This window comes from Chiloscyllium plagiosum, unplaced genomic scaffold (genome assembly GCF_037043375.1).
Source record: "Chiloscyllium plagiosum isolate Xiang-an unplaced genomic scaffold, Cpla_swu_hap1 HiC_scaffold_16, whole genome shotgun sequence".
Taxonomy (NCBI): Eukaryota; Metazoa; Chordata; class Chondrichthyes; order Orectolobiformes; family Hemiscylliidae; genus Chiloscyllium; species Chiloscyllium plagiosum.
The window spans coordinates 90,120,162-90,192,250 of NW_028270154.1; the positions used below are offsets into that span (position 1 = coordinate 90,120,162).

At 43.1% G+C, this 72,089-nt stretch overlaps 1 protein-coding gene and 1 long non-coding RNA gene across 3 annotated transcripts; both read right to left on the reverse strand.

Annotated features, from left to right (window-relative positions):
• Positions 1-2,030: 2,030 nt before the first annotated feature.
• On the reverse strand, positions 2,031-40,235 carry LOC122556828 (rab11 family-interacting protein 2-like). Of its 2 annotated transcripts, XM_087995513.1 has the most exons (5): positions 39,767-40,235; positions 25,102-25,315; positions 19,019-19,067; positions 3,745-4,087; positions 2,031-2,332 (listed from the first exon to the last, which is right to left on the reverse strand). In XM_087995513.1, the coding sequence occupies exons 1-5, from the start codon at positions 40,099-40,101 to the stop codon at positions 2,329-2,331; spliced, it is 945 nt and encodes a 314-aa protein (XP_087851639.1). In that variant the 5' UTR covers positions 40,102-40,235; the 3' UTR covers positions 2,031-2,328. The 2 variants fall into 2 exon arrangements, with proteins under 2 accessions (XP_087851639.1, XP_043559988.1); XM_043704053.2 differs by having other exon boundaries at positions 2,031-4,087.
• LOC148147594 (uncharacterized) lies at positions 4,469-9,083 on the reverse strand. The gene is made up of 3 exons (XR_015759836.1): positions 8,433-9,083; positions 7,111-7,148; positions 4,469-4,545 (listed from the first exon to the last, which is right to left on the reverse strand). It is a non-coding gene; the product is annotated as an uncharacterized LOC148147594 (long non-coding RNA).
• Positions 40,236-72,089: the final 31,854 nt, after the last annotated feature.

A 72,089-nucleotide genomic window follows, 5' to 3' on the forward strand; every position in this document is an offset into this window, starting at 1 on the left:
GCAAACCATCAAGCATTTAAAGTTTGGGATCTTGCTTTGGGTAACTAAGTGAAATGGCGCTGATTAAGTAACAGCCTCAGGTACATGTTAAATATTTTTATTACTCTGCATTTAATCTTCAGGGATGGCAGGAAGGTGGATTTGGTGGCTGTTTTCCAGTTTGTGCTTTCCCCAACACTGCAATACAACTTGGGTTCTGCATACAAGCTACTTAACATGAAAAAATCAGATCCATCATGTCAAGTTTCCTTTTGGTACAAAGATAAATATCAGTTAGTGAGTTGACAAAACAAGCCTTTCCCTGTGGCAATCTGGAGGACTATTGAACAATTAGACTATCTGTTTACTGCCAAAATAAGAAAAAAAAAACAAATCCCATGGGTAGATGCTGGCCTGTCACATCAGAACAAGATGCCAATAGTACAATCTTCAACAGCAGGAACTTCCAAGTGGTAGACCAGCAATGGAAAGGGCAGAAAAAAAGACATATCAGTAATGTATGGCTGATCGATGCTGTGTTTTGGAAAGTAAGTGCTTGCACTCTGACTACTTATGTACATCCCCCTTCAGGGTCAGATGACAATTTCAACACACATTCACAACAAAAAATGGTAAACTGTACTACTTATGAAAAGTATCTGCTTCATAGTGCCTATGTAGTTGTCTCTGATTTCACTTGTCTAACAATCAATGGGTGAGAGGGAATTTAAGTGGAATCTTTGTAGTCAAACAAGTTTCTAAGTAGATATATGTGATGATAGAAGATTGAACTGAAGACACCTAAGTGAGACATATCTATAGCATTCCACTGACAGCTGTCGATCACGGACTAGCCAAACTGGCTCATCACAGGACCTGGAACAGTCGATCATCACTGGTGACTGCAATTCTTCACACTTGGCTGTAGATAACCTTGTAAGACTCTACCCTAGCACTTGTCATGAGCTTAGTTGGTTAAATTCAAACAAAAGAATGATTCTCATTGCTGTGTGCTGTTGAGTTCACAATTTTATCAGATTAAAACTAGAATGTCTATGCACTCTTGGCAAAACCAAAGCCTTTTGTTTGCCAATTGTTCCAAAGCTAACAGCTGCGTGGACCCTTTGAATCCTTGCTGTCTAACAGTGGGGTTAGCTTAGCCAGCCAATCCTTGTTGCTTTGAAAAAAACATGGAATAATAGGTGCCTTTTTACCTGTGGAAATCTCTGTGGATGAAAAAGTAGCCCACCTTCCTCCACTCTCATCCTGTGCTGTCATAGGGCCACCATCCCACCCTTGACTGGTCTTCAGCATCCCTAGGTAAAAGCAATGACTGCAGATGCTGGAAACCAGAGTCTAGATTAGTTTGGTGCTGGAAAAGCACAGCAGTTCAGGCACTGGCCTAGATTTCTACGCTCTTATCTTGTGAGTGTGACTTAAACACACCATCTTTTCATTCAATTGAAGAGTCCCACTAATTAAATGGAGTCTTGGCTCAGCACGTTTCCAGCCACTTTCCAGCAAAGGGAGAAATCGTTCACCATGGCTTGTATATTATACAAGAGAAAGGATGGATTTTGAACCCCTCTGTAAAGGAGTGTAGCGATTGTAATGAAATCAGCCAAGTGGATCTCAGAGAATGAGTTCTCTGAGTGGGGCTGTTAACTTGGTCCAATTCAGGGAGCTCTCACGAAACAGGAGTGTCAGAGGTTCTGTCAGTGGGGAGATTTGGAGAAACATGGGTCCATTGAGTTTCATAGTGAGCTATTGATCCGTCATGTTCATCGCCAACAGGCACTCAGATACCCTACAGCTACTCAGGTAATTCTGCCATGTTCAATGGTTTTTATGCCTGCAGTGAGCATTCATGCTTTTTATTGAGGCTGATATTTCAAAAAATAAACAATTGATGGAAGAGTTATGGACCAGACCAAACTCCCTCAAACTTTATCGAAAAGATAGCCTAGACCCTAACTTTTACCTTATTTAAAGTAAAATGTAAGGTGCTGTGTTCCAGATATAATTTGATTGGTCCACTACTCAGCTTTAAGCAAAACACATTTTATTCTTACACCACAGTTAAAATACAAAACACAATAAACATAACTTTAATTCTATTGAAATGCTTAATTAAATATTATTTAATTACTATTCATCAACTGCTCCAATATAGTAGCATCCCATAAACATACCCTTGGCAAATTCAGCAAAACAGATTTTCCTCACTTCCTTTCTCCTGGATGGGAAGAGATTGTTCTGTTCAGTGTTACTGTCTAGCAGAGCAGGGAGAACTCAGGTGTTTTGCTGCAGCAGAGACATAGCTGTATCCATCAGCTTCAAATCCCAACTTTAGCTGAAAACAAAACTAACACCTTAGGTCTGCGTGAATATGACTCCATCCACTCATGCTGCTTTTGTCTAAATATTAACAAAAACACACACACACAGGGAGCTCAGAGATGTTTACCCTCTGTGCCTGAAGCAGAGGTTCTGCCACCACCTCTCCAAGAGAAATAGCAGAGAACAAATCCCTCTTAAAGGCACTGTACAATCATAATGGTGGAAGGTACTGCTGAAGGGGACTTGGTGAGTTGCTGCTGAACTGAAAATTGTAATCGTCAATGACCACTCCCATTTCTAACAATGTAAGCAGAGGTTTAAAAAACTGAAGGCATATGGGGCCTAGGACCCAGAACTAGGACTTCCTGCTAGGAGGATGATGTGGTATTATTCTTTGTACGACATACGATCCATCAGTGGAGAGGTTTCCCGCTATATGAATTTTGTTCAGGGTGCTTCATGCCACACTTAGGCAGACATGATCTTAATTTAAAGGGTATCATTTTCACCTCACCATGGGGAGTGATGATGACACAAATGGAAACATCAGATGTGATGTGTTCATAACCATGCTAAGTGTTCCTAACCACGCTCAATTTGGAAAGTCTGGAGAATAGTGGTAGTTTTTCACATGGCACAGAAGCCTCCAATGTGTTTCTACTATGCACTGCCCAATTCTGAACTTTTTCTGAAGTGATCTTCCCTGAAGAGAACTCTAAGTGGGATGTCAACAGCACCACTTGAGTGCAGTTGCAGATCCTCAATTTCACAAAGCGTTGAGCATAAAATAGTTAATTTAAAAGTAATTGACACAAACTCCATTTATCAAAATGCATGGGGTGGTGGGATGTGGAAGAGTGCTTTTGCTGCTCTCCCACCATCCCCTCAATTGTGAAAATATACAAGCCCGTTTAGAGCTGGCTTGCTCTTAAAAGACCCAACAGCATGCAGCTTAGAACATTTGGCAGATGATTTTGTGAGTAAGCAAATAACATTTTTCACATTTTAAGGCAGCAGATGGTTCTGAGGATCCCCTTTAAGAAAAGCTAACAAATTCCAAACAAACTTTAATCAGATCCCAAACTGTGCCAACTTTGGATTGATTTCAGAGCTGTTCCAATGTGCTTTGCTATTCTATATTTGCACTGATCTCAATATTTGCTTCAATGAAGAAAAAGACAGACATAGTGCGCACCATCGCTTTATTGAACATATCTAAAGAAAGGTATGTTGAGGTGTTCTTTCGTAAAGATGCTGCAACTCCCAAGGGGGTGTGAACAGTGTGCCATGAGGACGTGTTAAAGTTATCACCTGCTTTTTGAATTAGCTTGATGAAAACAATGGGTGCAACAAGTTGTAGGCTTTACTTTCCATCCCTCAAATGAAACATCTTTACCTCCACCAGCGATTACAAAAGATGCTAACCTTGGGTTATCTTCAAAGTGGCGGGGTTTTGTCTTTTCCAGTGGAGAGCTGTAAGTGGCTGAGACATAGGAACTGTCAGCTTCAGTAGCACATTTAGGAAACATATTATGTTCAACATTGTTGGAATGTAGCTTTAACACAGATGCTTCCTCCAGCTTCAAAGTTGCGATTTTGTCTGACTGGCTTTGATCTGCAGAGTCTGTATGGACATCTACCTTTTTCAGATGTACCTTAGGTTGCTCATCCCCAGAGTGTTTATGGAAAACGAGAGAGAGAACCTCAGATCCAGTTTGCGTGCCTATCCCTGGTGCATTTAACATTTCAGCCCTGGAGTCCATTTGCGCTGTGCGGTGAAAACAAAAGACGTTTAAATAGAAAACCACAAATTTCAACTCAAGTCTAAGGGTTCTTACAGGTAGCATTTATAAATGTCTATATCTCCATCCCAAATATTACATAAAAGCTTCCGTAGGCTTGAAGTGAACCACATGATTTTCAAAATAACATAAGGCATCTCAACTTAGTACTTTCAATCAAGCTATTCAAATATATTCTGCCATACCTCCAGGACGATGGAGACATGAACCGGAACCTTCTGGGCCAGAGGTAGTCAGGATGATAGATAGGGCAGGTGTGGCAGCCCTATTTACAACCAGAACATAGAGTTGCAGACAGGACTGTCAGAACTTGTGGAAGATAGAGGACATAGCAGTAGAAAATTCTGCAAATTATTAGGCAAACAGAATTTGAGGAACTGATGCATCATCGAAAGGGAATGAAGGAAGCAATTCAGTTTCTGGGCTGCAAAACCAAAAAAAGGCGTTAATAAACTGAAGACAAACAGCCGTTGGAGAACAAAGAAAGCAGGAAAGAATTTACACAAGTAGCTAGGAGGGCTAAAAGTGCTAGGAACTCCCCTTAGCAACAGAATTAAGGTAAGGCCCAAGGCATTTTAGGGAGCAAGTAGTTAGCTAGGAAAACTGTAGGTCCACTCAAGGACAAGCAACTGAATTTACATGTAGAGCTGCAAGTGGGTGAGATCTTAAATGAGTACTATGCATTGGTATTCACAAAGGAGGAGGACATGGTGGACGGTGAGTCTGGAGGAGGATGTGTCCTTATTTTAGGGCATGCTGATATATAAAAAGGGAGGTAGTGTTGAGTGTTTTGAAAAGCATTAAGGTACACAAGTCCCCAGAACCTAATGGGATGCATTCCAGAGAAGTGAGGGAAAGGAAGAAGAAAATTGCTGGGGTCTTGTACAAAATCTTCGTATACAGGTCCATAGTTTTCTGAAAGTGGCAACGCAAGTGGATATAGTGGTGAAGGCGGCATATGGCAAGTTTACCATCATCTCTCAGGACAGAGTATAAAAATTGGTAAGTCATGATGCAGCTGCATAGAACTTTACTCGGGCCACATTTGCAATATCGTATACAGTTCTGATCACCACACTACCAGAAGAATAAAGGTTTTGGAGAGGGTACAGAAAGATTTGCCCTTCTTGGAAGGTATGAGCAATGAGGAGAGATTGGACAAATTGATTTGTTTTCACTTGAATGTTGTTGCCCGAGATGTTTACAAAACTATGAGAGGTGTGGATAGTCAGGGTCTTCTTCCCCAAGTTAGAAATATCAATTAAAGGATTTTTTTCTAATTTACACAAAGGGTAGTAAGTGCCTGGAATGTGCTGTCTGAGGTGGTGTTGGAAGCAGATACAACAGCAGAATTTGAGGCATCTTGACAGGCAGCAAATAGAGGGATGCAAACAACATCGAGACAAAACGTTTATAGTTTAGAAAAGCGTCATGTCAGCACAAAGGGCCAAAGGGTCTATATCTGTGCTGTACTGTTCTTTGAAATGCAGCCCATAACAGAAAGTGCACTGACTGCCACCTTGCATGTGCCTGATATGGCACAAACAAGACACACAAATAGGAAGAATATTCAGAAGCAGCTCAGCACCAACTATAGAATAACAAGTTATTTTGAAGCACTGTCAGTTTAAACTATAGATAAATAGAAAATAAATGAAGAAATTCCTAAAGTAAAGCCACATTAAAGAAATTGAAGAACTATACAAGTCAGAAAAAAATCTTTTGGAAAAAATCAATGATTCTGAAACCAAACACTGGAGTGTCAAACTGGGAGTAAACTGACACACCACAGTTTAATCTTGATGCAGGAGCTGATGTTTCAGTATTGCAATGTAAACATAAATGGCATAAATAAATAAAATTACAACCATCATCCATGAAATTGCAAGGGCCTGAAGGAAAATTATTAATAGGAACAGGCCAACTCATGTCAAAGCTCAGGGTAGAAGTGAATAGAAGCCTTGGAATGCCTCTCTCAATCAGAATACTGAATGTTCTCTACTAAACAAAGGCAAGCTTAAAACTGTAATGAATCTGTAAGGTAGATGGGATTTCAGAAACAAGGTAAGCAAATTAATTCCAAAATTATTCAAGTTTTGGAAGACTGAAGTCACAGTATCACTGTCTCACAGGATGATGCTATACCAATCTACTTATATACTGACAGCAGTGGTCTTGGACAAAATTTAAAATATACAGAGTATACTATGACAGGGAGTGGTTTCACTGGCTATGTTAACAAGACAGTGTGCAGGTATGTTGATCGTTCCAAATCCAAATAGTTTTTGATCAGAATCTGTGTGGAGTTAACTATTCAACAAAACAGTGAAATGCAAGATTGATCCAATTGCGTCAGGTGCTGGAAAGGTCCAGCAAAACTCGTCAAGTGTTCATCAAATTGGATCTAGAAGTGGAATTTTGGTAATTACCTCTGGACTAAGACTCTACAAAACTTAATTATTAATTTAATAAATGCAGTTATTATTTATTTTGGCCATTATTGTTCCAACAAATTACCTTTTGCAATTGCTCTCATGCCAGAAACATTTCAGAAAAAAAATTGTCAAACACATTGGAAGGCAATGGCAGTGTAATATGCCACACTGACCCACAAAAGAGGAACATTATCCAAAAGTAAAAGACTTGTATTGTTCAGTGTTAAACCTGCATTCCAAGTGCAAGCTTGCAAAACCAAAGGTAAACTTTCTTGGGCAGATTACCCAAAAGACCAGAATCACAGCTAACCCACACACAAAAAAAGACAAAGCAGTAAGAGAATAATGGAAACGTCATAGGATTTCAAAGATTCATGGGATGGTAAATCAAGTGAACAGGTTGCTAACAAATTTGGCAGAAATTTAAAAGCCTTTGAGACAGCTTTTATGCCAGACTCAACAACAGTGCTAGAATGTCAAGCAAGAAAAGGCATTTCACAACATCAAACAACTCCTGATCTCTTAAGGAATCTTGGCACATGATCCATATTTACCAACTACTGATGCATCTTCAACCAGATTGGTGACCGTACTGTAAAGTGGAGAAAGTTGTAAAGTTTAGACCAGTTTACAATGTCTCTAGATCACAGACACAAAATGGTATCATGTCATACAGACAGAATGTCAACTCATGGAGCATTTCAGGGAACATCTCTGGGACACATGCACCCAACAACTCCACCACTCTTGGGCTGACCACTTCAACTCCACAAAGGATGGACAAGTCCTGGGCCTTCTGCACTGCCAAACCCAAGCCAGCTGATAATTGGAGGAAGAACGCCTCATCTTCCACATTAGGAACCTTCAATGTCAACTTCACGAATTTCCAAATTTCCCCACTCCATCAGAGGTCCAACCCTTCAATTTGGCACTACCCTCTTAACCTGTCCATTTTCCTTCCCAACTATCTGCTCCATCCTCCCCACTGACCTGTCAATCAACCTCCACCTATCGCCTTCCCAGCTACCTTCCCTCCAGCCCCACATCCACCCCCCCCTATTATCTCTCAGCCCCTTTCCCAAGACCGCCACACTCCTGATAAAGGGCATAAGCCCAAAACGTCGACTTTCCTGCTCCTCGGATGCTGCCTGACCTGTTGTGCTTTTCCAGTGCCACACTTTGACTCTGATTCGTTAGCATCTGCAGTCCTCACTTTCCCCTCATGTCAAAATTAAGAAAGTAGTAATGTGGGTGTACGAAAACTTCAGAATGTTTGATGGGCTTACATTCAAAATGAAACTATAAAACATTGGGCATGCTTCTGAACACAAGAAATTGCCAAGATGCCAACCAGAAATGAGCAGTCCGGATAAGGAACATGTGGAACTCAACTAGAGAATACATACTGGGGAAGCATCACACAACAGCATTCTTGGGGATATCAATGAGTGGAACAGAACAAGAGGATTTAAATTTCACCCAAGAGGCTAATGCCACACATCAGAAGTTACTAAACATTCACCAGCTACTGAAAGAATCTGCAATACGTACGAGAAGCCTGAGAACAGGATGAAAAATGTAACAAAATGTGGAAATACTGTCTGGAAGGATGACCAGACAACATACCTAATAAGCCAATACCACAACAGTACCTAACTATCACTGATGACTTGCTAGTTTTCATCAGATTAGATTGGTAGTATCAAGAGCTCATCAACTTGTGAATCTTTAAATAATTCATCAAGGACATTTGGGAATTGCAAAGCGTCATGTGAGGGTGCAACAATCAAAATGGTAACTTGCACTCTAAGGGAAATTACTACTAATTGTACTCCATGAACTGTAAACAGCCAAGAGAACGGAGAACCACTATTACCTTCATCTTTTCCATCTAGTCCACAGAAATGCCTCACATTATCAACAATGATCAAAACAGGAGAGAAGCAGACTGAAGTGGAGCAAAGGGGGCAACCAAGCCTGAAAGGTCAACAGGTAAAGGGCACAAATATTACTAAAGCTTCAGCTTGGGAAGGAAAATGGGAAAGAGATCAAACAAGAGAAGAAAGTATTAGAACAAACACATCACAGTCAGGATCACATATGGCTGGAACAGAGCATGGGATTAAGAGAATCTGCAATGAATCATCATTGAACAGAAACATCAATAGAAACTATTTCTTGACACGCAAGAAAAAAATCCATCTCTATAACCACCCAGGAGAGGAACACTCGCTGACAAAAGGAAAATGCAGAACATACTCAACCTCAGGATAAGATTAGAACAAGATTGGTCAAAACATCAGAGAATGATCCTGAAAGATCTGAAATTTTGGGGGAGAGATTTTAGAATCTAAATACAACAGGTAGTTCTGAGGAAGGGTTACCAGACCCAAAACGTTAACTCTGGTTTCTCTTCACAGTTGCTGCCAGACCTGGTGAGCTTTTCCAGCAATTTCTATTTTTGTTTCTGACAGAGTATCCACAGTTCTTTTGGTATTTAGAATAGGGAATGGAGATCTGAAAAAACTAAATTGCTGGAGAAACTCAGAGGCTTGGTAGCATCTGTGGGGACAAAACAGAATTAATGTTTTGAATCTGGTGACTCATCAGAACTGTTATGAATAGTCACTGGACTCAAAACGTTAGCTCTGATTTCTCCTCACAGATGCTGCCTGACCTGCTGAGTTTCACCAGCAATTTCCGATTTTGTTTCAGAAGCTCTAAGCTAGTGCAAACAATATGTATAAATATTAAGCTGGAAATAAAAAAAAGTCTTGCAGCAGGTTCCCAGCCTTCAACATAATTTCTCTGGGAGAGTAAAGAGAATTCTGGATGTAGGTTTGCTCGCTGAGCTGGAAGGTTCATTTCCAGACGTTTCATCACCCTACTAGGTAACATCTTCAGTGGGCCTCAGGCAAAGCACTGCTGAAAATTCCTGCTTTCTATTTATATGTTTGGGTTTCTTTGGGTTGGTGATATTATTTCCTGTGTTGAAGTCACTTCCTGTTTCTTTTCTTAGGGGGTGGTAGATGGGGTCTAACTTGATGTGTTTGTTGATAGAGTTCCGGTTAGAATGCCATGCTTCTGGGAATTCTCGTGCATGTCTATGTTTGGCTTGTCCCAGGATAGATGTATTGTCCCAGTCGAAGTGATGTCCTTCCTCATCCGTATGTGAGGATACTAGTGAGAGAGGGTCATGTCTTTTTGTGGCTAGTTGGTGTTCATGGATCCTGGTGGCTAGTTTTCTGCCTGTTTGTCCAATGTAGTGTTTGTTACAGTTCTTGCACGGTATTTTTTAAATGACATCAGTTTTGTTGTTGTCTGTATGGGGTCTTTCAAGTTCATTAGCTGCTGTTTTAGGGTGTTGGTGGGTTTGTGGGCTACCATGATGCCAAGGGGTCTGAGTAGTCTGGTAGTCATTTTCAAGATGTCTTTGATGTAGGGGAGAGTGGCTAGGGTTTCTGGACATGTTTTGTCTGCTTGTTTGGGTTTGTTGCTGAGAAATCAGCAAATTGTATTTATTGGGTACACATTCTTTTTGAAGACATGGTATTGGTGATTTTCCTCTGCTCTGCATAGTTCCTCTGTGCTGCAGTGCATGGTGGTTCATTGAAATAATGTTCTGATGCAGCTTCGTTTGCGGGTGTTGGGGTGATTACTTCTGTAGTTCAATATTTGGTCCGTATGTGTTGTTTGCCTGAAGACGCTGATTTGAAGTTCCCCATTGGCTCTTTGCTCTACTATGACATCTGGGAATGGCAGTTTGTTGTGGTTTTCCTCCTCTTTAGTGAATTTTATGCCAGCAAGGGAATTATTGATGATCTTGAAGGTTTCCTCTAATTTGTTTCATTTAGTGATGACAAAGGTGTCATCCACGTAGCGAACCCAAAGTTTGGGTTGGATGGTTGGCAGAGCTGTTTGTTTAAGTCTCTGCATTACTGCCTCTGCTAAGAACACTGATATCGGAGTGTTCCGTTGGTTTGTCTGTAGGTGAAGTGTGTGGTAAGGCATAGAACGCTAGCTTGATGATACTGTCCTTGTTGATGAAGTTAGTGGTGTTAGGTGTATGTCTCTTTGGATCTTCTAATAGTGTAGTCAGTGTTTCCCTGGCCAGGTTAATGTTGATTGATATAAACAGGGCTGTTACATCAAAGGAGATCATTATTTCATCCTTTTCTATTCGAGTGTCTTTGATGGTCTTCAGGAATTCTTGGGTGGAGTGGATGGAGTGGCATGAGTCTTCTACTAAGTGTTTTAGTCTTTGGTGTAGCTCCTTGGCAAATCTGTAAGTTGGTGTTCCAGGTAGTGAGACTATGGGTCTGGGGGGGGGGGGGGGGGGTTCCTGGTTTGTGAATATTGGGTAATCCATAGAAGCGTGGTGTGTTGGATCCATCTGCTTCTATTTTTTGAAAGTCGGTCTTATTTATTCCTCCAGATTTCTGAAGTTTGTTGAGTAGGGCTGTGATTTGGTTCTCAAACCTCGCTAAGTGTAAACAGAGCTAAAACCCAAACACACACTGTCATCACCCTGCCTCCACCAACAGTAATTGGCTTGCTGAAAGAAGACAGAGGGTGGTGGTTGGAATAGTGTAACGTACATGGAATAGTGTAGGCTAGATGGCTTCAGATTGGTATGACTGTTCGGCGCAACATCGAGGGCCGAAGGGCGTGTACTGCGCTGTAATGTTCAATGTTCTAGAACACTTTTTACATTAAAAAATGTTATGGTGATTGTCCTCATTTCATCATACCTGATGTCTAAATAAAGATAGCTAAAAAGCTGAGTTGAATGTGCTCCTATTTCCCTGGAATAAACTAATTTTCTGAGGTTCAAAATAGATTGCAGTTTGCTTGATTAAATCAGGAACCTTTGTTGGACATATTCTAGAAAAATGTTGTGGTCCCCAAGGTTCAACTTTTGCCCATTTGCTGCTGAATTGGCTTTGCATGTGTTTGAGTACCAAATATTCAAGGAGCCCATTTTGCGTCAGATAATAGGGATCATTAAGAGAGGTAGGTTGTGGACAGGTGTTAAAAAGGCCAGTATTCATTAAAGGGCCACTGCAATTAAGATGAAGGTAAAAAGTATTTTAGCATTTGCAATGTTCTTAAGTATTTCAATCTTGGCTTTCACCCTTTACTAACTTATCACTGGTCCAAAGTGCCCTCCACAAAAATTGAGTGCAAATTTGCCTGAAAAGAGATGCCATCTTCAGCACTGTGTTATGTAATAATCAGAGGAATAGGAACAATAGAGGAACAGTAAGGAGGCTGCCAAAATAAGATGCCCTGCAAGATGATTTACCATGACATGCAAACAGAAGCTGTGGTATACTTTTTGTTGGCCTGTGACAAACTTCAATGCTGATCATACAGATCCAACCCAAAGTTTTGAAGGAAACAGATTGAGAATATTGCTGGTACCCCAAGTATAATCTTCCAACACTCTCTTGATTCAGGAACCATTCACTTTCATTGAAAACTGCATGACACTCTGCTTTTTAAGGGGGTTGGGGGGGGGGGGGGGTGCAGGGGGAGGAAGAGAACAAGGGAATTAAAGAAAACTTAATTTAACACCTGCTATTAGGAAATCACTGGAGTCTATAATTAAAGGTGGCCAATTGCATTCAAATGTTTCAACTGATCAGAGAATCAGCATCATTTTATACACAGTTGGTCATGATTGACGAAACTGGGCGACGTTTTTTGAACAGATGTCTAAAACGGTGTTGAAATATCTATGCATGTTATTTATACGAGTTCTACAAGGCATTCAAAATGTGGTGCCTGGCGTCCCCCAGGTGCTTAGTGGTCAGATGCAAAATGCAAGCCAAGACCATATAGTATAAAAAGCGAGCAGGATGGAACCCTCATTCCAAATATTCATGTGATGTTACACAACCAAACTGGTTTCTATGTGCACAGCATACGCAAGTAACAATGTAGTTTAAATGATCCACTTTCCTATTGATTTGTTTTGATAAACATTTTTAATTTCTGCGTTGCGTTTTCAAAAGAAATGTTTCAAATAAACGGTTTGTCTAATTTTCTTCATAATATAAAGATGTCTATACTTTTGTGTCTGTCATGAATTACTTACTATATTCAATTACAAAGACAAACATTAGATGTAACACTGCAGCAAAAAACAAAATATATATTGCTTCATTGATTTCTGCTGCACTGATTTGCAACGGTAAGTGAAATTGGGTATGACAACTTTTAAATGGTTCACAGATTTTTGCCTTGTCTAAAAGGCCACAGATGAAAATGTTTGAGTAACCATAACTGGCTATTTGTAATCATGGGATTGTAAACAAATTATTGATTTGATTAGAAAATTAGTTGAGCAGATTAGGGATTATAATGCAGGTATTCTAAATTGCAGAATGTGACTAGTCATTTCCCAGAAAGACTTGGAGCAGAGGCTCAACTAATGACCATATTTATTAGGGAGTTGGATGGTGGGATAGAACGTCACAGCAAAATCTGGCAATGACAACAATAAATTGTTTTGTAACCAGTGCAGATGGAAACAAAGTTGCAGAGACATTTCTAGATTAACTCAATTGATAAATTTAACAAAAATTAATTTGCCACAGTTTTGTTCAATATAGGAAAATTTAAGGCAATTGACTTCAAAAAAATGTTACAAAATATTTTTGGTGCAGGATGGAGGGATTCCGGTATTTGGATAACTGGGGTTCTTTCTGGGGAAGGTGGGACCTCTATAAACAGGATGGTCTGCACCTGAACCTGAGGGGCACCAGTATCCTTGGTGGGAGGTTTGCTAGTGCTCTTGGGGGGGGGGGGGGGGGGGGCGGTTAAATTAACTCTGCAGGGGCATGGGAACCCAGACTGTAGCTTTAGGGTGCAGGACCTGGAGTGTAGGGAGGTTAGGAACATGGCATCAATTTCAAAGGAGGGTGCCAGTAAACAGGAAAGTGGCTTGAAGTGTGCATACTTCAATGCAAGAAGTATACGAAATAAGGTAGGTGAACTTGCAGCGTGGGTTGGTACCTGGGACTTCGATGTTGTGGCTATTACGGAGACATGGGTAGAACAGGGACAGGATTGGCTGTTGCAGGTTCCAGGGTTTAAATGTTTTAGTAGGGTCAGAGGTGGGGGTAAAAGAGGGGGAGGTGTGGCATTGCTTGTCAAAGATCGTATTACAGCTGTGGAAAGGACGATGGATGAAGACTCGCCATCTGAGGTAGGTTAGGAATAGGAAAGGTGAGCTCACCCTGTTAGGAGTTTTTTACAGGCCTCCTAATAGTCCTAGAAACGTAGAAGAAAGGATCGCGAGGATGATTCAAGAGAAGAGTGAAACTAATAGGGTGGTTGTTATGGGGGACTTTAACTTTCCTGATATTGATTGGGAAAGCTATAGCTCAAGTTCGTTAGATGGGTCAGTGTTTGTCCAATGTGTGCAGGAGAGTTTCCTGACACAATATGTAGATAGGCCAACAAGAGGTGAGGCCATACTGGATTTGGTTCTGGGTAATGAACCAGGCCAGGTGTTAGAATTAGAGGTAGGTGAGCACTTTGGGGACAGTGACCACAATTCGGTGACTTTTACTCTAGTGATGGAGAGGGATAAGTGTGCACTACAGGGCAAGAGTTATAGCTGGGGGCAGGGAAATTATGATGCGGTGAGGCATGACTTAGGATGTGTGGCTTGGAAAAGTAAGCTCAAGGCAAGGGCGTAATTGATATGTGGAGCTTGTTCAAGGAGCAACTATTGAGTGTCCTTGATAAGTATGTACCCGTCAGGCAGGGAGGAAAGGGTCGTGTGAGGGAGCCGTGGTTTAATAAGGAATTGGAATCCCTTGTTAAATGGAAGAGGGCGGCCTATGTAAAGGTGAGGCGTGAAGGTTCAATTGGGGCGATTGAGAGTTATAAGGTAGCCAGGAAGGACCTGAAGAGAGAGCTAAGAGCAGCAAGGAGGGGACATGAAAGGTCCTTAGTTGGTAGGATTAGGGAAAACCCTAAGGCTTTCTATAGGTATGTCAGGAATAAAAGAATGACTAGGGTAGGAATAGGTCCAGTCAAGGATAGTAGTGGGAAGTTGCGTGTGGAGGCTGAGGAGATTGGGGAGACACTGAATGAATACTTTTCGTCAGTATTCAATCAGGAACAGGACATTGTTGTCAATGTGAGTACTGAGTCACAATTAAGTAGAATGGCTGGCTTTGAGGTATGTAGAGAAGAGGTGTTGGAAATTCTGGAAAAGGTGAAAATAGATAAGTCCCCTAGGCCTGATGGCATTTATCCTAGGATTCTCTGGGAAGCAAGGGAGGAGATTGCAGAGCCATTGGCCTTGATTTTTATGTCCTCGTTGTCTACAGGATTAGTGCCAGAAGATTGGAGGCTAGCAAATGTGGTCCTCTTGTTCAAGAAGGGGAGTAGGGATAACCCTAGTAACGATAGGCCGGTGAGTCTCACTTCTGTTGTGGGCAAAACCTTAGAGAGAATTGTAAGGGATAGGATTTATGAACATCTGGATAGGAATAATGTGATCAAGGATAGTCAGCATGGTTTTGTGAAGGGCAGGTCGTGCCTCACAAACCTTATTGAATTCTTTGAGAAGGTGACTAAGGAGGTGGACGAGGGGAAAGCGGTAGATGTGGTGTATATGGATTTTAGTAAGGCGTTTGATAAGGTTCCCCATGGTAGACTACTGCAAAAAATACAGAGGTATGGCATTGAGGGTGAGTAGGAGGTTTGGATTAGGAGTTGGCTGGCTGGAAGAAGACAGAGGGTAGTAGTTGATGGCAAAGGTTCATCTTGGAGTGCCGTCACTAGCGGTGTTCCGCAAGGATCTGTTTTGGGACCATTGCTGTTTGTCATTTTTATAAATGACCTGGAGGAGGGGTTAGAAGGTTGGGTGAGCAAGTTTGCGGATGATATGAAAGTCGGAGGAGTTGTAGACAGTGAGGAAGGATGTGGCAGGTTACAGCGGGATATAGATAAGCTGCAGAACTGGGCAGAAAGGTGGCAAATGGAGTTCAATGTAGCTAAGTGTGAAGTGATTCACTTTGGGAAGAGTAATAAAAAGATGGGGTACTGGGCTAATGGTCGGATACTTGGTAGTGTGGATGAGCAGAGGGATCTTGGTGTCCATGTACACAGATCTTTGAAAGTTGCCACCCAGGTAAATAGTGCAGTGAAGAAGGCATATGGCGTACTGGCTTTTATTGGTAGAGGAATTGAGTTCCGGAGTACTGAGGTCATGTCGCAGTTGTATAAGACTCTGGTGCGGCCGCATCTGGAGTATTGTGTGCAGTTTTGGTCGCCATACTATAGGAAGGATGTGGAGGCACTGGAACGGGTGCACAGGAGGTTTACCAGGTATGGTAGAAAGATCGTATGAGGAAAGGCTGAGGCACTTGGGGTTGTTTTCATTGGAGAAAAGAAGGTTTAGGGGTGACTTGATAGAGGTGTACAAGATGATTAGGGGTTTAGATAGGGTCGACAGTGAGAATCTTTTTCCACGTATGGAGTCAGCTATTACAAGGGGGCATAGCTTTAAATTAAGGGGGGGTAGGTATAGGACAGATGTTAGGGGTAGGTTCTTTACTCAGCGAGTCGTGAGTTCATGGAATGCCCTACCAGTAGAAGTGGTGGACTCTCCCTCATTATGGGCATTTAAGCGGGCATTGGATAGGCATATGGAGGATAGTGGGCTAGTGTAGGTTAGGTGGGCTTGGATCGGCGCAACATCGAGGGCCGAAGGGCCTGTACTGCACTGTATTCTTCTATGTTCTATGTTCTATATACCTTTAAATGGTGCACTGACAGGAAGCAAAGAATAGGGACAAAACAGCATTTTCAAGTTTGCAGGTCATGACTATTGGAAATCAAGGCTCAGTGCAGGAGCCTCTGCTACTTACAATCTATATCAATGTCTTAGACACTACTCAGTCTGTATGCGTAATGGGTGCAAACAATACAGAACCAGGTGGAAATGTAAGCTCTGAGTATGACAGGGAAGCTGCAAGAGATGGAGATAGGTTAAGTGAATGGACATCAGGGTGACAGAGTATAATGTGGAGAGGTTTTAGGGCATTCACTTCAGTAGCAAGATCAAACTTTTAAATGTGTGAATTTATAAATGATGTTCAGAGGGCGTTGGGTGCACTCACACAAGAGAGAAAGCCAGCACGCAGGTACAGGAAGTAATTGGTAAGATAAATGATGTATTGATCTTTATTGCACATGGATTGGAGCACAAGAATAAGCAAGTTTTACTCCAAACATTAAGAGGTTTCAAATGGCTCCCATTAGCAGGCTATTCCATACCATCCCCATATTAGGTAGAACTGCGGTAGACTTGAGACCAAATTTCATAGCAGCCTCGCACCTTCACTTGTCTGCCCCAATATCTTAAAATTCCAGCCATTAAGAAAAACATGCTGACTTTTGAGATGATACAGCAAAGTTTTACTAGATTGTTTGTTGAATTGAGGAGCTGGCCTACGAGAAGCTGAATATAACTAATCCAAGTTAAGAAGAACAGTTGCTCTCATTATAACCTACAAGATTCTAAAAAGGGCTCGACAGGGGAGACACAGAAGTTGTTTTGGATTGCCCAGCAACTCTAAAGGTTGGAATTTCTGTCCTGCTGGGAATGTGACTGAGAGATCTGACACTGCCCAATTAAGTGTCAGACTGCACAGAAAGAGTATTGCACCTCTCATAGAAATGCGATTTCGGGCACCCTCTGGTTCTCCAGCCAGTGTGCAGGTCCTCAACAAATTTCCATTTGAGGTTATTTGCTACTTTGATTACAGCAATTGTGGTACTATTGCAGACGTGGCAATCCAATTGGGGAATCTAAATGTGCAGTTTCCAAAAAGACAGACGTGCTTAGGAGGCGAGTGCCTCTGAAGAGGCAAGTATAATGGTCAGTATTCTGGAATGCTCTACAATCAGCTATACTTTGGACCTAGCCTTCTAACATTTGGCTTTTCGCCGTCATTGTCAGCCTTGAATAGCAACCTGCAAACACTGTCAATAGTCGACAACAGAGTGATTACTTAAAAGCATCCTTTTCAACATTTGCAAAGATAAAAAACAATTACACGTCCTAAACGTTCAATTAGTTTGAGAATGTATCAAATGAATTAAAGTACACAGTTATCGATGAGTGATAGCAGAAAAAAAGAACAGGAACCTGTTACTTAGGAAATGCATATGAGTGCCAATGATCTTCCTATTTTAAAACTACAGTAATGTGCTAAATTTATGCAAAGTACTGTCATTGCTCAATGAGAACATTTCAGCCATTCTGATCAGTGCATCAGTCACTGTTGATATTTGGTTGGAGAGCAGAATGACTGATACTGCAGCATAAAAGGTGACAGGAAGTTATTGCAATGCTGTAGGTTTCCTTGTAGCAAATGCACATTTATGTGACTTGATGAATGAGAATCTAGACAATTACAATGACAACCTTTTTTTTGGTGGAGTGGGGATTACATGCCCCAGCAGGGCGATATGGTTGCTGTGATAATGGTCATTATTAAACTGTCATGGTTACTAACCTCCCTGGAATATAATCCTTAAATTTGTGTCACTTCAATCATGAACTACTACGATGGGGGTGAAGTCACCATTGTCCTACTGAACCATGGAGATACTCCATGGAGAGACAACCAGCAGTGGTTTAACCCAAGGGTCACTACATCTCAGGTGAGGATGAGGCTGAGATGGACAGTCAGTCACAGTAAACTCAGCTGGCGTGGGGAGTGAATGCACATTGTTGGCATCAATCTACATCACAAACCAGCCATCAAGTCAACAGAGCTAACCCAATGAATATAGTCAAACAGTATACTTCTCAGAGTTGTGATTAAAGTTTGTATTTGCATATTTTTAGCAATCTACTTGCACTTTTATTAATGTTTTAATGACAGAGTTCCCAGATAATTTTGAGTATTATTCCCATACATGTTCTGACTGCAAGCTAAGTCTCAGGAATAGCAGAGTGTAAACCAACTGTAATAACCAAAAGTCAGGATAATATTCATTCAGCAACTAATGTACCTCCACAAGTACTTCTTTTAAAATCAAGCTTTCCCCTTGGGCTCAAAATGAGAGTGAGTAGTTCAGTATGTAATGTGGTCCACATTGTAAATGAGGGAATGCATTAAAAGTCTTATTTAAATATTAAAATTGATCTGCCAGAGAAAAGATGAAGAGAACAATCCACAATAAGCAATATCATCAACGATAGAAATCTATGAGCACTGTGCAGGCTTGTGTAAAGCCAAATTTACTGGCCAATGTTAGGCTCACACAATGGAACAATGAGTTATTTAGGAAACTGACCTGAAATGTTTGGGAGAAGCAAAGTCTTACCTTTAGGTTCACGCTAAAAATGTGGACTTTCCTTTGAGGAACATTGTCCAACACGATCAAACAAGTGAACTATAAATTGAATTGAATTTGGTTCCTTACCGTAACTGAGAGATTTCGACATTTTTCCATTTTTGTGATGCTTGAGGCTCTATTCAATGAAACACCAAGATTAGCTTAGAATCTTAGAAGCTAACAAATTGACTAAATACTTTTCAATCTTGTATTTCATCATGTGACCTTCTATTGTCAAGATTATATTATTCAGTTCCTGTTGAGTGTAATGAATAGTTTATTGGTGGTAACTTAAAAAGTTACCCAAATACCCACTCTCCTGTTTCTTGGCCCAGCTGCAAATGGCAGTACATAGCTTGCCTACACAATCTCGAAGGTCTAAGGTTTAATTTGGGTCCGTCCATACTTCTCTGATCTAAGCTGAGAAGATAATGGGGGGATGCAGTTGGTCTCACATCTGTGGGCTAGCAAGAGGAAAACTCTTCAGGGTTATTTATTCTGACGGTATGTAATGTCCCCTGCTGGAAAATTAACTTGAGAATGTTAGATTTTGAGACCAACACCCTCCATGAACAAACATGCAGCCACCCAAAGTGAGTCACTGAAACTGAGACAATATCCAGTTCAATTAATGATCTTCAGGAATGATAAGGTTAAACTGAGGTGGGCTAGGAGGACAGAAAAGACAAAAATAGTAAATTAATTCAAAAATGTCAGAATCTGCTTATTTCCCCCGATCTTAAAATATTGCTGAATGAGTACAGGTACATAGCAATCTGAAGCATTGGCCCTGATTAGTGAAATGAACTCATCCTTGCAACTTGGGAGAAGGTCTAGGTCAGTGACCATAGACAACTGGGATTTGGACGAAAGAGAGCGCTTCACTAGGATGGTCTCAGTTCCTCAAACTTGTTGCATTCTACTGGGAAGGGTGAGAATATCATTTTAACTTGTAGGAGATGAAGGGATAAGACAGAAACAATTATAAACCTATACTAGACTGCTTATTGTCTGAGCCAGTGGGAACTTGGATAAAGGTTACTGTGGAGATTTTCTTTATACTTCTAATACGTTCCACCAGACCATGTGCAGGATAAGCAGAATATAGGCTTCATGGTGGTTCTGCTTGCAGAACTTGGGATTTCAAAGTCGAACCCATGATCTATATTTTTTCCACTTCTGTTGAAACCCCACTGAAACAATTTAGCTTGTGATTACATGGCTATTTACACCAATAACCAAGAATGCTGGGAAATACCAAACAACCCTCCCATAAATCCTACTTCGGATTTTCTCTCTCACTTTCACATATCCCGAATAAAACATGACAAACTGGTCGACAGTCAACATATATTTATAGGATCGAGCCCAATCAGTTCCAGTAGGGTTTCTGTACCTAGCAATAATTACTATTTATTAAATCATAAAATCACTACAACGCTGAAAGAGGCCAAAACTGTTGCATGTCTCTTAGTTAAAACTCTAACTCCGCTGATATGGCTCAGATTAACACTGAAAATTAAACCAGGCTATTTCCAGAGTTGTCATAAAGGTTAAAAGTTTTACACAGTGTGCAAAGTTCCCTCATTTATCCAACTTTCAGACCCAGATTGATAGTAAGCACTGACCGTTTAAATTGAACAAGAATCACTATTTATTATAAAAAAAAAGTTGGATAAATAGTTGGAAACCATCAGTACACAATACAATTAACTAAAACTAATCTCTTTATAAATTTCATGTCACACACATACAGACAAGATAAAATAGGTTATAGATAGAGAGAAAAGAAACTGGAAAGACGCTTCAGTTAACTTGTTTCTAAGTTCTTTTAACTGAGATTATCTTTATGTCTCTTTTGCTTCAGTCCTGTTTCACCAGGCCCTTCCACATTTTGCTAAAAAGCACAAGGTGTCTGATTCACTCATAAAAACTGATATATCAGTTGAAACTCATGACTTATGACAACTGTTGCGGGGAAGATAAACTGGTGCTCTTGAGGTTTTCATTAAGTGTGATGGCAGAGAACAGAAAGACAGCCCCCAATCGGGGTCAGAACTGGACACACCTCTCTCTCTATAACTTGTTCCAGCTCTAAGCTGTTCAGTTACCTAAGAACTAACCACAAACTTGTGGCAGACTAAAGGGTCTGTCATTGATAACTGGTCACTGTTCCATATACTAATCAACAAAAACTATATCTGTACTCTGCCTCAGCTACAAATCACTGCCACTTAAACCTCAATTACTGCTTGTCCCAAAGTTGTTTACAATATCTGCTATGGGTGGCAGGTTACTTGCTTTTTAAGAATTCAGCCACCCTTTCAAACATAGGGTTTAAAACGGCTCTCTTGTTTAAGCCCACAATTTTAAAAAGGACAAAATAAAGGGAGAGTGTGTGTGTGTGTGTGTGTGTGTGTGTGTGTGTGTGTGTGTGTGTGTGTGTGTCACCCATGTGACACACTTTGATGAACTCTCTCTACACACAGAAAATAAAGTTAAAAATCACACAACACTAGGTTATAGTCCGACAATTAAACCTGTTGGACTATAACCTGGTGTTGCGTGATTTTTAACTTTGTACACCCCAGTCCAACACCGGCATCTCCCAATCACAGAAAATAAAAGGGTGTTGTGGGTGGAGCAAAAGATTGAGAAGGCACTTCAGTAATTCCCTGTCCACAGGGTTTTCTGAGATGATTCTTGTGCAGATCAGAATACTGCTTGTCCCAATCTTCCTTCAACAGATACTTTCACTTACCTGTAGGAGACACACCGCGACTGCTTCCCACTTAAAGGTCATTGACTTACCAATTAAAAGTCACAGCTTACAGCAACTGGAAAGAGGAAATAAATTGGCTCTCTTTGGGCTTGAGATGCCTTTCACCAGACAAAAAAAACCAAGACCGTTCCTGCTGTTGCTGAGATCCGGTTGTTTTGAAGAAACTATTCACATTGTTAAGTTGCTCAGCTACCTAGGAGCCACCCTCACTTATTTTGCAGAAAGCTTTGACATCAATGACAAGTCAGAAGTCCAAAGAGAAATCAGCTTCTTGTAGTCAGTAAAAGCTCCATCTGTGCACATCCCTTGACCCCAGTTCATCTGCAAACTAGGGTTTCATTACTCTTTAAACAAGAAGCTGTGTAAACAGAACAGAAACCCCTGGATGGTGGATGGGTTCCATTTTAGAGTCCATTCACAAGTTGATTGTCAGCAAATTTGAACACCAAATTGGAGTTTAATTTAGATAAGTGTGAGGTGCTGCATTTTGGGAAAGCAAATCTTAGCAGGACTTGTATACTTAATAATAAGATCCTAGGAAGTGTTGCTGAACAAAGAGACCTTGGAGTACAGGCTCATAGCTCCTTGAAAGTGGAGTTGCAGGTAGATCGGATAGTGAAGGCGGCTTTTGGTATGCTTTCCTTTATTGGTCAGAGTATGGATTACAGGAGTTGGGAGGTCATGTTGCAGCAGTACAAGGCAATGGTTAGGCCACTTTTGGAATATTGCATGCAATTCTGGTCTCCTTCCTATTGGAAGGATGTTGTGAAACTTGAAAGGGTTCAGAAAAGATTTACAAGGATGTTGCCAGGGTTGGAGGATTTGAGCTACAGGGAGAGGCTGAATCGGCTGGGGCTGTTTTCCCTGGAGTGCCAGAGGCTGAGGGGTGACCTTATAGAGGTTTATAAAAATCATGAAGGGCATGGATAAGGTAAATAGACAAGGCCATTTCCCTGGGGTGGGGGAGTCCAGAACTAGAGGGCATAGGTTTAGGGTGAGAGGGGTAAGATATAAAAGAAACCTAAAGGGCAACGTTTTCACACAGAGGGTGATGCATGTGTGTGGAATGAGCTGCCAGAGGAAGTGGTAGAGGCTGATACAATTGCAACATTTAAAAGGCATCTGGATGGATTTATGAATAGGAAGGGTTTGGAGGGATATGGGCCGGGTGCTGGCAGGTGGGACTACATTGGTTTGGGATATCTGGTCGGCATGGATCAGTTGGACCGAAGGGTCTGTTTTTGTGCTGTACATCTCTATAACTCTATGACCATGCAGGAAGATATAAAGTAGCTATTTGTAAGTACAGGAAATGTTCGAATGTCGGATCATTAAGTACAAATCATTAAGTTGGATGCTTGTAAATCAGGAGTCCCCTGTACTTAATGTTAGGTTACTTGCTTTAAAAAGTACAATTATTCAACAATCTTTATGTTTTAAAGCAGTTCTTTTCCTATTTTAGTCCACAACAAATGACTGAAAGCTAAAGAGGAACAGTCTTTACACAGCTTTTTGAACACCTGCACACTAGAGCTGGAAATAGAACAAACATTCAGAATCATAGAATACAGACCCCCTACAATGTGGAAACAGACCATTCAGTACAATAAGTCCACACCGACCTATTCCCCTACCTTACTGTACTGCATTTCCCCTAACTAATAAGTCTAACCCATACATCCCTGAACACCATGGGATAATTTAACATGGCCAAATTCACCTAACCTGCACATCTTTGGACTGTGAGAGGAAACCCAAATAGTCACTGGGAGAATGTGCAAGCTCCAGGCAATCACGCAAGGTTGGAAATGAACCCAGATCCCTGGTGCTGTGAGGCAGCAGTGCTAACCACATTTGAAAAAGGCTTACTCAGAATGTTCTACCTCTTACTCTAAAACACTCATTTGAATAATTAGCAGAACCATGATTATAACTTGCTTAGCCTATACTCAACAGCTAGTGAAGGATGAGTGATTGCAAACAAATCCTTAGCAATGTCCTTTACCCCAAGGTCCCATTGGCCCTTACAACACGCCCTGAATGAAGACCTTCAACTGAGATATTTGCCTTTGGTGGGCATTAACATCCCCATTAAAAAAAAATACACCATTTTGCCACTGTTATTTCAGTATATTTTCTCAATTTCTCTCTCTCTCTCTCTCTCTATTTCATTGCCACTGTTGGGCATTTGTGAATAAATTTATAACAGTTCCTTTGTTATCGAACAAAATAGATTGCTACAGGTGGAAGCATAGTTTTCACCTTCCCAAGGTGAAGCCCTTTTGGGGAAGGCTGACCATTGTGGAAACCGGCGTCAGAATCCAAATTACAAAATGAAACATTCACAAGCATGGAACAAGTCTATATTAAAGTGCCCAGATTAAAAGAAATGAAGAAAAATTGTTGATGGGATTAATTCATCATCTGCTTCAATGTTTCATCTCAGAGAGGACTTCAAATCTCGGTGGAAACTCTCATGCCTCAACGTACAACACGGAACAGTCCTTTAGCCTATACTTTCCCAAAGCATTTTGTACTCCATGTTGCTAGTGCAATTCTAATACAGACCAGAAATTATCACAGTACCCAACACCATTATATCTTCTAGATCATATTTTTTCAGCAAATTTTATCACCACTGTCAGATATGTAGGAAGATGTGGATTATCTGGCCCCACCAAACAAACCGCAGAAATTTGGAATGGAAAAATGTAAAGAAACAAAAAGAAAATCATAACTTACACTTGGAGCCAGAGGAGCCCCAGAATAGCTTCCATTTGCCTGGAACAATGTAAAATCTAGTAATTTCAATGGAATATGTATCCTCAGGTGCCGAGGCTGAAACAGACTGCTAACAGTGATACTTTACTTTTGGACTTGTGTTTGCTTACTCTGCACTCTCCTCTCTACAACCGGGAGCCTCGACCCCACCACCCCATTGATAAGAGGAAACAATCTAATTCCAAGCTGGTAAAAGACAGCTTGGCCAACCTCCAAGAAGGAAAAGTACCAAGCAGTCTAATTTTTTGATCACTATCCAATGCCTTGTATGTCAGGAAAAAAATTTTAGCCTGAACATTTTGCTGAAAATGTAGCCAGTTGAGGCCAACCAGGCTTCCTAGTTGTAAGGAAGCATGATTCATTCAGCTTTTGTAGTTGAAGGAGAGTCGACAGTGAGAAATAAATAAAATAGCTGTAGTAAATGGCTATTTTCCTAGGATGTCTATGCACAAGATGCCTTTCAAGAATACACCCTCCAAATTTCAAAGTTGCCCTGCCTTTAGGATTTCATTACATCTTTTAAATATAAATACACTAAAATGCCAACTCCATTCTCTTCAGCTGGAAGAAACAATCACAGGGTGAAAATAATTAGTTATTTACTCACAGTGCTGGGCTTTTCAGATGGTAAAATCTCATGAGTCATTCCATACTTTATTGAAGTTACTTTGTCCTTAAACTTATCAAACACAGATTGAGGTCTTCTCTTGAATAACTCATATGAACTTGCTGTCATGTTGTTACGTAGGAACTCAAATGCAAGTTGCAGCTGACCTCTGTTCTTTGCCGCTTTGCTTGGTTTTGACTGGAGATCATACCACCTACAAAGAAGATGTTAAATGAGAAATGCTGAGGCCTCAAAAGTTCTAACTATTTTAATATCCATTTAATAAAAAGTGTAAACCCAGTCACACTCTGCACCCAAATTGTAATTGGCGAAGAATGCATGGTGGCCAGCAGACACATTTCAAAGGTACCCTGAAATCCCACTTGAATAAAATCAGCTTTGACTTCAACACTGGGCCAGCAGTGGTGCAATTGCTTCATCAGGGCAGATGACAAATGCAGAAGATTCCAGAGAAAGAGGTAAGCTTAAAGAGGGATGCAATGCCTCCAATCACATGCTGACCAACTGACTGCTAATGAGTTTTAGATCGTTTTCTTGTTAATGTTGTTTCTCCCTTAACCTTTAGCCTTCCCTTTTCTATCCCATTTCACTTTGATTTCACCATTTCTTACAATATCTTTAAGTTTTTTTTTAAAACTCAAGACACCTTACTTCAAGGCGATTGTGAGTACTGCAGATGCTGGAGATTAGAGTTGAAAGTGTGGTGCGAGAAAAGCACAGCAGGTCGGGCAGCATCCGAGGAGCAGAAAAATTGACATTTTGGCCAAAAGCCCTTCATCAGGTATGAGGCTGGAAGCCGCACACCGTTTTGACTTGAACCTACCTGGACATTTCTTCATTGTCACTGGGTCAAAACCGTGGAATTCCTTAACAGAACTGAGGGCTCCCTACATGCCAAGGAATGTTGTGCTCAAGAAGGAAGCTCATTGTCACTTTCTCCATGGCAATTCAAGATGGACAATAAATGCTGGCCTAGTCAGCAACACCTATATCCCATGAAGAAAATAAAAATCCATATTCCACACGTCAATTTCACAACAAGTCTTATACATGTCTGATGAAACATTTGTATGCTAAATTCTACTAACAAACATTTTTCAAAAATATACTTTATTTATAGAAGTTATAAAGGCACATTATATAAGAGTTCAAAATTGATGTTAATTAAAATAATATAGTCGTTTCTTTCAATGTAGTACATGGGATTCAGGTGTTTCACCATATTTACAATTACATACTTACAAATACATTTATATTTCATGTCAAACATTCTTTGCTGCATACAATCCAGTGGATTTTGCACAGGTTGAGGCCCCTCAATGTACTATGGTGGGCCATCTTTAGACCATTTCCCATTAACCCTCTGAAGTAGCTGTGCCAAACTTTAGCACATCGCTTGGCATGTAGCCTTAGGTCATGAAATGTGCCAGTTTGCATCACAAACTTATGAAGAGCTCTCCATGATGGAGAACCAGCAACTTTCAGGTATACCAAAGAGCATCTTTCACCTCGTTGTGTCTTTCATCAGCAGCTGACGTTTATTGCGGTGGGCGTCCCTGGGAAAAGCTTATGCTACACAGAAATCTACCTTAGACTTTCTCAGGATTATGTTTGACAAAGAAATTGCCGCATCTTTTCCAGACTCACCCTGCAAATGCAAATTCCAGAAGGTGGTGGACAATTGCCTCTTCTCCACTGCAGTTGTCTCAAGGATGCCATCAAGTACTTTGGAGAATCCAGGTGTGTGAAAGTTATGATGGAATGACCCTTTCCTGCCAGCAACCAAATTGGCTTTGATGCTTGCTTGGAAGTTCTGGCCATGAGAGAATCCATCACCTGCAGCCTTCTCTCCTTCGTACATTAGGGTTTCAGCCTCTTTATGCACTCCAACCTTCGAATAGAACTTGGGCACCATACTTTGTGGTTCAGAGGCAAGGTTGCTATCAAATAAGCCACAGCTGTCTTCTCTTTAAAGGGGCATCGTAAAGTTGGAGGAAAGGGAGATTGAGTGGCAGATGAAATTTAATGCAGAGAAGTGTGAAGAGATTCACTTTGGTAGAATGAACATGGAGACAGAAGGGGGTGCAGAAGCAAATGAACCCAAGTATAGGTACACAAGTCACAGAAGGTGACAGCACAGGCTTAGAGTGTTTAACAAACCTCACATCATCCACAGCTTTATTAATAGAAGCTGATTTATTAATAAGCCCAAGGAAGTCATGTTAAATTGCATAGAACACTAGTTTGTCCTCAACTGGAAGAGTGCTCATTTCTGAGCAGGATACTTTAGAAAGGCTGCAGAACAAAATCCAGTAATGGCTCCAGGGATAAGATAGATAGACTGGAGATACTGGGATTGCTTTTCTTGGGAAAGGTTGAAAGAAGGTTTGATGGAGGTGCTCAAAATTGTGAGGGATCTGCACAGCAGGGACAAGCACAAAGATATTCTCACAGGATCAAGTGAAAGGGCACAAATTTAAGGTAAAAAGAAGCAATAGCAGCAAAGGAGAAACTTTCACATCGGTTATGATCAAGACACACTTCCTGAGAGTGTGGTGTAAGGCAGTTTCAATCAAGGCATTCAAGATTATAACATGAAACATGCAAAATAATGGGGAAAAGACAAGGGAAGGGTGCTAGGAGAATTGCTGATAATGGTCACCAGTGCAGATAAAATGAAGCAAATGGCATCCTCCTGTAATATAGTAATTCTGCCATTCTGGTACTATTTTGCCAGTTAAATCATACATAACACAGGCTTACTCACAACTAGCAAACCTTATAAAAAGTAGTATTAGGGGTGCTATTGTTAGATTGGGCTTAATGAGTACAGAAGAACATGCCAGAAGCAATACCAGGCACACTTAAAAATAAAGATACCCATCAGCAACAAAGGACTACATGCAAGCCAAATAGCACAGCAGCATGCAAGAAAGCCAAGAGCTCTCACAACCAACATATCAAATCCAAGATGATTTGGATGTGAGCATATGAGGTATAGTACATAAGTTTGCAGATGACACCAAAATTGAAGGTGTAGTGGACAGCAAAGGTTACCTCAGATTAGAATGAAGCCAACGGGCTCAGGAGTGGCAGATGGAGTTTAATTTAGATAAATGTGAGGTGCTGCATTTTGGGAAACAAATCTTAGCAGGACTTCTACACTTAATGGTAAGGTTGCTGAATAAAGAGACCTTGGAGTGCAGGTTCATAGTTCCTCGAAAGTAGTGTCGCAGGTAAATAGGATAGTGGAGGCGGTGTTTGGTATGCTTTCCTTTATTGGCCAGAGTTGTGTACAGGAGTTGGGAAGTCATGTTGCAGCTGTACAGGACATTGGTTAGGCCACTGTTGGAATACTGCGTGCAATTCTGGTCTCCTTTCTATCAAAAAGATGTTGCAAAACTTGAAAGGGTTCAGAAAGGATTTACAAGGATGCTGCCAGGGTTGGAGGATTTGAGCTATAGGGAGAAGTTGAATAGGCTGGGGCTGTTTTCCTTTGAACGTTGGAGGCTGAGGGGTGATCTTATCAAGGTTTATAAAATCATGACGAGCATGAATAGGATAAATAGACAAAGTATTTTCCCTGGGATGGGGGAGTCCAGAACTAGAGGGCATAGGTTTAGGGTGAGAGGAGAAAGATATAAAACAGACAGAAGGGGCAACCTTTTCACACAGAGGGTGGTATATGTATGGAATGAGCTGCCAGAGAAAGTGGTGGAGGCTGCTACAATTACAACATTAAAAGACATTTGGATGGGTATATGAATAGGAAGGGTTTGGAGGGATATGGGCTGGATGCTAGCAGGTGGGACTAGATGGAGTTGGGATATCTGGTTATCATGGTTGAGTTGGACTGAAGAGGTCTGTTTCCGTGCTCTACATCTCTATGACTATGACTCTCTAGTCCTACCACGTCCAATTGTGAATAGCGGTGGACAAGTAAATATTCACAGAAGGGTCCACAAACAACTCCATCCTCAAAGTCGATGAAGCACAGCACATAAGTGCAAATGTCAATGATGAAATACTAGCAACTATTTGAACGAAAAGTACTCATTAAATGATCCACTCTGCCTCCTCCTGAAGACCCCAAAAGCACTACTGCCAGTCTTTAAACAATGTAAGCAGCATCCTTGAACACAGGTGAGGTCCTGGACGACTGAAGAATTGCTAATGTTGTCCCCTTGTTTAAGGTGGCGAGCAGGGATAATCAGGCAATAATGGAACGGTGAGCCTGACGTCAATGGTCGGGAAACTGCTGGAGAAGATACTGAAGGATAGGATCTATTCCCATTTGAAAGAAAATGGGCTTAGCGATAGGCAACATGATTTTATGTGGGGAAGGTCATGTCTTACCAACTTAATAGAATTCTTTGAGGAAGTGACAAAATTGATTGATGAGGGAAGAGCTGTAGATGTCATATGGAATTCAGTAAGGCGTTTGATAAGGTAGGCTGACGGAGAAGAAGTCATTGGAGGTCCAGGCTGTAAGAGCTAGATGGATAAAGAACTGGCTGGGCAACAGGGAGTGTAGAGTGGAGGGAGTTTCTCATAACAGAGACCCGTGACCAGTGGTGTTCCACAGGGATCCGTGCTGGGACCACTGTTGTTTGACCATAAGACACAGGAGTGGAAGTAAGGCCATTCGATCGATCGAGTCCACGCCACCATTTAATCATGGCTGATGGGTGTTTCAATTCCACTTACCTGCACTTGCCCCCTCGCCCTTAATTCCCTGCGAGATCAAGAATTTATCAATCTCCACCTTGAAGACACCCAATGTTCCAGCCTCCATGGCGATGAATTCCACATGCCCACCACACACTGGCTGAAGAAACGTCTCCTCATTTCTGTTCTAAATTGACCCCCTCTAATTTTAAGGCTGTGCCCATGGGTCTTAGTATCCCTGCCTAATGAAAACAACTTCCCAGCGTTCACCCTTTCTAAGCCATGTATTATCTTGTAAGTTTCTATTAGATCTAAACTCCTCAGCCGATCATATGTTAGACAATATTTGAAGGAAGATATAGGTGACCTGATTAGCAAGTTTGCAGATGACACTAAGATTGGAGTAGCTGATAGTGAAGGGGACTGACAGAGAATACAGCAGAATATAGACAGACTAGAGAGAGTTAGGCAGAAAAATGCCAGGTGGAGTTCAATCCAGGCAAATGGGAGGTGATGCATTTTGGAAGACGCAATTCAAGAGAAAACTATTCAGTAAATTGAAATGTCCTGGAGAAAATTGATGTACAGACAGATCTGGGTGTTTAATCCATTGTTCCCTGAAGGTGGCAACGCAGGTCAATAGAGTGGTCAAGGTAGCATATGGCATGCTTTCCTTCATCGGAGAGGATATTGAGCATAAGAGTTGGCAGGTCATGTTACAGTTGTGTAAGACTTTGGTTCGGCCACATTTGGAATACTGCATACAGTTCTGGTCGCCACATTACCAAAAGGGTGTGGATGCTTTGGAGAGGGTGCAGAGGAGGTTCACCAGGATGTTGCCTGGTATGGAGGGCACTAGTTATGAAGAAAGGTTGAGTAGGTTGTGATTACTTTCATTAGAAAGATGGGGGTTGAGGAGAGAACCTGATTGAGGTCTATAAGGTGAATATCAAGAAGCTTCCCCCCCCCCCCCCGACCTCTCCCAGAGTGGGGCACTCAATTACTAGGGGTCACAAGTTCAAAGTGAGAAGGGAAAAGTTTAAGGAGATATACATGGAAAGTTCTCTATGCAGAGGGTAGTGGGTGCCTGGAACACATTGCCTCTACCACCTCCACTGGCAGTCACAATTGCATAATTTAAGATGTATCTGGACAGATATATAAATGGGCAGGGAGCAAAAGGATACAGATCCTTAGGAAACAAGCGACAGGTTTAGATAGAGGATCTGGATTGGCACAGGTTTGGAGGGCCGTAGGACCTGTTCCTGTGCTGTAAATTTCTTTGTTCTTGTTCTTGGTTGTAATCCAATCAACGTGAAATCAAGAACCAACTGAAAGCAAGGGATATTTAAAAGGCCAAGGGTTTTGACAACATTCCAGCTATTGTACCAAAGATGTGCTCCAAAATTAGATGTGCATTTAGCCAAGCTGATCCAGTACAGTTTCAATAATAGCTTCGCCTAGACAATGTGGAGAATTGCCCAGGAATGAACTGCATCTCCACAAAAAGCGGGACAAACCCAACTGCATTTATCATTAACTTGGTATCAATTAAATTTGTGGGCGGCACGGTAGCACAGTGGTTAGCGCTGCTGCTTCACAGCGTCTGAGACCCAGGTTCAACTCCCACCTCAGGCGTGGAGTTTGCACATTCTCCCCATGTCTGCATGGGTTTCGTCCGGGTGCTCTGGTTTTCTCCCACAATCCAAAAATGTGCAGGTTAGGTGAATTGGCCATGCTAAATTGCCCGTAGTGTTAGGTGAAAGGGTAAATGTAGGTGAATGGGTCTGGGTGGGTTACGCTTCGGCGGGTCGGTGTGGACTTGTTGGGCCGAGGGGCCTGTTTCTACACTGTAATTAATCTAATCTAACTTTTCTCCCGAATTATTGTCCTTCACTGTTACCTGTCCAGTTAAGAACATGCAGTGCTTTTGTAAACTTTTTGTATAAAGGAAGCCAGTTTGTGACAGTACAGCAGAGTAATCTGCCAGGGCCCTTGAACAGCTGATATCCTACTCTCCTGTGTTATTAGAACTGAAAATGTGTTGTTGGAAAAGCACCAGACCAGGCAACAGCCTGGTAAACCTTTTCTGTACCCTCTCCAAAGCATCTACATCCTTCTGGTAGTGTGGTGACCAGAACTGTCCGCAATATTCCCCAAGTGTGGCTGAACTAAAGTTCTATAAAGCTAGAGTATAACTTTTCTACCCTTATACTCAGTGTCCCTTCCAATCAAGGCAAGCATGCCATAGGCCTTTTTTACACCTTGCTGAAAATGCGTCGCTGGAAAAATGTTCAGGAAAGAAGGCTTATGCCAGAAACGTCGATTCTCCTGTTCCCTGGATGCTGCCTGACCTGCTGCGCTTTTCCAGCAACACATTTTCAGCTCTGATCTCCAGCATCTGCAGACCTCACTTTCTCCGGTGTTATTAGAACCCAGTTAGCTTAGCTTATAGGTATCAGTGTTATGTTGTAACAGTGATGCTATTAATAAATAAAAGGGATGACTAAAATTAAACTAAACTGTAAGAGGTTTTTTTTTATTCCAGACTTCCAAGGAGTACAATCTTCGGGACAAACCAAGAGAGGCTTATAGGTTGAGTCCACAAGGGATTCCCCAGGCTGTCTCAAATCTGTACTTTTAACACATCCACGAGACTGAAGACTCTAGCGTGATGGAACAATCTCCATTTCCCTGGAGTGAGGGAGTTCAAAACTAGAGGGGATAGATTTAAGGTGAGAGGGGAAAGATTTAAAAGGGACCTAAGGGGCAACTTTTTCAAGCAGAGGGTGGTGAGTGTATGGAATGAGCTGCCAGAGGAAGTGGCGGAGGCTGGTACAACCACATTTAAAAGGCATCTGGATGGGTATATGAACAGGAAGGGTTTAAGCAGGTTAGGGGCCAAACGCTGGCAAATGGGACAAGATTTATTTAGGATTTCTGGTCATTATAGATAAATTGGACCAAAGAGTCTGTTTCCATGCTGTACAACTCTGTGAACCCAAGATGCTTCCACTAGTAGCAGAGAGGAGGAAGCGAGAACACAAACTCAGAATGAAGGGATGGCCCTTTAGAACCGAGATGAGGAGGAGTTTCTTCAGCCACAGAAACTCATTGCCATAGAAGGCTGTGGAGGCCAAATCATAGAGTATATATGAGAGAGCGATAGACAAGTTCTTGATTGTAAAAGGGTCAAGGGGTGGGGCAAAGGCAGGAGAATGGGTTGAGAAACAGCAGCTATGATCAAATGGTGGAGAAGACTTGATGGGCCAAATGGGCTAATTTTGCTCCTGTCTCTCTGTCTTACACCAGTTGGACGGCAGCGATTCAAAAAGGCAATTGACCATCAACTTCACATGGGCAAATTAGTGATGGCAATAATTAATGACCTTTATAATAAAATTCACCTTATTTTACTTTCCAAGACATGAGCTAAGGGATTAAGTATTAACGTATAATTTGGCAGGTGGTGGGTGGAGCAGGAACTGTAATCCCTCTCAATTTACCTATAATTCTTTATGCTACAAATAGTGGAAAACAGCAGGACATTCTTTTAAAAATCGCACAACCAACACTGATAATACTTTTCAAATGAGTACAAGTAAGCTACATAATGTGACATCATGCTTTAAAAAAAAAGTCTGCTATTACCCTACACATTATTATGCTATAAACAACATAACTACTTTACAGACGGATAATACATTATTGTACTCGAGCCGGTCATGCTGACTCTGAGCACGGACTCCAGTCTGTAAGTGCAGCCTAAAATGTAATACAGTATTGCAAGTATGCTTCAAAGCTAGCTCCACTAAAGGTTTTAACAGAGGCCAACCTTCAGTGTGCCAAAAACCATGAATATGAAAGCACTTAAACATACATGTAAACACTAAATTTGAAGTAAAAACAAGACGTGTTGATATATACAGCATGTCAGTAAAGAGAATAGACATGTTAATATTTCAGATATACACATTTAATCAGAACTGGTTTGAACAAAAAGACTAAAGACAGTTGTTCATATTAGGTACAGATTTTTCAGTAACATATTAATGTAAATTCCACACCCTCAGTCCACACTACCTTGTATATAACTACAGCTCCTTTTGTTGTAATACAGTGCCGTTCACTGATAGTATTTATAATGACGTAGAAAATATACCCTAACTCAGGGCTTGTACATTGGATTGATTAATTTACAAATTGAGTCACAGCTACTTTCCTCTAGTCATCATTAAACAGAAGGGTCTTCCAATAAGGAAGGATCACTGGACCTGAAACAATAACTGATTCCTTTCCAGATGCTGCCGGATTTGCTGAGCTTTCCCAGCAATTTCTGTTTTGTGATCAAAACTTAACCCTTTATTCTGCTCTGTTCAATAGGAAGAAACTCTGCACTAATACAGGGTCAGCTTTATCCTAATGAATAAAAATGAAATGTTTCATATTCTTTACCCTGCCCTGTAAGCTAGAACTGGAAATGTGTTGCTGGAAAAGCGCAGGTCAGGCAGCATCCAGGGAACAGGAGAATCGACGTTTCGGGCATAAGCCCTTCTTCAGGAATGGGGAAAGTTTGTCCAGCAGGCTAAGATAAAAGGTAGGGAGGAGGGACTTGGGGGAGGGGCGTCGGAAATGTGATAGGTTAGGGTTAGGCTAGAACTCCATGCTACAATAGATCGTTTGAAGAAGATTGCTTGGTCTAAAATAATCATACATTTATCACAAAAAATGAAGCAATTTGTCCCAAAACTATATAGTTGCTAAGTTTAACAATCAGGAACCCTGACAGCAATTGTTACCCTATCTGACAGTGCGAGAATTACACTCAAATCAAAAGTTTCACTCTGAAAAGCAGAAACTTCTTTTGGTACAGAAGCGAACATTAATATTGTACTGAATAACGTAGAACTTCATAGAATTTTACAAAAAAATTTGAAATATAAGCAACCATGCAGAAGGGAAATGACTGAAAGAAGAAAGGTAGACACTAAGGACAAGGCATGAGATGCTTGGGTCCTCACATTACAGTGTAACAGAAGAGATTTTCCAGCCTCCCATGGTCAGTCACACAGATGCATTCACCATCATATTTTGGTTAGGTGGCATGTGCCATCAAGGACAATTCACAGGTGCCCAACCTGCTGCACAAACCAGAAATCAGATTGCAATTTGATTCTTAAAGTACACAGTCTTTCTCAAGGTAACCATCTCCTCTAGAATGAGTCTTTTCCCCCAGGACCTATACCAGGTTACCAAAAAAAACTTTCACCAGAACTTGTGACTTTCGGTTAGAGTTGAGACATGCAAGGATTTGACACATTTGCCTGGATAGCTAATCAGAAAAACGCTAAATAGATTAAAAGACTACTAACTCTTGAGTAACTACACAATTTAACCACTCTTTCCACTATCCATCCAACCAACCCCGCTACTTTACCTAGCCTTCGTTCCCCCCAACCCAACATCGCCCACCTCCAACTTTGACTCTCTCCAAAAACCTAATCCAACTCTGACACATCTCTGATATCTTAACCTATACTTTAGCTCCCACCTAGACTCGATCCCTTCAAACCCCCTAAACTTGATTCCATCCCAATCCAAACGCCACACCATTCACCATCTCCCCACCACAACCCACACTCTAACCTCCACCATCCTCTTCAGCTTAAGGCTTCATTATCCACTCCTGATAACATAGCCCAATTCCACCAACACCTGTGAGATTTAAATACATCAAAAATTTGTTTCAAACATACACTTCAAGGAAAACAATGCCAAATTCAAATTTTGTCTATTTGACTAAAAGGTTCTCATTCCTGGAACCACTTTCATGATTTGTTTCCATCCTCTTTAATGCCTTTGCATCTTTATTAAAATGTAACAACCAGAACTGGATGCAATGTTCTATATATAATGTATATATAGTCACAGGTGAGATGCCAGAACACTGGAGGTTGACTAACGTGGTGCCACTGTTTAAGAAGGGTGGTAAGGACAAGCCAGGAAACTATAGACCAGTCAGCCTGATGTTGATGGGTGGGCAAGTTGTTGGAGGGAATCCTGAGGGACAGGATGTACATGTATTTAGAAAGGCATGGACTGATTAGGGATAGTCAACATGGCTTTGTGCTTGGGAAATCATATCTCAAACCTGATTGAGGTTTTTGAAGAAGTAACAAAGAGGATTGATGAGGACAGAGCGGTAGATGTGATCTATATGGACTTCAGTAAGGCGTTCAACAAGGTTCCCCATGGGAGACTGATTAGCAAGGTTAGATTTCATGGAATACAGGGAGAACTAGCCATTTGGATACAGAACTGGCTCAAAGGTAGAAGACAGAGGGTGGTAGTGGAGGGTTGTTTTTCTGACTGGAGGCCTGTGACCAGTGGAGTGCTACAAGGATCAGTGCTGGGTCCACTACTTTTTATCATTTACATAAATGATTAGGATGCGAATATAAGAGGTACAGTTAGTAAGCTTGCAGATGACACCAAAATTGGAGATGTAGTGGACAGCGAAGAAGGTTACCTCAGATTACAACAGGATCGTGACCAGATATGCCAATGGGCTGAGAAGTGGCAGATGGAGTTTAATTCAGATAAATGCGAGGTGCTGCATTTTGGGAAAGCAAATCTTAGCAGGATTTAATCACATAATGGTAAGGTCCTAGAGAGTGTTGCTGAACAAAGAGACCTTGGAGTGCAGGTTCATAGCTCCTTGAAAGTGGAGTTGCAGGTAGATAAGATAGCGAAGGCAGCGTTTGGTATGCTTTCCTTTATTGGTGAGAGTATTGAATATAGGAGTGGGAGGTTACGTTGTGGTTGTAAAGGACATTGGTTCGGCCACTATTGGAATATTGAGTGCAATTCTGGTCTCCTTCCAATCGGAAAGATATTGGGGAGGGGGTTGTAGGTGGAGAGGGGTGTGGGTTGGGATGTGGAGAGTGGTGTGGGTGCTCCTTACTCACTCCGCATCCTGCTCTTTTCCTTGTACAGCTAGGTGATGTGGGTGTGGGCTTGAGGGTGGGGGTGGTGAGGGTTGGTGAGGGTGAGGGGGATGTGGTCCTTACTTGCTCCACCTCCTGCTCTTGTCCTCGTTCAGCTGGGCGATGGGGGTGTGTGAAGGCGTGGAGAGGGGTGGGGGTGGTGAGGGTGTGGGGTGGGGGTGGTGAGGGTGTGGGGTGGGGGTGGTGAGGGTGTGGGGTGGGGGTGGTGAGGGTGTGGGGTGGGGGTGGAGGGTGGCGGTGGTGAGAGGAGTGCAGGGTGGGGGATGTGAGGGTGGGGGGGGGGATGAGAGGTGGGGGTTCAGGGTGAGGGTAGGAGTGTGGTCCTTGCTCGCTTCACCTCCTGCTTTGTCCTCGTACAGCTGGGCGATGGGGGGAGTGTGAGGGTTGGGGGTGAGGATGGGGGGTGTGAGGCGTGCAGGGTAGGGGGTGTGAGGGGTGCAGGGTGTGAGGATGGGGGTAGGGGTGTGGTCCTTACTCACTCTGCCTCCTGCTCTTGTCCTCGTACAGCTGGGCGATGGGGGGGCGCGTGTGAGGGGTGCAGGGTGGGGGGTGTGAGGGGGGGGTTTGAGGGGTGCAGGGTGGGGGTTTGAGGGGTGCAGGGTGGGGGTGTGAGGGGTGCAGTCCTTACTCACTCCGCCTCCTGCTCTTGTCTTTGTACAGCTGGGCGATGGGGGGGGGTGTGAGGGGTGCAGGGTGAGGGATGTGAGGGGTGCAGGGTGAGAGGGTGAGGGTCAGGGTGTGGTCCTTACTCGCTCCACCTGCTGTCCTCGTACAACTGGGCGATGGGGGGTGTGTGAGGGGGTGCAGGGAGGCGGGTGAGGCTGGGGGCGTGAGGTGTGCACTGTGGGGGGTGTGAGGGGTGCAGGGTGAGAGGGTGGGGGTAGGGGTGTGGTCCTTACTCGCTCTGCCTCCTGCTCTTGTCCTCGTACAGCTGGGCGATGGGGGGTGTGAGGGGTGCAGGGTGGGGGGCGTGAGGGGAGCAGGGTGGGGGGGTGAGGGGGGGTTGCGGGGGGTGCGAGGGGTGGGGGGGGTGCGAGGGGTGCAGGGTGAGAGGGTGGGGGTAGTGGTGTGGTCCTTACTCGCTCCGCCTCCTGCTCTTGTCCTCGTACAGCTGGGCGATGGGGGGTGTGAGGGGTGCAGGGTGGGGGGCGTGAGGGGGGGTTGCGGGGGGTGCGAGGGGTGGGGGGGGTGCGAGGGGTGCAGGGTGAGAGGGTGGGGGTAGTGGTGTGGTCCTTACTCGCTCCGCCTCCTGCTCTTGTCCTCGTACAGCTGGGCGATGGGGGGTGTGAGGGGTGCAGGGTGGGGGGGTTAGGGGAGCAGGGTGGGGGGGGGTGAGGGGTGCAGGGTGGGGGGGGTGAGGGGTGCAGGGTGGGGGGGGGGGTGAGGGGTGCAGGGTGGGGGGGGGTGAGGGGTGCTGGGTGGGGGGGGGTGAGGGGTGCAGGGTGGGGGGGGGTGAGGGGTGCAGGGTGGGGGGGGGGGTGAGGGGTGCAGGGTGGGGGGGGGTGAGGGGTGCAGGGTGGGGGGGGGTGAGGGGTGCAGGGTGGGGGGGGGTGAGGGGTGCAGGGTGGGGGGGGGGGGTGAGGGGTGCAGGGTGGGGGGGGGGTGAGGGGGTGCAGGGTGGGGGGGGTGAGGGGTGCAGGGTGGGGGGGGTGAGGGGTGCAGGGTGGGGGGGGGTGAGGGGTGCAGGGTGGGGGGGGTGAGGGGTGCAGGGTGGGGGGGGTGAGGGGTGCAGGGTGGGGGGGGGTGAGGGGTGCAGGGTGGGGGGGGTGAGGGGTGCAGGGTGGGGGGGGTGAGGGGTGCAGGGTGGGGGGGGTGAGGGGTGCAGGGTGGGGGGGGTGAGGGGTGCAGGGGGGGTGAGGGGTGCAGGGTGGGGGGGGGGTGAGGGGTGCAGGGTGGGGGGGGGGGTGAGGGGTGCAGGGTGGGGGGGGGTCAGGGGTGCAGGGTGGGGGGGGTGAGGGGTGCAGGGTGGGGGGGTGAGGGGTGCAGGGTGGGGGGGTGAGGGGTGCAGGGTGGGGGGGGGTGAGGGGTGCAGGGTGGGGGGGGGGTGAGGGGTGCAGGGTGGGGGGGGGTGAGGGGTGCAGGGTGGGGGGGGGTGAGGGGTGCAGGGTGGGGGGGGGTGAGGGGTGTAGGGTGGGGGGGGGGGTGAGGGGTGTAGGGTGGGGGGGGTGAGGGGTGTAGGGTGGGGGGGTGAGGGGTGCAGGGTGGGGGGGGGTGAGGGGTGCAGGGTGGGGGGGGTGAGGGGTGCAGGGTGGGGGGGGTGAGGGGTGCAGGGTGGGGGGGGGTGAGGGGTGCAGGGTTGGGGGGGTGAGGGGTGCAGGGTGGGGGGTGAGGGTGGGGGGTGCAGAGTGAGTGGGTGGGGGTGAGGGTGGGGAGTGAGGGGGGTGCAGGGTGGGGGTGTGAGGGGTGCAGGGTGGGGGTAGGGGTGTGGTCCTTACTCGCTCCGCCTCCTGCTCTTGTCCTCGTACAGCTGGGCGATGAGGGGGGTGGGGGAGGAGTGTGGGGTGGGGTGGGGGGGGGGGGGGAAGAGAGTGTGGGGTGGGGGGGGAGTGGGAGTGTGGGGTGGGGGGGAGGGGGGGGTGTGCGGGGGGGGGGGGGGGGGGGGGGGAGTGCGGGGTGGGGAATGCGGGGTGGGGGGGGGGGGGAGTGCGGGGTGGGGGGAGTGAAGGTTGGGGTGGGGGGGGGGAAGTGTGGGGTGGGGGGGGGGGAGTGTGGGGTGGGAGTGTGGGGGGAGTGTGGGGTGGGGGGGGGGAGGGGTGGGGGAGTGTTGGGTGGCGGGGGGGTGTGGGAGAGTGTGTGGTGGTGGTGGGGGGGGGGGAGAGTGTGTGGTGGTGGTGGGGGGGGGGGGAGAGTGTGTGGTGGCGGGGGGGGGCAGAGTGTGTGGGGGGGGGAAGAGTGTGTGGTGGGGGAGTGTGGGGTGCAGGTGTGAGGGGTGCGGGGTGTGAGGGTGCGGGTAGGGGTGTGGTCCTTACTCGCTCCGCCTCCTGCTCTTGTCCTCGTACAGCTGGGCGATGGGCAGCGCCACGTGACCCAGGAAGGCGTCGACGGGAAGGCGGCTGTTGTTGTGTTTGACCGTTAGGTGCAGCGTCCATCTGTCCGAGTTATCCAGGACCAAGGGCAGCTGCAGGGTACACTCCTCCTTCCACTCGGGGCTCAGGGTACCGCTCTGTACCGAGGTCATGTACTTGTCACTGCCCAGGCGGATCACCGTGTAGCAGTCATTGAGGCCGTCCTTACCCTTGGCCCGCAGGTTGCGGGCCCCGATCACTGTCACCCTGAGGTGAGTGGGGAACCAGCTCTGCTCCATGGCCTGGGGGAGGGGGAACTAACGGGGGCAGGGAGCCGGGCACCGGCCGAGCGCTCGCACTGACCCTTTCCCGGGATCTCCGGACGCCGCTGCTGTGCGCGCACTCATGCTCGCGCGGGACACATTGAAGGGCGGGCCCGCGCCCGAGCCGCGCGCGTCACCGACGGGCCGCTGTGCGCCTGCGCTACACTGGCCCCTCCTCCACTTTGTGACGTCGCGCCCCTTCACCACCCCCCACGCCTAACCCCAACTCCCTTTCCCCTCCCCCCCCTTTACCCTTGCCCTCTTTCAGGGGGCAGGGGTCATGGGATAAAGAGGACAGGGAGTAAGTGGGCAGGAGGCAAGGGTTCGGGTTAAAGAGATAAAGGTTAAACCCCTTACCCAGGCCTTTTTATCCCTTACTCCTACCGTCTTTATCCCTTTATTCTGTGCCCCCGTCCCCTATCTCCATCTCCCGCCCATTTACCACCTGCCATCCTTACCGCCTTCTCCGCATGTCCCGGTTTGTCAGTTCTGCGCATGCGCGGCGCATCTTCTGTCAATTTACCTCGCTAATAATACTCCGTGCGCCTGCGCAGCGCGCTTTCATTCACGCTGCTCATTGGCGGGTGAGCGCTAGCAATCTGGGCATGCGGAGGTGCACGCCTGTTCTCTCCGCGCGCGCATGCTCAATTGGTTGATGTAGTAATGTACGAGCAGCCGGTCATTCTTCCGGGTGCATCTCCTGTCTGTATTACAGCCTTTGGAACTGGCTTTCTGCTGTTTCATGGCACGATAGTTTCAGACGGTAATCGTTTAGATGTTTGTTACTGCACGTTTCAGATTAAGATTTTGGATAACTGATATGAATAAAAATATAGAGCAGAAAAAAAGGGCAAATGTGATAGTGGTACTGATGACATTGGATCAAATAAATAGGTGTTTCTTCTAACTGAACACATTCATCACTGGCTGACGTGAGAGGCAGTTGAATGTCTATACTGGGCTGGCCAATAGTTTTAAAAATTCTGGATTAATGGTGCTGGAAGAGCACAGCAGTTCAGGCAGCATCCAAGGAGCAGTAAAATCGACATTTCGGGCAAAAGCCCTTCATCAGGAATACAGCTGAAATGTATAGCACGGAAACACCCTTCTGTCCAACCCATCCATGCCGACCAGATATCCCAACCCAATCTAGTCCCACCTGCCAGCACGCAGCCCATATACCTTCAAACCCTTCCTATTCATATACCCATCCAAATGCCTTTTAAATGTTGTAATTGTACCAGCCTCCACCACATCCATACACATACCACCCTCTGTGTGAAAAAGTTGCCCCTTAGGTCTCTTTTATATCTTTCCCCTCTCACTCTAAACCTATGCCTTCTAGTTGTGGACTCCCTGACCCCAGGGAAAAGACTTTGTCTATTTATCCTATCATGCCCGTCATGATTTTGTAAACCTCTATAAGGTCACTTCTCAGCCTCTGATGCTGCAGGCAAAACAGCCCCCGCCTGTTCAGCCTCTCTCTGTAGCTCAAATCCTCCAACTCTGGCAACATCCTTGTAAATCTTTTCTGAACGCTTTCAAGTTTCACAACATCTTTCCGATAGGAGGGAGACCAGAATTGCAAGCAATATTCCAACAGTGGCCTAACCAATGTCCTGTACAGCCGCAACATGACCTCCCAACCCTTGTACTCAATACTCTGACCAATAAAGGAAAGCATACCAAACGCCTTCTTCACTATCCTATCCACTTTCAAGGAGCTATGAACCTGCACTCCGCGGTCTCTTTATTCAGCAACACTCCCTAGGACCTTACTTTTAAGTGTATAAATCCTGCTTAAACATTTTTACTTAAACCGATGATACATGACCAACCCACCATCTTTCTGGTTAAATTAATGCTTCCTGGTGGCAAATTTTTGGCCTGTGTTTCTGTTTCTCACAATTAAGCTTTACATGGTAGTTTTCATCCAATAGTGTTACAAGCAGTTGTGTCTGTTACTCAAATGTTCTCATACTAATCAAATCCACAACATTACCAAGAGTGTTTGCTTCCATGTTCAGTAAATCACCACTGGTCTTAACCTATTTAGATTCTTTTCTGAACTATTATCCTAACCCTAATCCAGAGATCTTTAGCCATATTATTGTTACCAGCAGTTTTCTCCAATCATCGCGCAAACTTTCAAAGTCTCATCCTACCTAACTGCAAGCTGCAACTCGTACAAGATTATTTGCCTCCCCCTTATCCTGATGATCAGCAATCTCAGTTGAAAAGAATAGTGTTGGAAAAGCACCGCTGGTTAGGCAGCATCAGAGGAGCACAAGAATTGACGTTTCGGGCTTTTCATCAGGTCTCGGATGATGGGCTTCTGCCCGAAAGGTCAACTCTCCTCCTTGGCTGCTGCCTGACCTGCTGTGCTTTTTCAGCACCACACTTTTCAACACTGATGACACCTTTGTCATCACTAAACGAAACAAGTTAGAGGAAACCTTCAAGACCATCAATAAAACCTTTACTGGCATAAAATTCACTAAAGAGGAGGAAAACAACAACAAACTGCCGTTCCTAGATGTCACAGTAGAGCGAAGCCAATTGGGAACTTCAAACCAGCATCTACAGAAAAACAACACATACAACCAAATATTGAACTAGATGTGAGAAACGAAGCTCACTCACTTCAATAATTTCAGTCCAAGACAAGATCTGAAGCAATCAGTATGTTTATTATACGCTTGCAAGCGTTGTGCCTGAAATAGACACCCAGAGTTTAGCAAGTACATATCTTATATAGGATTCACTACTCCAAACCCAGTGCCCATTACTATTGTTTATCTCTTGCCTTATCCAGCCTTGTGCATAACAAAGTACAAGTTTTATTTGGCCATTTCACCACATCCTGCTGTGGTCCATTGTTAGGTATATCCTCCTTCACTACTATTTATTTCCCCCATTTGTGACATTTCCTCCCTTTCCCCAACCATATTGATCCTTATGACCTTTTAATTGGGGTTTGTTTTTGTGTTTTTGCAGAAGTGGGAAACAGATGCTTATAACTACTGCTTGTACAAGCATATCTGGCTTAACCTACATCCTCACAGCACCTTATCTCGTTGTCTGTACTATCTACCATTGTTTGCAGGCATGTTTCATTCTTGTATGCACATTTTAGCTAATACAAAAACAATTATATATTTCCTTCACATAGTTTTCAATCTTGTTGACTCAGCTGTTGGTTGAAACAATTATACACTGGTGTGAGTGCATTTACCTTGCATAAGTAATTATAATTGCAGAAGTAACACTACTTTACCTATATCCCACATACAGAAGCAATCATCCCAACACCCACAAGCGAAGCTGCATCAGAACATTATTCCAACGAGCCACCACACACTGCAGCACAGAGGAACTATGCAGAGCAGAGGAAAATCACCTGTACCGTATATTCAAAAAGAATGGGTACCCAATGAACACAGTCCACCGATTTCTCAGCAACAAACCCAAACAAGCAGACAAAACATGTCCAGAAACCCTAGCCACTCTCCCCTACATCAAAGACATCTCGGAAATGACTGCTAGACTACTCAGACCTCTTGGCATCATGGGAGCCCACAAACCCACCAACACACTAAAACAGCAGCTAATGAACTTGAAAGACCCTATACAGACAATGAGCAAAACTAACGTCATTTACAAAATACCGTGCAAGGACGTAACAAATACTACATTGGACAAACAGGCAGAAAACTAGCCACCAGGATCCATGAACACCAACTAGCCACAAAAAGACATGACCCTCTCTCACTAGTATCCTCACATATGGATGAGGAAGGGCACCACTTCGGCTGGGATAATACATCCATCCTAGGACAAGCCAAACAAAGACATGCACGAGAATTCCTAGAAGCATGGCATTCCAACCGGAAGTCTATCAAAAAACACATCAAGTTAGACCCCATCTACCACCCCCTGAGAAAAGGAACAGGAAGTGACTTCACCACAGGAAATAACATCAACACAGGAAATGACATCACCAACCCAAAGAAACCCAAACATATAAATGGAAAGCAGGAATTTTCAGCATTGCTTCGCATGAGGCCCACTGAAGATGTTACCTAGTAAGGTAACAAAATGTCTGGAAATGAACCTTTCAGCTCAGCGAGCAAACCTACATCCAAAACCTCAACCTGAGCTACAAACCTTCTCAAAACTCACTCAACACTGATCTCCAGCACCTGCAATCCTCACTTTCTCCCATCAGCAATCTCAGTCTAGGTCCATTCCTCCATCCTCACCCCATTCACATAACTATATATATTGAATTATAATGTAGCAGTGTTGTTTTGAAAACTGTCCATGAGGGCCCTCTTGTGGCAAGGGGGTACTGCCCCAATCCATAGACTGAGAGGCCTGGTTTCAAGCCCCAAGTGCTCTATGAGTTTGTATCTTTGAACAGGCTGATTAGAAAAATAGGTGAAAACTTCCCATGGCCTCAATCCAATCCTCTGTCCTTTCCTCATCTTCTGGGCCAGAAGGCGACAGAAAGCAGGAAACTACAGGCAAGTAGTGTATTAGTGAGGGTTTCAAAGTTTATAAAGAAAAGGCAAGAGGATGAAGTTGGGAAATACATTGGCCATGGTCGGATGGTGGAGCAGCCTCCTTGGACTGAATGGCCTAATTCTGCTCCCATATCTTATGATCTTATGGTTTCCAGTAGGAAGTGTTGCTGCAGGTTTGCAGGGATTTAGTGAGGCCACATCTACAGTACTGTGCATAAGTTTCATGTTACTTAATTTGGTCTTCTTACTTAAGAAAGGATTTCATTGCATTAGAATCTTTGGAGAAGTTTATCTCGATTGCTTCCTGGGATAAAGGGATTATCTCATGAGGACAACATTATCAGTGAATGGTACGCTATCTGATTTTGTGATGGAGGAAATGTCATTGTTGAAGCAGTTGAAGATGTTTGGGCTTAGGACATGAACCTGGCAGAGTCCTACAGCAATGTCCTGGAGCTGAGATGATTGGTTTCCAATAATCTCAACCATATTAATCATCATTTGGTAATACAGAACTTGAGTGTTGCTGAAACAGTATATATTTTACCAAAGATTTGCAAGTTGCACTCAACAGGACATTTTGCAAGAATGCACATGAATGGGGAAAGCCACCAATCCCCTAGTAATTCTACATGTTTCCTCTTGTTGCCTTTGACAATATCAGGGCTCCTTTATGCCACACTCAACCAAATATTGTCTTGACCTGAAGACCAGTCACCTTACCATCATATTTGCAGTTCAGGTTTTGTGTTCATACCTGGGTCAAGGTTGTGATATAATCTATAACTGAGAGGCCCTATAGAACCTAACCTGTGTATTTTTGAGTGGGTTCGTGTTGAGTAAGTGCTGTTTGATAGCACTGTCTGTCATTCCATCATTACTTTGCTGCTGATTGACAGTAAGCTGATAAAACAGAGACTACAGATGTTTTGTGAATTGCCTGAGAAATTTTCAATTCATTGGACAGATGTCAGACTTGTAGCTATATTGGGTTAGCTTAGCTAGGATAAAGATTGTCTTGGGTTTTCAGTGCAACAGTTAAGATGTTGTTGTGACCAGTGCACTCAGCCAATTCAATATGTTACATGAAGTCACTTGATGAAGTGGAACACTGTGATGTTACCTGACATGGTAATGATATATCTAAGAACAAATCTACCAGCTCAGTGAGCAAACTTACAACCTGATCAATGTCTCATATCAGCAGTGTTAGAGATCTCAGTAAAGCCAAGAAGAAACATCCACTCATCAAAGTGCTGGTCCAATAAGTGACGTCCACATCCCTATAATGAATAAAAACAGTTGGCTTAAAATAACTGCAAACATTTTAGCCTGACCTTTTAACTCAAGTTTAAGATAAGGATATCCATGGGCCTGCCTTCTCTTTTTACTTATTTAATTGTACACTGGTATTCAGTTCTGAGGAAGGGTCACTCAATCTGAACCGTTAACTTTAATTTCTCTCCACAGTTACTGCCAAATTTGTTGACCATTTCCAGCAATTTCTATTTTTATTCATGACCTAATGTCCAAAAACAAGACATCTGTGAGTTCCTCATCGAGTTCCAATACGCAGATGATAACAGTGTTACAGCTCTCTCAGAAAACCACCTACAACAGACCTTCAACTGTGCATACACGAAACTTGGACTTACCATCAATCCCAAGAAGACTCAGATCATCTACCAACCATCACCAACTGAGACAAATCGGATAGAACCATCAATTCAACTTGGCAAAACAGCCCTGAAAAGCATGTACCAACATCATCTTAAATGCACTGGAACAGCTTTTGGACGTCTCCAAAATGGAGTCTTTCATGATCATGACATCCGATGAGACACCAAAATGTTAGTGTACAAAGCAATGGTCATTCCAACGTTCCTGTATGCATCAGAAACTTGGACAACGTACCGACAACATCTGAAGGCACTTGAAAAGTTCCATCAACGCTGCGTTCAAAACATCTTGAATATCAGCTGGAAGGGTAGGAGAACCAATGTCAGCTTGCTGAATGAGCAAAAACACCAAGCACTGAAGCCTACGTCATCAAGAACCAACTAGGATAGAGCGGTCATGTTGTTTGGATGAAAGATGAACATCTGCTGAAACAAATCTTCTACTCCCAGCTTAAGGAAAGCAAACGTAAAAGAAGCGGACAATAGAAGAGATTCAAAGATGTTTTAAAAGCCAACATGAAGAAATGTAACATCAACATTAGCAATTGGGAAACCAATACCGAGGACAGGAAACTCTGGGAAACCATCATCCGAGAAGGAACAGTAACTTCCGAAGTCGACAGATGGGCAGAACGAGAAGAAAAAAAGCAGAAAACGGAAAGCGAAGCAGCAACAACCAAAGGCCAATCTACCATCTGGAACGACTTGTCCTGAATGTGGAAGACCTTTTAGAACCAACATTGGACTCATAAGCCACCTGAGAGCCCAGTAACAGATCAACGGAATGACAACCAACATCCTCAACCTCGCGGGATAGCCACGATGGATGTTCTAGAACTACAGGACTTTAACCATGCATGTTAGTTGCTTCTATTTATAAAATTGTGGTTTTGTCGTCGATGCAAATAATCATGTGCTGTCGCTTCACCGGTCGGTACGTCATTTTCTGGGATCCTTTGTAAAGTTCTTTGCATGCTCCTTTGCTCTTATAAGATTAGATGATTAGATTCTCTACAGTGTGGAAACAGGCCCTTCAGCCTAACAACTCCACACCGCCACTCCGAAGAGAAACCCACCCGAACCCATTCCCCTACCCTATATTTACCCCTGATTAATGCACCTAACACTATGGGCAATTTAGCATGGCCAATTCACCTAACCTGCACATCTTTGGATTGTGGGAGGAAACCCACACAGACACTTGGAGAATGTGCAAACTCCACACAGTCAGGCGGGAATCAAACCCAGGACCCTGGTGCTGTGAGGCAGCAGTGCTATCTGACTATATAGTGACCACAGAGAGGGGGATATTCTGGGCCATGAAGTTATTATGGTCACACACAGTTCTTCTGCTTGACGGATGCCCGTTTAAGTAGCTTGAGCTGATCTTTGTTAATTTCACTTAGCCATGGTGCTTGTGCCACATCATGGATGGAGCCCTCTATCAGAAGATAAGACTGATAACCTGCATGAAAGTTGTTAGGTAGCCTCATCAACAATTGTCATAATACGTTTGTGACAGGTACGTTGGTTGGCACTATGTCATGTAGATTGGTTCCTCATCTTGGTTCCTTCACTGCTAGTTGCCAAGTCCAACCTGACAACCAGACCCTTTGGGACTTCAACAAGTTGGAGATGGTATTGACTCTTGTGATAACCATTACAGTCTCCTACCGATAACATAGTCAATGCCATTGCTACATCTGTTTTTTCTCAAGTGACATTCAACATGGAAGATCATTTTACTCATTGCCTCAGGCAGTGTTCAAAGTCGTAAACCTCAGTCGGTTTCTTTGTCCCTGTCTCCCTGAAAGCCATGAGATTTCATGCGGCCTGATTACTGAGGACTTCCAGAGACACACTTGCCCTCGCCCTCCCATTGACTTTGTATCATTGTGCTCCCATCTTTGGCACCATGTCCTTATTCTGAGACAGATCAGAACAAAGAATGGTCAAGGAGGAAAAAGACAAACGCTGGAGATCACAGCGGGTCAGGCCGCACCCATGAAGAGAGAGCAAGCAAATGTTTTGAGTCTGACCCGCTGTGAACTCCAGAATTTGTTGTTTTCGGTACAGATTCCAGCAGCTGCAGTGATGTGCTCCTACATGGTCACGGAGGAATCTGGAATATTATATGAATTGCACTGTATAAATACAATTTACCTTCTGTGCACTCATGTTCATGTACTGTCCTTGCCAGTATTTTAATTGCTCATTAGTAGATACTTATCTTCAAATTTAACTGGAAGAAAATGAAAAGACAACACACAAAGGCTTTGCCGCAGCGACACAAAGTACTTGGAACAAAGGAACATGTTTGCTGTTTAATCCAGTACCAGAGATGAGAAGGATAAGTCATGCCCATAATGTATCAGTGCTCTATCGTTCTGTTAATAAGTATGGCAGGTAATTTCCACAATCAGATTTGAATCTGCTTTTCTGGTTTCTGATGGATTATAGGATAGGCCTCAGTACAGCTAAGGATCAGATAAGTGCAGTTTTAAGCTAGGAGACTAGTTCTAGACAATAAGGTCATGTTGAGTTTTCCACTTATGAAATCGCTCAGCAAAGCAGTGAGAGATCTTGAATGTGAAGGCTCCTGCCTTCAGGCAATGTTTCACAACATTACTTTCTTTGTTCCTGTTCCTTAAAGACCAAATTTCCAGATTACAGTGTTCCAATTAATACCAAATTGAGCAAATCAACCAACATAGATCGGCAATGTTTTTATTCTAAATGTAAGTAGCAACATAATTTCCTTTTCTATATTCCTAATTCCAAACCTGCCTATCTTATAAAACAATAAGTGAACAGACACCTTTGCTTTGGGAGTCAAACAGATCTTTTACTCCAATTTGGCAAAATCATATTTGGTGGTGAGGTTTTTCTGGCTATTTATGGGTGCTGCTGTTGGCACTTTCCGAGAAAACTACAAACTGTCTCTAGTGTTAGTTAGTTGCTGAAAGCCTTGGTTTCTGGACATCTAAAGGTACCTGCATTCCGTTGTTTAAATAGCTAAACATTGATTATCTTTGCATATTTGAATATGTCAATGAAAGTGAGTAATTAAAATTCCATCTCCAGGCCAGTAAAGGCCACCCTTTTCATATTTTTGTCATTAAAAAAAGCCCATTTATACTGAAACATATTGGCCAATCTGGAATTGAATACAGTTGAAAATTAACTATAGCAGCTTCACATCAGAAATATTGCTGGATATCATAGTTGAGGAATGTTTTACGTACTACAAATTACACAATGCTCCACATGCATCCTGCACACAGATACTTATGAAAGATTATTAGAGATGAGTAATATCCTGGGTATGAGTAATGAGAGGTTATAACCCTATCTGGAAAACAGCTCTCACAGATTCCTTAGACTAAGTACTTCTATCAGGTGCCAGTGTAAATCTTTGCTTTTCATGAGGTCTTAAAGTGAGAAGTGGGGCTGAAAATTAACCATTTTCATTTAACCCAAATTCCATTGTTTCTTTTGAACCCAATTAATCGCCTTCAGAAAGTTAAATAACACTTTACAAATACAGGAATGCTCCACCATAAAATTCATTGTTTTGCAGCTACCGCTGAGCTGTGTTCCTTTGAGGCCTTGAAGTCTAATGGACCCTGAGGTTGTGTTCATTAAACAATCGCCTTTAACTGTGGATGACTGAGGGAGCTGTGCAGTTAAGGAAATACTTGTAAATTTATGACCGCGGTTCATAAATTTATCTCATTTTGTTAAGATTGTTTTGCATCCATAACAAAGTGTAGTACGATTAAAAAAAACGAGATTGTGATTTTTTAAAATGAAAAAACAGTTTGGGTCAGCTTTTGGTTGTAGCTGATGCTAACTGCCTACATCAGACTCATGTGCTTTAAATGTTTACCATTGGTATTTTGAATACCTGCTTGTTATTTGAAGATTACATGATAATTGTCAGTTAGTCTGGTTTGGTTACAGTTCTATTAAATGAAATAGTTAGGGATGGACACATATTACACACACATTTGAATGAGTTAGTATGGGCTGTTTCAGTCATTCTGATTCTATTAGCTCTATTTTTGAGATATAAAATTCTCATTTAGTATGCAATTAGCTGAGTCCTCACAGAGTTATTACAGGGCTATATTTGGATCGTCGGGCATTCAATTACTTCAGACAATCATGCTGTCAAGTGAATTTACTTACTACCCAGCTGGAAGTATAGAATATTCAAAGATGTCAAGTTGTTAGGATTTCCTAATAGATGCAAATCCCTGAAGTAATGGGGGATAGTATCTGACATACCCTACACTGCTGGAAGTATTTGATGTGATAATGGAGGAATTTTACCCTGTATCTGATGCTGAAATTCCTCACCAGTAATCAGCAATGATCAATGAACATGTTACATTTTACCTCATGATCTTGAAATGGCTGATCCTGGTAATGGTTATTAAAATGTCGAGTAATCTTTCTTTCCAAGCATCGACAATCTTTCCCTGATCAACCTCTGAAGAACCAATCAAGTTTTTATTTATAGTGGATATTCAGTCTTAAAGGAATACTGCATGAGACACAGTTTGCTAATGCTAAGCAGCTTTGTTTTTGCAACTTGTAGACCCATGCAAAAGCCACAAGACCAGGTCGTATTAAAGCTACCTTGCTCAAATCACACGTCCAGCTGACTGGTGTTAAATGATTTTATGTGGGTGTTCTCCCAAATACTCAGTTTAACTTTCATAAATCATTGATCATGGTGCTGGTGCTTTATTGAGATCAGCAATGGGGTATGATTTTATATTTTATAACAATGAAGGGATACAGTAGGGCTAGCAGATGCAAAGTGAGAAATCACAAGTAACACAAAAGATAGAACCAGCATAGCAACTATACAAAGGCAATATTACAACAACCTGTCTTTCTACCTCATTGTAATTCGGTGCCTATACCTGACACCAATCATAATGCCAACCCTAACCCTGACTTTAATCCCATCCCTAATACCAAAGCTACTTCTAATTAAGAGCGCAAGTTATCGAACTGAAATTGTGTAAGGACAGCGAATCAGTTGAACAGAAACTGAACAAAAGTAAGTGTTTAACTCAAGAGTGTGAATTGCCTTTCACAGTAGACAGATTTTCTAGTCCATTACAACTCCAGCTAGCATTTTAGTACAAATTTTACACTTGTTGTGATGATTGCACTGTCTCGTGGTGGGATAATGAGAACATTAGTTCAGAGATGGATTAGCAATTACATTTTGCGCTATATTGCAGACAGATGGTGTATAAATTCAAGTGCGGGTTTGTGGCTTCGACACTCTTCTATCCCATATGCCCATGATCTGCTAATTATGGTTCTGTTATGAGTAAGATGCATTGAAGGGATGTGAAATTGGATCCGACGAATAATTACCTGCTTTTTGATTGCAGACGCAGAGACACAACACAACTTAATTAGTCAGGCTTTTGTAAAAGAAGCAAAACTATTGCTTCAGCCCTGGCGGAGAAGCAAAAGAATCATTGTATGACTGCCTTGAAATTGAAGGATGGTGGCATGCCATTATGAAAAGGAAGCTTTGCAAACGATGTATACGACAGTGCAAAATGTTTGGCACAAATACACCAATTTTTTTAAAAGGCTGCATTTTTAACTCTTTCCTTCCTAAATGAACACAATAATTACATAGTAAATAACCTTTACCTTGCAGCAACTATGGAATGAGCAGTTTTTTGAACAGTGTGTGCATTTTCATTATCTAACCATAGGATAAGATTTTTCTTGCCCTTGTGAGGTCTTTCCACACTGTCCATTATGACTGGCTGAGGGCAGCCAGGGGCTCAACTACTCCCGAGAAAATTGTGGCTGGGATTGGTGGATTTCAGGCAACACACTGTTCTTTAGTGCACCACGTTACTGGACTGCCACTGCATTGTCCCCTGGGACAGCATATTAACTCTCCGATTGCTGAACAAACAACCATATACGGTTACACAATGTATGTTGTGACTGGACCTTGAAGAGTTGGTCCTCAGGGACAGAGTATTGGCAGAGGAGTGGGTTTGATACTGGACTGGCAGCCCAAAGGTTAAAGCCTGATAACACCTTGGCAAGTTGGGACATTAAGTCCAACATATATGATCATTTGTAAGCTGGCATCAAATAAAATGATCATAACGGTTGTTGGTTTGCAGAAATCTACTTGGTTTACTCCTGCACTTCAACAAATAAACATTCATCCTGTTCTAGCCTGGTCTCTAGATGTGTACAGTCCCACACTATAGAGTTTACTAGAAGTACTCTCAACTACAAAGTGCTGCTTCACTCATCCTGCACAAATCCCAAGAATAATCTGCTTTAATATTGCATCATATTTATGATAATTGCTGTCCATTTAAACAAAAGCTCTTTAACTGTTCCTTCACTGTCGTTGAGTCAAAACCCTGGTATTCCCTCCCTAAGGGCATTGTGGGTCAACCCACAATAGGTGGGCTGCAGCAGTTCAAGAAGGCAGCTCACCCCCACCTTCTCAAGGGGGCAACTAGGGACGGGCAATAAATGCTGGGCTAAGCCAGCGACACCCACATCCCACAAAATTAATTTCAAAAACTGATCGTTTGGCACATTTTAAGCGCTATGAGTTAATAGCCATCATTATACTTTCTCGTCTGTGTATGAGGTATTTTGTATACATACTTTGTATCTGCAAAGTTAAAAATCACACAACACCAGGTTATAGTCCAACAGGTTTATTTTTAACTTTGTACACCCCAGTCCAACACCAGCATCTCCAAATCATTAGTATCTGCAGATAGTTTGTGGAGAAAACAACTCTCTGTTCAATAGGGAAGTCATCCAATTCCTAAATACAAATTTGATGAATATACGGCACACACATTGTCTGTCCACAGGCCCCGCTGAGTTTGTTATCCCGCTAGCCTTGAAGAATGTTTCTCCTTAGTGAGCACACATAGCTGTGACATTGATAATTTCCCAGTCACATGATATTTCTGTGCTTCTCCAACTCTGGCCTGTCAAGCAGCACAGCGTGCTCTGCAGACTGTGAGATCAGTACCACAACTAATTGTTGTTGGCATCGCTGTGGCATAGCAGGTTACTGTGCCAGCACTCTCTGCCACAGCATGTAGGATGGAAGTTTGCTCCTGTACTCTCCTGTGGTGAGTTCCTGATCACAGAGGGAGAATCATCATGGGAAAATGGCAAGCCAACTCATTTTGGAGAAGCTAAGCGACTGCAGGGTCGCAGGGTGACTGTAGCAGGAGGGAATTGCTATCAAGAATATTATTGGTGCAATATTCAGACAGTCTGAAGGATTTGCCCTCTTGAATTTGAACTTTAGATGGTTTCCTTGGCCTTAGCTTTTACTGGCCTTTGATTTAAATTGTAAATTGTCCCATTGATTATTGGTAAATAGTCAGATTTTATCTGTAACATAAAGACATAGTATGTTCTGCGCAGAGGACATGCAAACAAATCATAAAACATAGAACTTACAGCTCAGTACAGGCCCTTCAGCCCTCGATGTTGCACTGACCTGTGAAATTAATCTGATGCCCGTCTAACCTACATTGTTCCATTATTATCCATGTGTATGTCCTAACATCAGTGAGTCTACTACTGTTGCAGGCAGGCCGTTCCGCACCCCTACTACTCTCTGAGTAAAGAAATTACCCCTGATATCTGTCCAAAATCTATCACCCCTCAATTTAAAGCTATGTCTCCTCGTGTTAGTCTTCACCATCTGAGAAAAAAGGCTCTCACTGTCCACCCTATCTAACCCTCTGATTATCTTATACGTCTCGATTAAGTCCCCTCTCAACGTTCTTCTCTCTAACGAAAGCAGCTTCAGTTCCCTCAGCCTTTCCTCGGAAGACCTTCCTTCCATACCAGGCAACATCCTTGTAAATCTCCTCTGAACCCTTTCCAAAGCTTCCACATCCTTCCTATGATGCGGTAACCAGAATTGTACGCAATACTCCAGGTGCAGCCTTACCAGTGTCTTGTACAGCTGAAGCATGACCTCATGGCTCTGAAACTCAATCCCCCTACCAATAAACGCCAACAAAATATTTCTTATGAACAACACTATCAATCTGGGTGGCAACTTTCAGGGATTTATGCACCTGGACATCGAGATCTCTCTGTTCATCTACACTGCCAAGAATTTTACCATTAGCCCAGTACTCTGTATTCCTGTTACTTCTTCCGAAGTGAACTACCTCACATTTTTCCGCATTAAACTCCATTTGCCACTTCTCCGCCCAGCTCTGCATCTTATCTATGTCCCTCTGTAACCCACACCATCCTTTGGCACTATCCGCAACTATGGCTACCGCAAATTTACTAACCCATCCCTCTTTGCCGACATCCAGATCACTTATAAAAATGACAAACAGCAGTGGACCCAAAACAGATCCTTGCAGCATGCCACTGGTAACTGATCTCCAGGATGAACATTTCCCATCAACCATTACCCTCTGTCTTCCCCCAGCTAGACAATTTCTGACCCAAACCGCTAAATCACTCTCAATCCCGAAACTCTGTATTTTGTGCAATAGCCTACTGTGGGGAACCTTATCAAATGCCTTACTGAAATCCATATTCACCACATCAATTGCTTTACCTTCATCCACCTGTTTTGCCACCTTCTGGAAGAACTCAATAAGGTTAGTGAGACACGACCTACCCTTCACAAAACTGCGTTGACGATCCCTAATCAAATTATTCCTTTCCAGATGATTATAAATCCTATCTCTTATAACCTTTTCCAACACCTTACCTACAACCGAAGTAAGGCTCACTGGCTTATAATTGATTTGGAGCCCTCCACTATCACCTGATGAAGGAGCGACGCTCCGAAAGCTAGTATGCTTCCAATTAAACCTGTTGGACTATAATCTGGTGTTGTGTGATTTTTAACTTTGGCTTATAATTACCAGAGTTGTCTCGACTCCCCTTCTTAAACAGGGAAGAACATTTGCTATCCTCCAGTCTTCTGGCACTACTCCTGTCAACAATGGTGATATAAAGATCAAAGCCAAATCCTTGTGATGTGTGCATGAATGTTCACGTTGTTTATCTGTGGACAGAATTAGATTAGTTGTTGTCATTTTTAGATTCCATTATCTTATTGATGGGATGCAACATGTCTACTTGCTGGTTTTATGCATGAGACATTCTATAATTCAATCTGGAAAGTGGGTGAAATGTTTATTTGACATTTAATAGATTGTCAATAGTATTGGAGATATGGAAAATTCAGAAGTGTGATTCCTAAGAGTTCAGTTTTATCAGGAGTCCATCATTAGTAGTAACAATAATAATAAGCTGGTACTAGTGATCTTTTAACTGTTCTGGTAAAAACTGAAACTGCTTAATCAGTGTGAATGCTCCAGTTACAACTGAATTGAGTCAAGACATTTTGTCTTCTGGCTTTCCCATCTGAGTTGTTCAGGGGCCATGACACTTGCCCATTGTGTCAGTTCTATTTCAAAGGACAATGTGCGAATGGAAATGGAAGAAGCTGAGGAGTGTTTGTGATGTTTGCCACGCACAGAGCAAGGCGGCAACCAGATTGGGTGATATATCACTGGAATGATCAGATGTAATTCGGGACTGGTGGGGACAAGTGTTTCCACAGAAAGGAGCACAAAAGCTGTGGCTTGCAAACAAAGCACATGCTGGGGGGTAACTTTGTGAGTGAGCACCTGAAGCATTGTGTCCAGGCCTTGGTTAAAATTTAATGACTTAACCAAGCCCGGAATTGTGAGCAGATTTGCTGATTCAACCATATCTGTGTTTAAGACATGCCTCCTCACCAACTTTACCACACATACCCACACTTTGGTGAGTCAAGTCAGACCATTGATTGGAATTTCAAACTCCTAGGATAACACAGACAGATATTTCTAATGAGGGCATCTGTGTAGAGTTTGCATTTCAGAGATCAGCACCTGGACACAAATGCTGAATGTGAGTGATGTCGACCAAGCTGGTCTAGTCTACAGCAGCATGGGAGTGTTTTATTGCTGGTGCTGGAGGGAGATGATGGGAACATGGGACAAGGAAGTGCAAAAGCCTTTCTGAACAGTATTGCCTCTTGCCCCTCTCCTCCATACTGCACCACTTCAGCCAGGACCCTCAAAGCTGGATTTGTAGTTCTCAGTTACAGCAACTTGGAGTATCTCTGCTTTTGGGGAGTGACTCTTCAATAGGCAGGACCTTGACCATGTCCAAACACAGCATTAAAACATTTCAAAACATCTCAATATTGCCATGTTCAAATGTTAGTGTTAACCTATCCAAGCAGCAACATTAGCTTAGAATCATTGTCATTCATCTGGTTGCCAAGTGGCCTGAAGTATTGTAATTCCACAAGCATATGCGCATGGTAAATCTTATAAGAACGTAAGAAGTAGGAGTAGGCCATCCGGCCCATCGAACCTGCTCCCCCATTCAATATGATCATGGCTGATCTTTTCATGGACTCAGCTCCACTTGCCCGCCTGCTCACCATAACCCTTAATTCCTTTACTTTGCAAAAATCTACCTATCTTTGTCTTAAGAACATTTACTGAGGAAGCCTCAACTGCTTCCCTGGGCAGGGAATTCCACAGATTCACAACCTTTTGGGTGAAGAAGTTCCTCCTCAACTCAGTCCGAAACCTGCTCCCCCTTATTTTGAGGCTGTGCCCCCTGGTTCTAGTTTCACCCACCAGTGGAAACAACCTCCTTGTCATTTCTCTTTCTCTCTCTTTCATACATGTGTCAACAGCAGCTAGGAATTGCCAGCCGAGTGGCAAGAGCTTTCTCTGCCTTGTCTTGCGGAGACATAGAGAAAAGCTTGCACCTCTGACTTCAGTTAATCGCAAAGCATTTTGCGGTCAGTAAAGTTCTGTTGAAGTGGGATGTTTCTTGCAATGTGGGAAACACGTACCAATTTGCTCACAGAAAGGTTTCACAGTCAATTGATAATGAATAGAAAATCTGTAAAGAAAGGACGGTTGATGGAAAAACTATTGACCAAGCAGATATATTGGAGCAGTTTGTTCTGCAATTCGTATTCCAAAGGATGAGTCTCACGCAGAAGTTTTCAAAATGGATTGGTAGGACCCAAAACCAGGTACAATTTCTAATTAGGCTTGAAGTAGAATATAAGCATGAAGGGTCTTGGGGTGCAGTGGTTGTGTCTTTACCACTGGGTAAGGAGGGTGGGGTAACAACATCTCTGAACAGGTTGGTTTGGAAAACATAGGTGTAAGCACAAGCTCTTAGAAGGTGAGATAGGTTTGGAATATCTTCCTCGATCTCCATTATCCTTTTCTTCACAATAGATGAGGAAAGAGTTGAAACTAATTCCCATAAATCACAGTACAGTACGAACAAAACTGCAGAACAATTCTTGAAGATATCCCATCTTAGCAGAACAATACTCTAAGTGGCCTTTTAAAACTCATTTTAAGTGGCTGTGTTAAAAACATTGCACATTCACTTTACATACTCTGGAGTTTCATTGGCTGGACCACTATGTTGTGATTTGCGTGAAATTGGTGACTAAATGAAGCTCTCGCAAATTCTCAGAACTTGTCGCTTTCCAGCCCCCACTTACTTAGTTTCCACTTTCACCAGCCAGAATTTTAACTCCTAGTTTGTTAATAACAGGCAAATGTTAATGTGTTGTTACACATTTTCAGCTCTGAGATGTTCAGTGCCTCTACACAGTGGTACAGCTGAGATCTGGAACTCAGTGGATGATGAATCATAGGTGTTGGCCCATGTCGCTTATGTGTCATGGTACCATACTATCCTGGCATTTAAAACCTTCTAGCATCTGCCTAACTAAGGGACTTGAGCTTAGGGCACTGAGGAGAAAATCTAAACTGTTGGTGTTCATCTATCCTGTCAGTGTTACACAGACTGTGATTTGGATAGTTCCAGTGTCCGCTAGCATACATTGGCAACATTGATCTTGCAATCCTCCAACATTGGGCTGAAGTTCTGTGGTAATTGCTGTCATCTGGTCCAGAGGAAACTTACTGATGCTCATTTCCAAACACCAATTTGCAGCAAATATTTTGACTGGAAAATTAGCGCTTACACCGATACTGATGTCAGCAGTCACTGTGAGCCAGCGTTGTTACTGCTGTGAACAGTGAAATAATGTGTCTGCAATAATGGAATTAGTTAGCCAAAAGCACAAATTAAAACAAATCAAGATGGGAGAGAAAAATACTCAGCTTCAGAATATAGAAGCCCTGTAACACCTCTTCAAAGAGAAAAAGAAAGAAAGTGATGCATTTACATTATATTTCTCACAACCAGATATCTCAGGGTGCTATACAACCAATCAAGTACTTTAAAGTGCAGTCACTGGTTTAATTTAGGAAATGCAGCAGCCAATTTGCACACAGCAAGCTCCCACAAGCAGCAATGTGAGGATTGTTAATTGTATCATTTGAGGTTACATACACATGTATACATAGGTGGAAGACAGAGATTGGATAGTTACTTGAGTACACATAAAGAGACTGTTACTGACACAGTGGAGTCGAGAGAAGTATGTTAAACACTGCAAATAAATATATTCCAAATAAAAACTGGCTTTGGCTTCTTTCTTCACCAGCTGCCTATCAGGAATGTGGCAACAGTAGCCAGGCAGTGAATGTTTTCATGTTGATTGAGGGATAAATATTGATCAGAGTACTGGGGATCACTCACTTGCTCTCCACCTGAGCAGGCAGATGGGGCTTTAATATAAAGTCTCACTTGAAAGACAGCACATCTGACAGTACAGCACTCCCTCAGTACTACACTGGAGTGTCAACCTAGTGCTGAACAGGTGAACCTAGAGCCCAGAGGTCAGATTGCCACTGTCTGAGGCACAAGTGCAATATTTAGGAAATCCGGGCCATAATGATGCGCTGAACTCTCCTGGTGCTTTGGTGGGACTCTTCACTGATGCTGACCTACAACTAGCTTTAGAGCCTTTGAGAGATTTCCTTGTCCTGATTAGGAATATAGGAAGAAAAGAACAGGAGTAGGCCATTCAGCCCATTGATCCCTGTCATACCATTCAGGATGATCATGGCTCATCAAACATTTCTATGCCTTACATCCATCCCATTTCTACAATGCTGGTGGAAATCAGAAATATATCAATCTCATAGCCCTGTGTGAGAGAGAATTTCATAGGTTCACAGTCTTCTGAATGAAAAATGTTCCCCTTATCTGCGACCTGAATGGTATCCCCCTAAATTTAAAGTGTTCCCTCTTTCTAGACTCTCAAACCAGGGAAAACACCTTAGCTGCATCTAGCCTGTTGATCTCTCTTATCCTTCAAAACTGTAGAGGATACATGGCCAGTTTTTGCAATCTCTCCACATAGGACTGGCTCGCCATCTCGGGAATAAGTCTGGTGAATCTCCATTGCACTCCCTCTTTGGCCTTAATATCTTTCCTAATTGAAGGAGACCAAACCTGCAGGCAGTACACTATGTGAGGTCTAACTGAGGTCAAATACAACTGAAGCAAGACTTCACTACTACTGCATTCGAATCTGCAATAAAGGCAAAGATTCTATTAGTCTTCCTAGTAGCTCACTGGAATACATGTTAACTTTCAGTGGCATATTGCAAAGAAATGTCAGTCCCTTTGTACTTTTATGTGTCATGGGGATGGCACACTAGAAATTAAGTCCCACTATTCCCTGAGTCATCACAATATCAGAAAGAAGAAATGTTATAATTGCTAAAAGAGAAGGTGGGTGGTCAGGAGCAGTGTTGGCCCAGACTACGTGAATGGTCAAAACTGTGGCACATGGAGTTCAGTGTGAGTAAGTGTTAGATTATCTGTTGTGGACTGGTAAAGGAGAGATCAGGGTATTTCCTAGACGCAAACCAAATGAACTGCTGATGCCGGAATTCAGGGACAAAAACAAATTGCTGGAAAAGCTCAGCAGGTCTGGCAGCATCTGTGGAGAGGAGTCAGAGTTAGCATTTTGAGTCCACTTTCAAACAGAGGGTGATACGTGTGTGGAATGAGCTGCCAGAGGAAGTGGTGGAGGCTGGTACAATTGCAACATTTAAGAGGCATTTGGATAGGTATATGAATAGGAAGGGTTTGGAGGGATATGGACCTTGACTCTATGACTCTATGATCCTTCTTCAGGATGCCCAGATGGTATGAAGATAAATATTGTAAACGTCCAAAGAAACTTGGGTTTCAGGTGCATAGACCTTCCAAATGTCAAGAATAGGTACAGAAAATAATCAAGAATTCTGGTCTTTATATCTAGAGGACTGAAATGCAACGATGCAGAAGTTTTGTTGCAATTATACAAATCCCTGGTGAGACCAGGGCACCACACCTTAGGAAGGATAGATTGGCCTTGGAGGGAGTACAACAAGAATATTATCTGGATTTCAGCGGTTAAGTTATGAGGAGAGATTGCACTTCCTATCGGAAAGATGTTGTGAAACTTGAAAGGGTTCAGAAACGATTTACAAGGATGTTGCCAGGGTTGGAGGATTTGAGCTACAGGGAGAGGCTGAACAGGCTGGGGCTGTTTTCCCTGGAGCATCAGAGGCTGAGGGGTGACCTTATAGAGATTTACAAAATTATGAGGGTGGTGGATAGGATGAATAGACAAAGTCTTTTCCCTGGGTGGGGGAGTCCAGGCATAGGTTTAGGGTGAGAGGGAAAAGAAAAGGTACCTAAAGGACAACCTTTTCATGCAGAGGGTGGTACGTGTATGGAATGACCTGCCAGAGGAAGTGATGGAGGCTGGTACAATTGCAACATGTAAAAGGCATCTGGATGGGTATATGAAGGGTTTGGAGGGATATGGGCCGGGTACTGGCAGGTGGGACGAGATTGGGTTGGGATATCTGGTCAGCATGGACAGGTTGGACCGAAGGATCTGTTTTTGTGCTTACATCTCTATGACTCTAAAGTAGCTCTGTTTTCTCTAGAATGTAGGAGGTTAAGTGGTGATCTGATCAAATTTGTCAAAATGTTAACAGGAAAAGACAAGTTAGATAAAGATAAACTATTTCCATGGATTGAAGATTCTGGAACGAGTGGGCATAGTCTGAGAATTAGGGCCAGACCATTCAAGAGGGATTTTAGGAAATACTTGGGAAAATGTTTGAAACTCCTTTCCACAAACAGCAATGTTTGCTGGATTAATTGTTCATTTTAAATATGAGATAGATGCATTTTTGTTAAACAAAGGTATTAAGGGATATTGGCCAAAGGTAGACATATGGAGTTAGATCACAGATTAGCTGTGATCTCATCGAATGGTGGATCCAGGCTCGAGGGGCTGAATGGCCTACTTCTGTTCCTATCTTTTTAAAAGTTGTATAATAGTAAACATCATCCCCCAATTTCCCTCTGTTTAGACACATATCGACAGAAATCATGCAACAGGTTTCTGTACTGAACAAGAAACACAATTCTTTACAAATGAATGACTCCATCTCAAATAAACAATTATCAGCGGTAAACATAAAACCGTGTAGTTAAAACTTTAACCCTCTTATAACTCTCCTTATACATCCATAGAGACACATACAGGGGAAAAAAACATGGGTGTTATGCACAGAAGGAAAGACTGGGAAGGCAACTCAGTGATCCCTGTCCACAGGGTTCATGAAGTGGTTTATTTGGCTTATGAAGATGTTGCTCCTTGATCTTCCTTCTCCAGCTTCCACTTGTTTGAAAGAGGCACAGGGTGGTTCGTTCACACTCAGATACGGATCTGACTTGCTGGTTTCAAAGAACACAGCTTACAGCAACTGGTGGGAAACATAAGCTGGCCTTCAGGTGGTTTTTGTTGCATAGAAAAGAGACAGCTCCTTTTGTCTTGGAGATCCGATGATTTCTTCCTCAAACATTCACATCCATAAGCAGTTCAGTGATCTGGGAGCCAATTACATAGCTGTTGGCAGGCAGATGTCATTAATAACTGGTCACTATACTACTAAACTAATCAGCCTGCTTATTGCTGGCCAAAGTTCTATACTAGACAGGGCAGAGGTGGGTACTGCAGATGCTAAAGATTAGAGTCAAGATCAGAGTGGTGTTGGAAAAGCACAGTAGGTCAGGCAGCATCTGAGAAACAGGAGAATCAACGTTTCAGGCAAAAGCCCTTCAGGCATGAGACTGAGAGCCTCGGGGTGGAGAGATAAATGGGAGGGGGTGGGGCTGGGGAGAAGGTAGCTGAGAGTGCAATAGGTGGATGGAGGTGGAGGTAAAAATGATAGGTTGGAGAGGAGGGTGGAATGGATAGGTGGGAAGGAAGATTAACAGGTAGGACAGGTCAAGAGGATGGTGTTGAGCTGGAAGGTTGGAATTGGGGTAAGGTGGGGGGAGGGGAAATGAGGAAACTGGTGAAGTCCAATCTTTGGACACACCTTACCCCAGTTCCAACCTTCCAGCTCAGCACCGCCCTCATAACCTGTCCCACCTGTCAATCTTCCTTCCCACCTATTCACTCCACCCTCCTCTCCGATCTATCACCTTCACCCCACCTCCATCCACCTATTGCACTCTCAGCTACATAAAGCATTCATTTAGCTTCTCTGCAGTCTCTGTATTTCCAATTATAAATTCTCCTGACTCTGCCTGTACCAGACCCACATTTGTTTTAGCCAAATGTCTTTTTATGTACCTTTTGAAGCTTTTACCATCTGTTTTCATGTTTCTTTGCTGGATTGGATTAATATTCTATTCTCCCTTTCCTTATCAGTTTCTTGGGCTTAGTTCTGGTTGCTAATGAGTCTTTGGGTAACATGCAGGTATTCAGCCACTAGATGAGTACAGAGTTTGTATTGGTTATGATCCTAGCCCCTGATCCAATAGTCTAGGATAACACAAGGAAACCTTGCCAGTTGCGTGAGATCTGGAAGCATATGAAGGACTTTCAAAGTGTTATATCAGCAAGATTTACAACTTTTGGAGAGTAACTATGAAAAAGATCAAATGATTAAATATTTCCTGTGGTGTTTATTTGTTCTTTGTTTAATTATGTGAGTCTGGTTACTGTTGGTACTTGCTGTGCTTAATTGGTTAAGCCTGGATGTGGTCTCAGAGAAAAGTAGGTAAAGCTGTAGAAAGAGTTGGTAACCAGAGCTGTGGCATGAAGTGGACCCTTTAAACCACAGTGAATATAATCTATCACATCCATAGAAACTGGTGTCATCTCCACATAAAATATACAACACTCACTACAGATCTTTCTGGCATTCCCCAATTTCAATGTTCATGGTTAACTGAAATCTTGGAGAGCTGGTAACGTTTCTGAAATCAGGCTGTCAGTTGTTACTGCCTCTCTGACTGTAGGAAGTGGAAGCCAGTGCTGAATGAAATGGCCACATGTCCGTACATATTCCTATTCTGTCCATTCTAATTTATTGTCTGTGACTTAAATCAAAACCTTTCATCAAAACACAGTGTTTAAAATAGCAAGACCATGTGAACATGCAGAGTCTGATTGGTCCTGGGATCTACCCAATCCACCTGGTTTCCTAAGGGAAGCAACTGACTACTGGCAGGTGGATGCTCCAAGCCTAACATTTGTTGCTGACCCTGAAGGTGTAATCAGCACCTCGCCTCAGTAAGAAGTGATGATACAACAGAAGTAATCATCGAGCCAAGATGTCTGATGTGAAAGACAGTATAAGCTGGTCTGGAGATAGTTGCAGATTTTGTTTTTGATGTGGCAGAATGTCCTGACACCACTGGGTCCTCTTTTCATGTCTGTCAGAACAAAAGCTGCCCGATTAAACAAAATTAATCATCGTTTCCAGTTTCTCAGCATTATAGCAGCAGGTTCATGCCTCTGGTCAGATACAGTTGAAGTTTACTGATGTATTGGAAGGAGTTACGTTGACTATGCAGTCCAAAAACAGGCAACTGTCTAACCAGTCGCCAGCAACAATTCTGCTCTATTCGAGTTTCGTCTAACTCTATCAGCATACCCCTTCTCGCTTATGTGGAGTCCAGCTTACCTTTAACTTCTCCCCAACTATTCCCTTAGGTAGTGAGTTACACCTTTGTAACAGTCAGTGGATAAAGAGGTTTTCTTCAGAGATCTTAGATTAATGGTGTCCAGTTTTGATTTCTTGACAAGTAGAAATATTCCTTCTGTGTATGCTGGCAAAATCTTTCATATTGACACTAGCTAATAGTGTCCTTACCTCCACGAGGTAAAGAGCTATACATGTCAGATGTGTCATCCACTCCTGATACATGCAAACTGCAGTTCTGATTCCATCCTTGAAAATCTTTTCTACACCATCTCCAGTTCCTCCATATCCTTTCAATAATAGAGCAGCCAGAACTATGCAGAATACTCAAAGAGTGGTGTTAACCAAGCTTCGTTATAAGTATAACGTCACTTCCCTACTTTCCAATTCTCTAAAAATAAATCCGACGCTTGATTTGTCTTTTATGTGGCTTTATTGACCTTATTGTGATATGTCTATTTGTACTTTTCTCTATCCCATTAGAGACCTTTTTCCAAATAATATGATTTTCTTTCTAACCAAAATGTAATATCTTACACTTACTAATTGAAGTAGAGTCCTAAAGTTGTACAATACAGAAACAGACCCTTTGGGTCCAACTTGTCCTTGCCGGCCAATAAATTATATGCACCAATAAAGTGGATATCTATCTTAAATTAATCTAGTTCCATTTGCCAGCTCTTGGCCTATATCCTTCTAAACCCTTCCTATTCATATACCTATCCAGATGCCTTTTAAATGTTGTAATTGTACCAGCCTCCACCACTTCCTGTGGCAGTTCATTCCATACACTCACCACTTCCTGCAAGAAAATGTTGCCCAATAGGTCCCTTTTAAATCTTTCACCTCTCACCTTAAGTTTATGCCCTCTAGTTTTAGACTCCCCTACCCTATCCATGTCCCTCAGCTTCTGACGCTCCAGCTCAAATCCTCCAAGAGATGTCCAATTCCCTCCCCATGTGCCCAGTTTGGTGTTTAAAAATATCTGATGCCACTACAGAGACTAGAGAGGTCTCAAAAATGTCCTGGTTAACCATTCGTTTGCTATACCTGCTGTGTGAAATTGGTTACATTCACCGATCAGTGACTGCACTTTAAAGTTAAGCCGTTGAATGTAAAATGCTATAGTGTCCTGGGAAGGTAACTACAACATAGAAATGAAGACTTTTAAGTTTGTAATCAGAATTAGATTTGCCCATTCTACAGTTGACTAAAATAACTAGTGACCTGAAACTGAGATGAAAATGCAATGGATTCTGGAAATGTGAAAAATATAATTTAATTAAATATGATTCTTCCTGCAAAATGCTGCAAGATATACGAAGGAATTAGATCATTGATTGTAACTATTAAAGTCTATTAAAGCTATTCTTGTATGGCCATAATTAGTGTCTGTTTAAAACTTGAGTGTGCATTGAGGTGGTCTTTGTGGATGTAGAACCAATACAATCCTAAGTTAAACAAAAACAAATTCAAAAACATCCCTAATTACCGTAAATCAAGGCTGTGAGAGAGACAACTGAGTTTAACCTGAGGGTCACCATGCCCCAGGCAAGGGACAAGGTCAAGAGGACAGGACCTTTATGGTAACCTCAGCTGGTATGGGAAATGAACCCACTCAGCATCGAAAACCAGCCATCCAGTCAATGAAGCTACCTGACCTCCACTCCTAATTATACACACCAATATAGTCGATGTTTTATATAGCTGTACTTGCATGTAACTAATATAAATTATATTTAAAGTTTGCTTCCCACAAAAAAACCAGAGGTGGAGGGACAAACTTTAAAATTAAGCTTGGGAAACGTTAGCACGATAGTAACATCCCATCCAATTAACTGTTAGTTGGTTAGTTATTTTAACATGCTGAGCATATAGGACACCCTTACAAACCAAAAATCACCAACTACCAGCACTTATGTTTATCAGTTATAAGACCATTCTTTCAGTTTTTTGCAATTTGTTACAGTCAGTCACAATGGATTTTATCGTTCCAAATTCAGTTGTCCCCAGAGTTAGCGGTTTTAATTCCAAAGTGCAAATTCTTAATATAAATATTGAACAGCAATGATCCTACCCCTGATTCCTTTGTGACCATTTCCCACCTCCTGTCACTCTGAAAAGTGATCTTTTAGCTGGATTCTTTGCTTTTGCTTTTTAGCCAACCTGCTATCCATTGCCCCCTGACTCCACAAGCTCTGACCCTTTTCATTTTGTTGAGGAACTGTTGGAATCTAGATGGGTTACATTGTGGATCTTCTCAATTGGATAGGTTTATCAATTCACAAACAACTGACAGGTCAGTTGGAAATTGACTGACTTTTAAAAAGTCGCGAGTGTGGTGCTGGAAAAGCACAGCAGATCAGGCAGCATCCCAGGAACAGAAGAATCGATGTTTCAGCTGTAAGCCCTTTCCTGATGAAGGGCTTATGCCCAAAACATCAATCCTCTTGCTTCTCAGATGCTGCCTGACCTGCTGTGCTTTTTCAGCGCAACATTCTCGATTCTGATCTCCAGCATCTTCAGTCCTCACTTTCTCCTACCTGACTTTTAAAAAGGCCTCCCTACAGCAACGACAGGTGACCTTAACTACCTGACAGTGTTACTCCGCCCCTCAGTGGAACAGAGTCCCAGAAATCAGATGCCCCCTAAAGGTCATCTCCCCATCCCACTACCTTCACACTTTCTCACCAACTTTGGTAAAAAAACAACCTTCTCACTCTGTCTCCTCTTTTACTGGTCAACATGTAAAGAGAAGCATTACTTTCTCTTATGTATTGGGATCTGAGGCAGAAGTGAACAGGAATGTGATGCTAACCGCTATCATACGTTACATTCCTCTCCCCCATCAAACATGTGCCTGGCTCTAAAATCCAGCTCAAAAATATGCCGATCTACAGCTGCACTATATTGCCTGTGTTACCGAGATTTGTAATACAGTATATCATTATTATTTAAGAACCTAGGTTTTAAAGTTGAGGAAAGATTGACTTTTATTTCTAGTTCTGTGAAGCTCTGACTTTTTGCAATGTCAGAAAGCCACCTTGATCATTGAATGCGAAAGAGCATTTACAAGCAGTCTTGCGATTTCAGGTAAATGACCAGCAAGCTATCTGTGGAGATACTTGTTAAGGTATTTGCTGACTGGAGGGCAGAGAGAGAGAGAGGTCAAATACAGGTTCAAGCAGAAACAAGAGGGCCATAACTGCAAAGATGTTGTTAGCCGTCACTAAGCAGCCAGGGCTGGGGAGAAGTTCTGAGTTGCTTAGACATCAGTGAGAAGAAAGCTCCAGATGCAGAAACTATTGAAGTATCAGAGAACAAGACATCCCACAAGGCTGTTGAAGACATGGGTTTAGGGAAGCCATGTTAAGGAACAAATAAGCTGAGTTAGCATTTGTTTTAAGATCTCATGGAGAGACAATGAAGAAAATAGCATCCAACAAAGCTGTAGGAATTTTCCCAAAAGATACCGATTCCAGATGTGCAACAAGCTTCTGTGTGAAGATAGAGGTGACTGTTCAGAGGCTTGAGCTTTTGTAAGGATATTGCTGAGATAAAGCTGAGTCTTTCTGATATTTGGAATAAGGTCATTCCAATTGTTCTTGTAGAGTGTGATGTAGTTTAATCTTTACTTTTGTGTAATTAAGATTTTATGTTTTTTTTAAGTATTTTGGCAGCTTCTTGTGAAAACGTCCACTGGCTGACTTGCAAGGAAATTAAAAATAACAATTGTAAACTGAATTTTCACCATTGCAGACAGCCTCTCCATCCCTGATGGAATTGGAGGCACTGTTCAGAAACTGGAAATCCCATCTCTTTCTGCTCTGAAGACAAGGATGTCAGGTGTGTGTATAATATAGGCACACGCAATGATTTAAGTGGCTAGCTGCCTCCACTCAGATTGGATTTCAGTCAGGCAGGAGTGTAAAACCTCAAGCATACAGATGATAGTTGGTATGAGCAGGTCTGAACTTTCTGCATTTCTTTGGGTACCCAGGATTTGGAGAAGTACAGTATCACATTGGATAAGGTTGTGTGGAATAGGCAAATAATGAGAGGTGGGGAGGTACCATTTGTAATGATTTAAAATGGGCATGAATATATGTAAATATGAACTGGTTAACTGTCAAACTCACTGAAACTGTCAACAACCCTGTCAAAATCAACTGTTAGAAGTGTTGGAAGGAATTGCCAAGAGGTTCTGACTAAAGGAGCTGTCAGAAGAGTGAAGTGGATTTGTAAAGTGTGCCTATCAAAGAGAGAGGTTAAGCTGATAAATCATTTAAAATGTCCTGCAGTTTAACTCGTTAAAACATGTTTGGAGTTTTAAAAAGGAATTGCCATTGACAGATTGTTACTATTACTGAATTAATGCTGAGACTCATTTCACAGCCATTCTGTCTCACAGTAGGGGACCTGCCATTTCAGTTTGTCAGCTGGACTGTGACGCCTGAAGCTGACCTCTAGCTTCCGCATGGAGTGGGCTCTTGGTGGCGGCATGGCATGGGCTGGAGTAGCCTGGAGTGGGACTCTGGGACAGCAGCATGGTGTGGGCTGGAGTAGCCTGGAGTGGGACTCTGGGACAGCAGCATGGTGTGGGCTGGAGTAGCCTGGAGTGGGACTCTGGGACAGCAGCATGGTGTGGGCTGGAGTAGCCTGGAGTGGGACTCTGGGACAGCAGAGGAGGAAATGTGGTTTCTCTTTCAGTTATCTTTCTTTAGTTTTTATTTTATTACAATCGTGCGCCTATGCATGGTGACATTACACACATTTCCCTGTATTTTATATTGAGTACACATAACAATATATGATTCAATTCAATTGATTAACAACTCCAGGACAAAGTAGTTATAGGTTCTCTGAAGTGGGACCACAAATTAAATCTATACTTGTTGTAACATGGGATTGTGTACTTGCAATAACAAACATTCCATTTCAGGTAACTTACATTGTCAAATGAGTGGAAATATAGTAAATGTGTTTTAACGAATGAAAGTGTTTTCAATACAATGATCTCTGCTGCACACCTTTAGAACTGTGTTTAATAGACCTTTGGTTTGTCTCATCCTGAGGTCATTATTTAGGTTTTAGATTATTTAGATTACTTACTGTGTGAATGTCCACAATGAATCTCAGTGAGTTGGCATGGTAGATGTAAGGCCATCTGGGTGATGTATTGGCATTAGTTATTGTCATACTCATTGATTCATACAGTAGAAAAGGCCCTTCAGCCCATTGAGTCTGTAATGACATACCTACCACTAAAGGCGTGCTAATCGCAATTTCCTGCACTTGTCCCATATCTTTTAACGGTTGTAAGGTTTTTGGCATCCACTACCTTCCCGGGCAGTGCATTCCAGATTCCCACTAGCTGCTGAGTGAGAAAGGTTTTTTCTCCAATCCCTTCTGAATCTCCTGCCCCTTACCCTAAAACTGTGCCCTCTCATGATCTTCATAATCTTATCCATCTCAATCACGTCCCTCTCAGTCTTCTTTGCTGTAAAGAAAACAAGGAGACAGTGAGGACTGCAGATGCTCTGGCCACTGCTCAGATCCCTCTGTTCCTCTAGGTACCCAGTGTCCTGCCATTTGTTAAATACTCCCTTATCTTGTTTCTTCTCCAAAGTGCACCACCTCACACTTATCAGGGTTAAATACCACCTGCCACTGGTCTGCCCACCTGACCAACCCATCTATATCTTCCTGGAACCTACAACCAGATGGGCCAATGGGCTGAGAAGTGGCAGATAGAGTTTAATTCAGATAAATGCGAGGTGCTGCATTTTGGGAAAGCAAATCTTAGCAGGACTTATACACTTAATGGTAAGGTCCTAGGGAGTGTTGCTGAATAAAGAGACCTTGGAGTGCAGGTAGATAGGATAGTGAAGAAGGCGTTTGGTATGCTTTCCTTTATCGATCAGAGTGTTGAGTACAGGAGTTGGGAGGCCATGTTGCAGCTGTACAGGACATTGGTTAGGCCACTATTGGAATATTGCATGCAATTCTGGTCTCCTTCCTATCGGAGAAATGTTGTGAAACTTGAAAGGGTGAGAAAAGATTTACAAGGATGTTGCCAGGGTTGGAAGGTTTGAGCTACAGGGAGAGGCTGAATAGGCTAGGGCTGTTTTCCCTGGAGCGTCAGAGGCTAAGAGGTGACCTTATAGAGGTTTACAAAATTTTGAGGGGCATGGATAGGGTAAATAGGCAAAGTCTTTTCACTGGGGTCGGGGAGTCCAGAACTAGAGGGCATAGCTTTAGGGTGAGAGGGGCAACATATAAAAGAGACCTAAGGGGCAATGTTTTCACACAGAGGGTGGTATGTGTATGGAATGAGCTGCCAGAGGATGTGATGGAGGCTGGTAAAATTGCAACATTTAAAAGGCATTTGGATGGGTATATGAATAGGAAGGGTTTGTAGGGATATGGGCCGAGTGCTGGCAGGTGGGACTAGATTGGGTTGGGATATCTGGTTGGCATGGACGGGTATGTTTCCATGCTGTACATCTCTATGACTCTAAATCACCGCTTTCGTCTGAGTAAATACAGGAGAATTTGAATTAAGTTTATTGTCACATGTTCTCACATAAATACAGTGAAAAGTGTACAAGTCGCCTCTTACCTGTACCTTAGGCACAGTGCTCCCTAGGCCCAGCTTCTGCAGTTATAGTTTTTAGAAAAATAGAGAAGTAAAAAAGTACAGCATTGCAGACTTGAGGAAGAAGTTTTTTTTAGATTCCCCAGAGTGTGGAAACAGGCCGCTTTTGGCCCAACAAGTCCACACCGACTCTCCAAAGAGTAACCCACCCAGACCCATTTCCCTTTGACTAATGCACATAACACCATGGGCAATTCAGAATGGCCAATTCACCTGGCCTGCACATCTTTGGACTGTGGGAGATAAACCCACGCAGACACAGGGAGAGTGTGCAAACTCCACACAGACAGTCACCCAAGGTTGGAATCGAACCTGGGTCCCTGGTGCTGTAAGGCGGCAATGCTAACCACTGAGCCACCGTGCGGCCCCTTATAAATTATAAAATGGAGAAAAGAATGTTCAGAACAATGGTCTTCCAACCCAGTCCCTGCTGGCACCAGCTTCAATTTCCCCTCTGAGTCACTCCCAGCCTAACTTGGACATATATTGGATTCCTTCACTGTCTTTGGGTCAAAATCCTGGAATTCCCTCCCTCAGGGCATTGTTGGTCGACAGGTGGGCTACAGTGGTTCAAGAAGGCAGCTCACCCCCACCTTCTCAAGGGGGCAACAAGGGACAGGAAATAAATGCTTGGCCCAGCCAGCAACACCCACATCCCACAAAATGAATAAATTAAAGAAAACCCTAGCCTCCAGTCTGCACTGGCCCTTGACTCCAGACTGCGTCTGTGTTCACCTCAGGGTTCACAAGCCCGGGAGATCTCAGTATCAGTAAATATCAGTATCAAATGTCAAATATCAGTAGATGCTGATGGTGCTAGCGTGGGTATATTCAGCCAGCTCAAGCTACCCCAAACCCAGATAACTCTCACACTCTGGTTCCACTGAGCCTTTCTGATTTCCTACGTTTTTTGCCTACTGTCACAACTGAGAAAAATGTCAACAATAGTTATCATTGTGGTTTATTTTGCTTAAGCTTCCCCACTGTGAACCTTTTTGTAATGACCATTTCTGCATTTCGGAAGGCAGAGATGCAGTCTGGCATACACCACGGTAAAAATTATTTT

Coding starts and splice junctions, on each gene's coding strand:
- LOC122556828 (XM_043704053.2), bottom strand. CDS start 40,101: ATGGAGCAGAGCTGGTTCCCCACTCACCTCAGGGTGACAGTGATCGGG. Junction 25,316..39,766: donor AAGAGCAGGAGGCGGAGCGA/GTAAGGACCACA, acceptor TCTTCTTTGTAG/GTGGTATGATCTCCAGTCAA. Junction 19,068..25,101: donor CATCTGAAAAGCCCAGCACT/GTGAGTAAATAA, acceptor TTCATTGAATAG/AGCCTCAAGCATCACAAAAA.